Source organism: Cyprinodon tularosa, unplaced genomic scaffold (assembly GCF_016077235.1).
Source record: "Cyprinodon tularosa strain WSP-4 unplaced genomic scaffold, ASM1607723v1 ctg533, whole genome shotgun sequence".
Lineage (NCBI taxonomy): Eukaryota > Metazoa > Chordata > Actinopteri > Cyprinodontiformes > Cyprinodontidae > Cyprinodon > Cyprinodon tularosa.
The window spans coordinates 830,219-902,307 of NW_024039267.1; the positions used below are offsets into that span (position 1 = coordinate 830,219).

The 72,089-nt window shown below is 39.1% G+C and overlaps 3 protein-coding genes and 1 long non-coding RNA gene across 4 annotated transcripts; all 4 read left to right on the top strand.

Annotated features, from left to right (window-relative positions):
- The first annotated feature begins 392 nt into the window (after positions 1-392).
- Positions 393-24,123, top strand: LOC119796072 (protein CIP2A homolog). Its single transcript, XM_038304431.1, has 10 exons — positions 393-502; positions 719-821; positions 4,146-4,293; positions 4,372-4,484; positions 7,568-7,662; positions 7,754-7,850; positions 9,496-9,618; positions 9,952-10,097; positions 10,189-10,264; positions 24,101-24,123. Exons 1-10 carry the CDS (start codon positions 408-410, stop codon positions 24,104-24,106), a joined length of 1,002 nt encoding a protein of 333 aa, XP_038160359.1. The 5' UTR covers positions 393-407; the 3' UTR covers positions 24,107-24,123.
- A 1,926-nt stretch (positions 24,124-26,049) lies between these two features.
- LOC119796074 lies at positions 26,050-38,299 on the top strand. Its single transcript, XR_005282415.1, has 2 exons — positions 26,050-26,212; positions 37,357-38,299. It is a non-coding gene; the product is annotated as an uncharacterized LOC119796074 (long non-coding RNA).
- Positions 38,300-41,005: 2,706 nt separating this feature from the next.
- LOC119796073 (protein CIP2A homolog) lies at positions 41,006-43,153 on the top strand. The gene is made up of 4 exons (XM_038304432.1): positions 41,006-41,018; positions 41,125-41,235; positions 42,606-42,802; positions 43,014-43,153. Exons 3-4 carry the CDS (start codon positions 42,690-42,692, stop codon positions 43,129-43,131), a joined length of 231 nt encoding a protein of 76 aa, XP_038160360.1. The 5' UTR covers positions 41,006-41,018; positions 41,125-41,235; positions 42,606-42,689; the 3' UTR covers positions 43,132-43,153.
- Positions 43,154-56,434: 13,281 nt separating this feature from the next.
- On the top strand, positions 56,435-68,206 carry LOC119796051 (the record flags this gene model as incomplete). The annotated part of the gene is made up of 7 exons (XM_038304377.1): positions 56,435-56,788; positions 56,933-57,077; positions 57,330-57,470; positions 57,828-57,920; positions 62,119-62,171; positions 67,108-67,424; positions 67,883-68,206. Coding segments are annotated over exons 1-7 (1,411 nt in total), but the record flags the coding sequence as incomplete, so codon positions are not given.
- Between the last annotated feature and the right edge of the window lie 3,883 nt (positions 68,207-72,089).

Genomic DNA, 72,089 nt, shown 5'->3' on the forward strand with positions numbered 1-72,089 from the left:
ATCTCAAAACAATACATTTTATATTATGCTATTTGTAGCAACAACATTTCCCACTAAAAACACAAAAGTGAGAGTTTCTCTGTTGTAGCTTGTGCAATTTAATTTCACTTTATTTTCTTTATTGATTACATTAATTAAATATGAAGTTAATTAATTTGATTGTAATTAGCTTTTGCCTGTTGCACTTACGCTAGTGACGTACTTCCTTCCCAATGAAAGACCCATAAGAGGGGTGGGGGGTGATGTTAAACAAAGTTAAATATTAATGTTTAGACTATTTTTATTCATCCAAGCGTGTCCTAGTTTAATATTTATGGTAAAATAAAGTGTATGCTAAAAGTGAATATAAGCCATACACGCTTTCTAAATGAAAATTATTTAGCTCGCCACCCCCCTTTTTTTCTGACATGGTTTCTTCCATACTCGGTTTAAAGCAGAAGCGGGAGACATTGTTGTTATACCTCTGCTGTTGTCTTTTCCGGGAAGAAATAGGAAAAGAAAAGTAAAAAAAAGTGAAAGAAAAAACTTACATAGAAAAAAAGCTGTCGATTGAATATACAAACGTATAAAACATGGTTATATGTTGACCGAGCTCCTTATTTCTGTTTACGCTGTCGTGAAACTATGCTAATCTTTAAGCTAGTGTTAGCAGATCAATATTGAAGGCAGTTAAAATAAGAGCGTTTAATTCTTACACCCATCGGTTTGTTTCCTACAGGATGGATATAACGAGCTCTCTAAAGTCTCTGCTGTTGGCCATCCGACAGTACAGAGACAGCAGGACTGCTCAGCATGCTGCCCAGCTGCACAAACAAGTGGAGGTGAGAGCGTCTGACAGATCCTAGCAGCTCACAAACCAAACAGCATTCATCAAGGTTGTAGTAAAGTATATTAAGGCTGTAGTTGCACTATAATTCTGGCTTTATTACCTTACTACCTTTTTGAAGGGTTTCAGATGTAACATTTAAGGATACAAATCTCTTTTGAGCAGTTTTTATTGTTTTATTATTATTTATATAACCAATGTGGACTCATAGTTTAGGCATAGACCAGATTTTTGAATAGGCTTTAAGACTCAACTAAAGCTGTTCAGATTAAAATGAAATTGAAATTTTTTTTTTTTTTTACCCCATCAAGTCTGCACACTGCTCTTATTACACAAATGTCTCACAGCATGATTCTGCCCTTACCATGCTTGATGGTTAATGCTGTTTGAAAAGTCTAAACATTATTTGTTCAATGGTTTTTCTGTAGGGGTCTTGCAGTTTCCCTTTATGCTAGGGGTGTAAATCACAACCATCATTTCAATTCAGTATCAATTTCCTGACCCAACGATTTGATTATTTTCGATACTCAAGAATACACCACGATACGATTAGATTCATTGGTAAATTTTTTTTAACAAGCTAGACAATGTTTCAAATTTGAAATAAATCAATGAAAGCTGTAAAATTGTTCTGAATTTTATTTGAGAAACAACAGCAAATAACAGAAGTAGCAATGTTGAAATCTACCTAGGCCTATGAAAACCTCATTCACTGAAAAATAATAATGCCTTTGTGTTTCCACGACTGTGTTTGAGAGGGTAGTGGCTAAAGGAAGCGAGGTAGAAGGGCAAGATGGGTTTAGCGCCACCGCAGCACGGGAGTCAGAATTACGCCCAGGAGCAAATGGATAAAAATAGACCGGAGGGAGAAAAAAAAGCATGAATCGATACTCTTGTGGAGTGTTGATGCATCTGTCGTCGGCTGTTGGATCGATGGACCGATACAAAATGATTATTATCTACACCCCTACTTTATGCAATTAAAAGCTTTCAGCTATCTTTCAGCTAATTAACACTCTATGGCTTTAGATAAAGGATGGATACATGGAATATTCAGCAGAGTGTATAACCATGATGCCTAAACGTTATCCAGTATAATCAAGGAGGTCAAGAAGACTGAATCCTAATTATAAAAGTGAACCACAATGTGTTTCAGCTAAGTGTTAGTTTAAGGGTGTGCATGTTTATGCCACCATGTAATTGCAGATTTGAATGTTTACATCTTTTGATTTAATAAACACTTTATATGCAGCAGAAATATCACATCTGGTCAAGGTTTTTAAAAATTATTCATCAAGATCTTATTTGAACAAGAGCATGTTTGTGTACACTTAAGAGATCCATTATAAGCTCAACATAATCAAAGGGAAAGGTTAATGGTAGGGCTGCAACTAACGATTATTTTGAAAATCGATGAATCGGACGATTATTTTTTCGATTAATCGATGAATCGGACACAAAATATTTTTTTTATATTAACCTCTTTATTCCAAAATAAACATTTTAGACAGAACAAACAAGCACACAAGTACAGGTTTCTCATTAACTGTACTGGTGCAATATGAAAAATAAATGTTTGTTTTAAAACTACGCAAACTTACATGAGAAATGTAGCTGTACATCCACAAAATATAGGGTACTTTGTTTCATAAAGCGCAAAAAAAGACATTTTTGTTTTAAAAGCCCCTAAGGGGTTCAAACAATAGGCCCCCCCATTTCAACAAATGAGTTTTTTTTAGACTAGAAGAGTTCTGCCTTTTAAGACAGGAAAGTATAGCAGTTAAAGTTGCTGCTTGAGAAAATACTGAACCATAGAGATAAAAATAGCCCTGTGATTCAAATTATAAATTGTATTTGGAATAAAAATGAGAGAACTAGGGGTGCTAAAAAACACATCCTCCAAAGACAGATATTTACATGGGAATGTGGCAGATAATTAATTGACATATTACTGATCTTGCTGGATTTTATTCTGCTTTACTTCCATAAATTGCAGGATCTTCTTTACTTTATCTTTGCCAGAAGATTTAAACTTTAAAAGTCTTGCCCTCATAATTTGCAAGTTAATTTATTTATAAAGAAAATATAAACGCTGCTTAAGCTAATTCAAATGAAATTAAAAGTAAAATAAGTAGCCAACCTTATCACTGTCTGTAACCTACTAACAAGGTAAGGAAAGCATCAGATGAGCTACCTGAGAAACTAAAGTTACGTTTCCCCACTTTAAAACCAAACAAACATGGTTACTCATCCTGCTGATCAGCTCTCTTCACTGCCATCGAAGGCTCCAACATGTTTTCTTTTCAGGTGCTGCGTCATAACAGTGGTGCTTCCGTGCCATGTTCATTTGTTTTTACAAAAGTCGCATGTTATGACTTTTTTCACTTTACAAAGCGCAGGCTATTTTAATTATTGTGATCAATTTGCGCCGTCAATCCCGGGGCATGCGCGCTTCATTTGCAGTCTGGACGCTGAGGGTAAACTCCTCACTAAAATCCTGCGGCTCGGACTGCACGCTGAGAGGGATTCCTGTGGGAGAGGGAGAAAGGCGTTGGGATGGGGGAGGCGCCCCACGGCAGCAGCTGCCGCTGGAGGACAAGAGTAGGAACGATACATGCTTTCACGTAAGAGTCTCCAAAAGCCGACAGTGACACCGTAAAAAGTCGCCAGATTTGTCGCTAGTCGCTTTTTTTTTAAAATAGTCGCTGGAGGGGTCTAAAAAGTCGCTGAGTTGGCAACACTGCAACTGCGGCGCTGACTCGCTCCGCCATATTTCTTTTGCTTCCCCGGGATGACGGCGGCGGCGGATGACGCATTAATCGCGCGACACAACTAATCGATGATTAAATTCGTTGCCAACGCTTTTAAAAGTCGATTTTTATCGATTTTATCGATTCGTTGTTGCAGCCCTAGTTAATGGTGAGTTCTTTTTTTTTTGGGGTTATTTTTTTACCAAGGAGTTTGTTTCTGATTGGAGTTAAGATCTCTTTATGCTTAAATAGTTTAGATAAAACTGAAGCCCACCAAGTTATGATTCTTTAAACCTTTATAATAAATAGAAATATCTTTGTTAATTTTAAACCAATAAAAGCCTTCTTGTAGTAAAAGAAAAGCTTTAAGGTCTCTTTACCTTCAGCTCCTTTCATAGACTTTTTGATAAGTTTTGAATGAGCACCCTGTCTTTATCTCTCCAAACTTTTAATATGAATTTTCATCAAAAGAACCAAAATTAAAAGATTGCTTACATTTCAAATCTGCCCCGAGTTTGAATGTTTTCGGTTCACCGCTCTGTTGCTTACTTACCTGTTGTGTGTTTCAGGGAATTTCCCATCTGGAATTTGACCGCCTGCTTTCCTCGGCTCACTTTCTACCCACTGAGTGTGTGAGTGGCCTGGTAGAGCTGGCAGGAAACCCAAACATAAGTCCTGCCCTGACCAGCGCCATCATCTCCCTGCTGGCCCAGCTGGGTGAGGGGCCCCACTAAATGGGGCAGTGATTGGGCCTTTTCTGGATCGCCGTCTTTTATGTTTCTCTCTCTACTGCAGGGAATGATGATGCCAGCCGGGAAATTCTCCACAAAGGTTACAACCTGACCAGCACCCTGGCTGCTGTCATCCACTGCCACAGCAGCACACCTGGAGAGCCTCTGGTGCTGCAGGTCGGCTCTTAGCCGCCGCTGCTAAATCTGGCCCCTGGGCCTATAATGATACCATGTAGATGCATGGGTTTTCAAGGTTACAGTACAAAGAAAAGGTCTGATTTTTATTTATTTTACTACACCTCTGTTTGATTTATTAGTTTAAAACATCTGATAGGTTTTCAGATGCTTTTATTCTTGAAAACTTCAAATTACCAGGAAGAGTTGGTGACTGTAGCCTTAATACTCCTTCATATGATCATTATTAGCAGATATCCGCTTATGGACTGAATCCTGATGATCAAATCTAGTCTTTTAGGCTTTGGAAACAATCATCTGATCCTGAATGTGGAGATAATTGTAGATTTCTGAAGAAACAGGAGCAAGTTGAAACCTGTTAACATCACGGGAGAAGGAGTGGAGGTGGCTGAGGAGTAATATTACCTTGGTGTTCACCTGGACAACAAACTAGACTGGAGACGCAACAGTGAAGCCGTCTGCTAGAAGGAACAGAGCAGATTGAATTTTCTAATGAAGCTTATGTCCTTCAGTGTTTGGTACCAGATGCTGAATATCTTTAATCAGTCTGTTGGGGAGAGTGTGATTTCTTCCTCCATTATCTGCATTAGAACCAAGGAATTAAAAAAGCTCAATAAGCCAAATAAGATCAATAAGCTAATAAAGGCCAGCTCTGTTCCAGGAACTCCTCTAGAACCTCAGAGGATGATTTCACAAAGAATTAAAATCAAGAACATTATTGACAACAGAGTTGTTAAACTTAAAATGTCCCTCCTCTCAATGATTGTGTTGTAGATGTTTATTATGAGGAGAAATGTCCTCCTTTAGTTGCTGTAGAAAATCCATTCTTTTCTCAGCTGCCTTTTGCACAGAGGTGTGTGAGGATCAGCTCAGGTCCAGAGGTGGGGGCGGGTTCTCCACAGGCTGCCATCACCTCTAATGTGTCATGGCCTACTCCTGCAGCAGAGCATGTGAAAGGAGTGGAGCGCTGCGCAGTTCCCGCCCCCTGGCTCCACCTCTCAAAGTTGCGCCGGGACGCTCTGCTCAAAATCCACTCTGCACTCATCTTAATTTTCCTGCCGCTGTGGCGAAATCGCTCCATGCTCGCTCAGATTTTCAGGAGAAGTCATTTTCTGGCATTTTTCCTTCCTGTAAATATGCCAGAGCCCTGGAACACACGGCGTTTGATTTAATGATGTGACCGATACATGTGTATTGTCTCATTTAACTAGCTGTTAAATTATCGCACTGTTTTCCAGCTGTGAACGTAACACCTCGCTCCATGCATGTTGCCCCGCGTTTCCTATTTAATTATTCATTTATTTTACTAGACTACATTAAAAAAGGTCACTTTGCATCCCTTTGCAAATGAGGTAATAGGGCTCGGGATCCATGTTGCATTGTGGGATGTGGCGGCCATATTGAGAGCTACGCGAACGTAAACATAGCTCTGACACAACGTTGTTGTTGAAAGAAGAGACATAGAAGTAGAGAGAAAAAAGATGTTAAAATCCCGAAAAGGATCTGGAATTTACCGGGACACATTAAGTAGAGAAGCCACGGACCGGTATGTTGACAAAATCAGCATTATTTATAATTTGGATCCATATGAAGTTCCAAACCGATGAGTGAGCGCCTATACTTCAAAACAGTTCCCAAGCTACAAGTCCTTGGAGTCTCATGTGCAGTTCATGAATGGATGGGTTCAGAAGCTGCAGATCATAAAGCCAGCAAACAGTGGGAACACAGTAATCCGTACGAAGGTAAGCTGTGATCAGATGGGCTCTGGAACCTGCTAGTTTAGCAACTGCTAACCGCTAATGCTAGCAACCACTCACGCATGTAATGTACTTTTAACTAGCTGCTATGTGTTTCAAAGGTGTAGTTAGTGACGTTAACTGCCAACCCTCCGGGTTTCTCACGTATTTGAGCCTTTTCCCGCTGCCGTTTTTATTATTTTCCCGTAAAAGATCCCAACTTTGAAGGAAAGAAACAAAGTAGGCTATAAAATAAAACCGTGCATCTTTAACTTACCAGAATGAAAATGCAGGGAACACACTCTCATTGACATTGGAATACTGTGGAAAGTTATGTTCGGTCGTCTTACAGCCGCGATCCAAGCTAGCCGACGACTCTTTATCTCTGACACTTGGTCTCCATGGTTGCGCCTCCAGGCAGGAAAGCGGTGGAAAGTTAACCCATTTTCTATGTTTCCATGGCGATCAGGTGTTGAGCTGTTACAGCCCACAATACAGCAACGGTTTACCATGGTTGAAATCAAGTTAAGGTGAAATTAATCAGGCTGAGAAGGAGTACAGTATGCCGTAGTCATAGGCAGTAGTCTGAGCCGCGGTAAAAGAGGCCGTCAAGATGGCGGCGACGCAAAGTACTTATGTCATGACGATCAAGCCCTATAGCGTATAATGCACACAATTCAAAATCAGGCTCTTACCACAATGTTCACTTTATGTAAAAGTTTTAAGGATTAAAAACTGTTGGCCTGCAACCTTTTTTCAGTTTAAAAACATTGAAAACAAATCACACTTAAATCAAATGTTATTTTAAAAATGTTATATTCCAACATTTTTTATTGACTTTGTGAGCGCTTCGGAGCGAACTGGAGCGCAGCGAAATCCTCGCTCCGGTCTTTGAATTGAAAACCGCTCTGCGCTCCACCGTATTTCGTTCACTCCGCTGCAGCGCTCGCTCCACGCTCCGCCCCGCTCACATGCTCTCTTCTGAAGGTGATTTCTATGCCTTGGGCCTGATGTGCATAGATTCCAGTTAGAAGGTGCTAAATTGTATGTTACCTTGGTTTTGGTAACAGGAACAGGAAATGGTGTGGGTTAAGAGCTCTGCAAATGTTAAGATGTACAAACTGATTTGATGACTGATGACTGCGCCAGTGCCCAACCAATGTGATCATTTGCATGTAAAGGGGAGATTAGAACGTTGCCTCCTAACAGGAGAAAGGAGAAAATAACAAAAGAAATAAGCTTAATTAGCTAAAGGAAAAGATTAAAAAGAAAGTCTTGCTTTACTCTTTAGAGTAGTACTGTGTATTTTATTTTCTTCTTGTTTTCCAGTGTCTTCAGGTGCTGCAGAAGCTGACGTACAGCACTCATAGCTTCCAGTTGACAAGCTACATCCAGGAGCTCATCGCTTTTCTCCTGACAAACATGTAAGACCCTTGAATTCTTAGTGCGAGCAGTTGGATCATTTGGCATGTGTTGCTGCCTGTTTATCTTCTCACCATTGGTGTATAACCACAGACAGTCTCAGAATGAGGAGATCCTCGTGCACTGCCTCGCCCTCATGGCCAACCTTTGTCGTGACAACCCCTCCGTGCAGAGCCACATCAAGTCAATGGTGAGGGTCTCACAAGATTACACTCTAAAGTGTTTTTATTTTGCTTTTTTTTTTGGTTAGAGAAAATAAGTCGCATGATTCTGATATGAGTGCTCATGTCTCCCTGGAAAATTCTGGTCTGCACTGATTGATTATTGCGTAATCATCAGAACTATGACTCGGAGTCGTTCAGATAGAGCTTCCTAATCAAACTTCCTGTCGTTGAGGTTGATTTTATATTATTAACAGTTGAATAAATATTCTAAGACAGATAAAGACATTGTTAGATTAGACTGTTTACAACAATGCACCCTCACTCCCTCTGCTGATGGAGACGCCTCAGAAAGTCTTCCATTAGTGATTTTTTTTTTTTCTCGAAGGGAAAACACTCTCCAAGCCAACCCGAATCTGTATGATAACTAATTGCTCTTTGAATTAAATAACTAGTTGTTCCCATCTGGGTCGGAACCACTGATCTTTATATATTCCCTGGATTTCTGATTTCCCGTTGTTGGTACCGTACTCCCTAGTTAGACCGGTCACAATGTAAACAATCCGTGCGCTACAGCATGGAACAATGATGATGTTCTCATTTTCAGGGAGACTTAAGACTTTAAAATAACGATAAATTCATCACTTTGACACACACAGATTCCTTTAACTTATAATAAAAAATCATCTGTCAATAAAAATGTTTCGGTCATAGCATCTTGATTCATATGTCACAGCTAATATACGCAACGGTTGAAATAAGAAATAAGAATAATTTCCTTTTCCATTGAGTTCCGTCCCAGTGTTCACGGGGATGGACGTCTGTGTCTTCAGCAGGCGTAGAGCTAACAGAACTGGCAGCGTTGCGAGGCAAAGGCTCAAACATGTACGGCTGGAAGCCTTCTACACCAAACCAAGCTTCTGCCGCCCTGGCGTCCTCTTCCACAACATCTTCATCCCGCTTTCCTCCTCTAAATAAAAAATGGATGAAGGAGGAGACTCATCCACGACCTCTGACACTAAACTCTCCTCCTCTTGCATGTTTCCTCTGTCCATAGCGTTCCTTTACAGTGTCGTTTCTAAGTCACCAATTTAGTGCTACTTGGTCCCAATCGAATTTCCCATTGGGAACCTGCTAGCACTAAGTTGCTAACTGGTTAGCAAGAAGCTTCCGACAAACCGGCTATAATCAAACTTGCTTGCAATCCTTCCTCCACAACAACCCCGCCCCCTTGATAATTGACCGATCCCATTCTCTTTATTCACTCGTGTAAAGTCGGGGACCACTCGGGAGAATTCAGAAATGCAATGATTAGAACAGCCGCTTCCCTACGACATATTAAGACTCATTAGCTTTGGTTTACACAGCCTGACTGTTCATGTTTAGTAATGGGATAGAATCATTTTCATAGACATTTTTTTAAATTTTTAAATTAATGATATTTTTTTTATGTCAATTTTAAAGAAAAATGTAGTTTTGTTTTAAATTGATGAATGAATGATGAATACTTCATGCCAGAGCTGCATAAGACAGATTTAATTAACCTGTATGTAATTAATTTATCCTCATTCATCCTAATTTATCGGCCTGATCAACTCTTTGCATAACTCATATCTACAGCCTGACCTAACGGGATCTTAGGATCTGTCTTTAATGTGTTTCTAATTTTCAAAGGACAACGTGAGGCGGTTTTACCGAACTCTGTTCAACCTCATGGCTCACAACAGTCTGACTGTGGTGATCTTTGCACTGTCCATTGTGGCCAGCCTCACTCTGAATGAGAAGGTGGGAGAGAAGGTAAGTAGGAACAACTCTCTCCTGTTTTTATCTAAAAAACAAACAAAAGGTGAAGAAACTCTGTTTTATCTTCCTAAAGTTAGCATTTTAGTTGTTTTGGGCCTTCTTTGGGTTTACTGGAAGATGCATTTCAACACCAAGGATTCCCCTAATTTATAGCATATGTTGCAGCTGTGCGTTGTTTTCCAGTCTGGAAGAAACTGTCAGCATTATTTTGCTTTTCTTAAGAGGTGCTGAACTTCAGATGACTTTTTTATTTTTGTTTTAGGTTCTTTTTATTTCCCATCAGTCGGTTAATTTTAAACACAATTCTCAACATTTTTTTTCCTGCAGTTTTTTGATGCACAAAACATCCATCAAACTTTCCAGCTGGTGTTCAACATCATGGTGAACGGTAACGGCTCTCTGACCATGAAGTACGCTGTGAATGTCCTCGTCGATCTGTTGAAGAGCTCCAGAATAGTAGATTACCTCACCAAGTGAGCTGGTCTTTAATGCCCTTTACACTTAGTGTTTACCACTAGAAGCTGCACTGGGCATCTGTCTGAAAAACCAAATCTCTATTTCTAGGTATCAGCACCTCTCAGCATGTGTCTCGCAGGTTTTGGGGCTGCTGCACTGTGAAGACCCTGACTCTGCAGCCACGGTGAGACGCATACCTTTGAATGAGCTTCACCTCTAAACAAACATGAAGCAAAGCATGCTATGTCCAGGACATCCTGCTTTATTGGGACTCCAGCTTTGAATCTGTTGGCTTTTGTTTCTACTGACAGACTTATTGCATTTATCGGGCAAAAGGCAGCAGAATGTTGACAGGGAATGGGGTTGTGGTGGATAAGTTGGTTTAAAAAAAAGAAAACTGCTTTCTTAGCTCTGCATTTAAATGTGGCCTGAAGGATAATATAATCACCGGCACAGGGGGAGGGTATGCACAATCAAACAATACTTTTTAGCCAGCCCTTTCTGCACATACACTGCAAAAAACTGAAATCTAAAGAAGTCATTTTTTCTTCAATTGAGGAGGGAAGAGAGTAGGGCTGGGCGATAATTCAATAACGATATATATCGATCGATAGACGTGTGGCGCAATAGAAAAAAAGAGGGTCGATAAAAGTTTGTTAAAAAAGAAACGCAGTTTTCCTTCCTTCTCATTGTAGCCTAGCATGTAGGTTTATGCTAGTCACTGCTTCCTCCCAACCAATCACAACCGCGGACCCAGGCACGACGTCACCAAGCGCCGCCCTCTCAAACCACAACACAGAGCACATGAAGCTGTGCAGCAAGGAGAGGCGGAGGAAACTGTTTCAAAGAAAGGTTTTTGTAGTTCGCCAGTCTGGCAGTATTTCGGTCATGGCAAGTCGGACCAAAAACAAACCACAGTCATCTGTAAAATGTGTAGGGAACCAGTGAAAACCAAGTCTGATAACACAACCAACTTTTTTTTTTTTTATCATCTCAGCCGCTCACACCCGCAGGAGTACGAGCTGTGTAGGCCCCGACGCGGCTCTCCTCCGAGGAATCTTCGGGAATTTCGGGAAAATAAATATATATTTTCAGTTCTGGGCAGTTTTCCACGTAGTTCTAACAATTGAGATAAAAATGCTGAGGGGCAGGCAACTTCAAAGTGATAACTCAGGTTAAATAAAGATTTAATTCGAAGTCTGTGTTTGTGTTTTTTATTAAAATTAAATCATTTAGCAATATTATAAAAAGTCCAGGCAGAGCTGCACATAAAATATGGTTTCAAATCTTTTCAATAATTATCGATATCGTTCAATATGCATTTTTTTTTTATCGATGAGCTTTTTTTCTATATCACCCAGCCCTAGAAGAGAGACACTTTGTCAATGGAACAAGAAAATTTATATTTAAAATTTAATAAGAAAAAAATAATTGCATTGTCTTATTTTAGGTGCATGTTATCTAAATGTCTGATTTTAGGAGGAAATATACTCATTTCATTGGCAAATCATTTTATTTTTACTCAAATTAAGGGTAAATACAGTTAATTTAAGACATTTTAACTTATTTCGAGATGGTTTTTGCACACTGGAAAAACCATCAAGAAATAAGTAAAAATTTCTTAAATTAAGTGTATTTACCCTTGATCTGAGTAGGTAAATGAGATAGTTTCCCAATGGAATCGGTATTTTTACTCTTACAATAAGATAATTAGATAGTATTCACTTGAAATAAGAGAATGCAATTGTGTTTTCTTATTTTAAATCTAAATTGTCTTGCTCCATTGGCAAAATGTCTCTTTAACCTCCTCGATTCAAGAACAAATGCACTTATTTTAAGAAAAAAATGACTTATCAAGATTTAGTTTTTTGCAGTGCAGTGTAACAGGAGAGGGTACTGTATGTGATGACGGTTAGCTAGAGAAGGAAAGCCAGAAAAACGGCTTTCATGTCCCAAAAAAAAACGAAACAAAAACTGAAAAGGAAGCAGGATAGAAATGAAAAATTAATTGAAGAGAAAGTATGATAAAAACATTTTAGGAATAGGGAAAACTTTCAAGTTATTTAAAGACGAGAGGTAATTTATGACAGGCAATCATATTTGGGCCTGTAAATGTCGGCTAAAGCTACCGGTGGTTAAAGTCGTAGGGAAATCATATTTAAATGTCAAATCATTCTGGCTTAAACATGTATATAAATGTTCTCTTTTTCAGAATATATTGTCCCAAAATTTAGAAAAGGTTTGTGTGAAAAAACAAAAAAAACAATTGTGTCTTAAAATCTGTGTTTTGTTTTTTTTAATCTTCTGCAGGCCAGTTAGGTATACATCAGCTTGTACACCTTAATTCAGCCAATCATTTATCAACGGTCATCTGTTACTCAATTTTTTTTTTATTCATATATCGCAGCTAATATATACTGACTTTTACGTATTTGAAGTTGAAATTTAACCCATTGAGATGCACAACACAAGCCGAACACATGAACACAGAGTAAACATAACAGTCAAGAAAACACATCAGCCCCATTGACAGCTCCTCTCCCAGTTTACAGGTTTAGATGGTATATACTGCCGAAAGGGGCAGCGGCCCCTAAATGGCATCAGCCGTCCATCAATGGTGACATTTGGCCCAGGGTCGTACAGCAGGGGGAGGCGGCGCACACACTTGTCCCACACTGTCCTGGTGGCAGCTAGTTTGTCTCTCTGCCGTCGGAAATGATGTGAAAGTTTTTCAGAGACATTGTTGCACAGAACATTTCTCTGCCAGTTTCTCAGAAACCACACTGGCAAAGCTATAATTATAGTGTCCCGCCTCCAATTTGTAGAAGATAGACAGATGGTCAAATGTGCAAGATAATTAGAGCAGACAGTGTTGAAACACATAAACAATGTGTGGGAACTGTTTTTTTTGTGTGTGTATGTGTGTGTTTCTTCAACTGCGGTTCCCATACAAGGTTTGAACATTTTTGTCAACACTATTCTCATTTTGTTGCACAGTTGACCCTCTGATGCTCTGTGTAACTACACTCTGTCCTCCTCCTGTCTAGGCCTCCTGTGTGTGTGTGTGGGTGCTTGAGTGGGGGGGGGGTTATGGTGTGTGTGGTCATTAAATATGTATTCTGATATATGTTCTTCACAGAAAATGAACCAAAGTCAGTGACTCTCAGTTTGAAAAATGTATTCTTGGTATTATTTTTCTTTTAATAAAACTGGAAACAGGTACCACAGACCCAAAAACCCCACAAGGGTTAAAAAAATGAAGCAAATAAATCCTAATCCACAAACATCCTTATTCACTTACATTTTCCCATTGTATGCTCACATTGCATCTAAAGATATCAGACATGTTTTCAATTATAACAATGGATATAAAATAATACATTATAGAAAACAACGGCTTAAATCATATTGTAGGGCAGAGGTCTTCAACAGGGGGTTCGCAGAGGTACTATTTGGGGGTCGCAAAAGTTTTGGTTGATTAGACTTATATTCCCCCCTGCAATATTTTCCACTAATTGAAATGTTTTTAAATCCAAATTATACATGAATTCAACCAACCCAGTCTCATGGGAAAATGTACCCCCACTACGTTGGTCCACACTGCAAAACGTAGTGGAGGTACATTAATGGCCATTTTTTTGTGGTACTGTTACGTTTCTTCTACCTCTACGCTTTCTATTGTTTTACGTCCTAGTCACGTGACTTTCAAGATTCCAGCTGGGAGAAGAAAAAAATATATATATGGCCGACATTCGCTCATTTTTTTGTGGAAAGATTAATGACTTGAGTTTGTTTTAGCATTAAAATGAGTTTTGATTACATTTCTAGTGAGAAATGTATAGTTTGTTACCAGAATATTTACTCAGGGAATGTACATATTCACTTGCTTGTTCGTTTCTTGCAAAGATTTTTCAAGATAATGTGAAACTGAAACGTTTTGGTATAAACATGGCTGAGATTTCTCTAACTTTTAGTGGGAAAATCAATAATTTCAATCAGTTTCTGCATTTAAATGGGTTTTGATTACATTTATAGCGAGAAGTGTAGGGTTTATTTACATAATATTTACTTAGTGAACATACATAATCACCCGCTTGCTAGTTTTTGCTACGTTTTTCGGATCTCGTCAGGATTATGTGAAATTGCAACGTTTTGGCTGCTACCCATCGCCTAGCATTTAGCTGCCGCCCCGATTCAACATTGAATTCTTTGTGATTTAACTCCATCTGACGGATCAAACCCTCGCCACTGCGGCGTTGCGTCTGAGGTTGATTTTCAGATCAATGCATTACGTCGTGGCATACGGGAGAAACTAATTAAACTAGTTAAAAAAAGGATCATGGGTTAAGATCGGATGTGTTTTATTTGGAAATCTACCGGATCCTTTGTGCAATTAACTTCCTGTTTGGTGCGATCTCATTGATGGGTTTTGACCCGATTTTGACCAAAGAGGAACAAAAAATAAATAAAAAACAATTTAAATACACAACCAGCATATCTGGAATCAGTGACAGAGAGCATACATAATCACCCGCTTGCTAGTTTTTGCTACGGTTTTTCGGATCTCGTCAGGATTATGTGAACGTTTTGGCTGCTACCCATCGCCTAGCATTTAGCTGCCGCCCCGATTCAACATTGAATTCTTTGTGATTTAACTCCATCTGACGGATCAAACCCTCGCCACTGCGTGCGTTGCGTCTGAGGTTGATTTTCAGATCAACGCATTACGTCGTAGCATACGGGAGAAACTAATTAAACTAGTTAAAAAAAGGATCATGGGTTAAGATCGGATGTGTTTTATTTGGAAATCTACCGGATCCTTTGTGCAATTAACTTCCTGTTTGGTGCGATCTCATTGATGGGTTTTGACCAGATTTTGACCAAAGAGGAACTAAAAAAAACAAAAAAACAATTTGAATACACAACCAGCATATCTGGAATCAGTGACAGAGAGCGACTGGGACCAGAGGTTTATTAATTTCTCCCCACTGATTTCCATTCAAAATGTTTTCGATCCCACCGGGCTCTAGGGAAGGGGCGTGCATACCGCCACCTACTGTTCATGAGTGTGTAGCAACATTGTTTTACATCTATTAAATTCTATTTTTACATTTTGTATTCTGAAGATAAATAAATAATGCTTTCCTTAATCTATAAATATCTTTTATATTTCCTTTATTTCCCAATAATCCTTTAAGACTCCATTCTTGGCCTGTCCTCTTTTCAATTTCTTCCTTTCAGGTTCATATGTTTTGCAGTTCATCAATACATCTGCATTTTCTATCTCTCCACATCCTTCACATTTATCATTATTTTTCCTCCCTATTAAGTATAAATTGTCATTTAAATAAGTATGACCTACTCTTAATCTGATCATTATTATTTCTTCCCTTCGGTTTCTCTCATTAATATTTCTATTTAATACTGACTTTTGTACTTTATATAACCTTAATTTTTATCTTCATTCCACCTTTTTTTTTGCCATTTTTCAATTTCTTTCCTCTTAATAAATGATTTTCCTTTCCCTAAATGAATTGTAATTGTTATTGCCTCCTCTAATTGCTAATTTGTCTACTACTACTACATTTTCCCACTTTGACCTTTTAAGGTTAGCATATTGACCAAAAGCTGACACCAAAAATAAAGCAATCGATTATTTACAACAATATGCTACATTTAATGAAGACTAATACAGATTTTACTCTCTTATAAGAATTAGTTTTAGGTTTTATAGGGGAGAGTTTGTATCGGCAGTCATCTGGGAATCTTTTATGTATTTACTGGTAAAGAACAACCTCTCAACCCATTTAATGTAAATGTTGCGTCGAACCAGAAAGTTATTTGATGAGCATAGATGCATAAATATATGCATAGCTTTAACAAGGGCCTCATGAAGGTCTGTTCTGTTATTCTCTTTTGGAGAATATAGACATTGTGGGCATTCATTTCCCTGATAAGCTGGTGAAGATTCTTAGACATCCAGGTCATAATCATTCCAAAAAAAAAAAAAAAAAACTTTGGACTTTGTTTTTCAAGTTTGAAGACTTCCCATTCAGGACGTTTTTCAATTCAAAATTACAGTAGCCCAACAAATCCTTGTTTTGGCTAAGAAAATATGCTAATTGAACCTGATGCCTGATCCCAATAGCTTGACTCTGAACCGAATTTGATCCCTATTACTTTTTGGCCACATGCACATTATTGTGCTGCCTGGTCAACCCTAAGAAAATGTTCTGGAACTGCCACTGAACTGACACCCAATGCATGGAGGGTAACCCAAAAAGGGCCATTGTTAGAGAAACTGGGTGCCTACAAAGTGCTGTTTTCAAGCTAATTAATGGAAAGTTAGCTGGAATGAAAAGTAGACAAATAACAATTACAATTCCTTTAGGGAAAGGGGAAGGAAAATCATTTATTAAGAGGAAAGAAATTGAAAAATGGCAAAAAAAAAAAAAAAGGTGGAATGAAGATAAAAAGGAAGAAGGTTATATAAAGTACAAAAGTCAGTATTAAATAGAAATATTAATGAGAGAAACCGAAGGGAAGAAATAATAATGATCAGATTAAGAGTAGGTCATACTTATTTAAATGACAATTTATACTTAATAGGGAGGAAAAATAATGATAAATGTGAAGGATGTGGAGAGATAGAAAATGCAGATGTATTGATGAACTGCAAAACATATGAACCTCAAAGGAAGAAATTGAAAAGAGGACAAGCCAAGAATGGAGTCTTAAAGGATTATTGGGAAATAAAGGAAATATAAAAGATATTTATAGATTAAGGAAAGCATTATTTATTTATCTTCAGAATACAAAATTTAAAAATAGAATTTAATAGATGTAAAACAATGTTGCTACACACTCATGAACAGTAGGTGGCGGTATGCCCGCCCCTTCCCTAGAGCCCGGTGGGATCGAAAACATTTTGAATGGAAATCAGTGGGGAGAAATTAATAAACCTCTGGTCCCAGTCGCTCTCTGTCACTGATTCCAGATATGCTGGTTGTGTATTCAAATTGTTTTTTGTTTTTTTTTAGTTCCTCTTTGGTCAAAATCCATCAATGAGATCGCACCAAACAGGAAGTTAATTGCACAAAGGATCCGGTAGATTTCCAAATAAAACACATCCGATCTTAACCCATGATCCTTTTTTTAACTAGTTTAATTAGTTTCTCCCGTATGCTACGACGTAATGCATTGATCTGAAAATCAACCTCAGACGCAACGCACGCAGTGGCGAGGGTTTGATCCGTCAGATGGAGTTAAATCACAAAGAATTCAATGTTGAATCGGGGCGGCAGCTAAATGCTAGGCGATGGGTAGCAGCCAAAACGTTCACATAATCCTGACGAGATCCGAAAAAACGTAGCAAAAACTAGCAAGCGGGTGATTATGTATGCTCTCTGTCACTGATTCCAGATATGCTGGTTGTGTATTTAAATTGTTTTTTATTTATTTTTTGTTCCTCTTTGGTCAAAATCGGGTCAAAACCCATCAGTGAGATCGCACCAAACAGGAAGTGAAATGCACAAAGGATCCGGTAGATTTCCAAATAAAACACATCCGATCTTAACCCATGATCCTTTTTTTAACTAGTTTAATTAGTTTCTCCCGTATGCCACGACGTAATGCATTGATCTGAAAATCAACCTCAGACGCAACGCCGCAGTGGCGAGGGTTTGATCCGTCAGAGTTAAATCACAAAGAATTCAATGTTGAATCGGGGAGGGAGCTAAATGCTAGGAGATGGGTAGCAGCCAAAACGTTGCAATTTCACATAATCCTGACGAGATCCGAAAAACGTAGCAAAAACTAGCAAGCGGGTGATTATGTATGTTCACTAAGTAAATATTATGTAAATAAACCCTACACTTCTCGCTATAAATGTAATCAAAACCCATTTAAATGCAGAAACTGATTGAAATTATTGATTTTCCCACTAAAAGTTAGAGAAATCTCAGCCATGTTTATACCAAAATGTTACAGTTTCACATTATCTTGAAAAATCTTTGCAAGAAACGAACAAGCAAGTGAATATGTACATTCCCTGAGTAAATATTCTGGTAACAAACTATACATTTCTCACTAGAAATGTAATCAAAACTCATTTTAATGCTAAAACAAACTCAAGTCATTAATCTTTCCACAAAAAAATTAACGAGTGTCGGCCATCTATATATATTTTTTTCTTCTCCCAGCTGGAATCTTGAAAGTCACGTGACTAGGATGTAAAACAATAGAAAGCGTATAGGTAGAAGAAACGTAACAGTACCACAAAAAAATGGCCATTAATGTACCTCCACTACGTTTTGCAGTGTGGACCAACGTAGTGGGGGTACATTTTCCCATGAGACTGGGTTGAATTCAACACACTGTAGTAAACAGAGGAATGGAGACAGAGGTCTTTCAGCCATAAATACAGATCTGCATTTCTGAGTATAAATAAGTCAAATATCTGACAAAAGAGTGGAAATTAGAAGATTATATAAAAAATGTTTTGTTATTGTTGTTCCAATAAGTTTAATAGTAAGAACAGAAACATAGACTCTAGATTTGTTTAGTTCTTCAAAAAGTCAGAAAAAGAATATCAAGATTTGACGCATAAAATATCTAAAAAATAATGACCTATGTTTTTAGATAATCTTCAACAGAAATTACAAATGAACCAGAGAAAAGAGGTCAAACAGGTATAGGATAGCTGTAACCTAAACCTTTTTTTTAATATCCCCCCGTGCAATGTTTTCCACTAATGAAATGTCTTTAAATCCACATTAACATGAATTCAACACACTGTAGTAAACAGATAAATGGAGGCAGAAGATGTCTTTCAGTCATCAATGCACACATTCAGCGACACACAGGAGCTCTTTCAAGCTGGGCACCGTTTCATTCACAACACCTGTCCCATCAACCAGGAATCAGAAATACTTTAATAATCCCAGGGAGGAATTACTTTAGTTACATGACTCAATCTGTAATAGAGTGACTATAGGACCAGTTTGATATAACACAATTTCATACAATATATATAATTAGGGGGTCCCTGCTCCATCTCGCTATCACTATGGGGGTCCTTGGCCTGGAGAATGTTGAAGACCCCTGTTGTAGGGCATCAAATCGCTGTCAGTTTAGTCTGTCAAAGAGGCTGCCCTTAGGAATTTTAAAAGTCTAGCAGGTGTCAGTATTCAGTGACACAGTATCGACACAATATCAAAACAGTTTGCTAATGTGTCGAACGCTTCATCCCGCCTCATGATCCCATCACTAACGGACAGTATTGTCCCAAAGAACAAACAAACGTCCAAAATAATCCCATAGTTATCAGGCATTTGATGAGTTTTCCTAAACTTTTTAAAGTTTCACGCTTACCTGTTTGCAAACAGCACAACATGCTTGTTCCCGTCAATAAATTGTCTGTAAAGATATTAGATATTCCAACAACAACAAATCAAAGTTTATTTTTATAGCACTTTACAACAACACCAGGAAGACCAAAGTGCTTCACAGAAAGATAAAAACATTGCAAAACTAAAATCATAAGAATAAAACAATGTGTCCTAAGTTTTAAAAGCCCGTAGGTGCAGATCAGTGAGAACCCACAGACCGAGTGACAGGTTGTTCCACAGTTTAGGTGCGGTAACCACAAAGGAATGATCGCCCCACTGTTTATACCCGGATCTAGGGACGTCCAGAACCATTTGATCAGCAGACCAGAGAGCTCTGCTGGGAGCAAGACCATGAAGGGCTTTAAAAACAAATGTTAAAACTTTAAAATCGATCCAAAAACGGACCAGGAGCCAGTGCAGGGAGGAGAGGATGGGAGTGATGTGGCTTTGCCTGGATGAGCCAGAGAGGAGACGAGCTGCTGCATTCTGTACCAACTGTAACCGTTGGAGTGACGACTGTGGGAGGCAAGAGTAGAGGGCGTTGCAGTAGTCCAATCGAGAACTAATAAATGCGTGAATCGCCTTCTCAAGTTCTTGGCGTGAGAGAAAGGGTTTCACCTTGGTCAAAAAGCGCAACTGGGAAAAGCTAGCTTTGACAAGAGCATTTATTTGTTGTTTGAAGTTCAGTTCATGGTCGAAGACAACTCCCAGGTTCCTGACGGCATGGCGATGATCTCAGATTTAATTTCATTTTCAACAACAGCGCCCCTTTGCGTCACGCTGACATATGACCAAAAGGAAACGACTCTCGCGATTGGCGAGATGTGAGCTTATCGCGAGATTAGGCAAGACTAGAAGGAGAATTCAAGATGGTGGCCCGGTGAAGACCAGATCAAAATATTTTAAACATTTGAGCAAAGCTTCCGGGGGGGAAACAAGCTGTATGTCTTTTTTTAAGGAAGGGCCGTACAAAACAAGGGCTGTATGACTGGCTAGCTAAAAGCCTGATTAAGCTGCAGTCATCTCTTACGTGCCAAATGGAAAGACAATTTTAAAGGGGAAATGAAATGTTATTTTCTTGTAATATAATCTTTTTTTTTTTTTGTAAGGGCGCCGCTGTGTTGCAGTACCTCAAACGGTGATGTTACGGGGTTCATCTATGATTTAGCTAGCAATTGTATACATTGGATGTGATACATCACAACCATAAAACACTTAAAACATTTGGTGATGATGGACGACGAAGCTGAAAGGACACTGAAGCGTCTAAATCCCATTGCTTATGCTTTTGAGCCCGTTCAGCGTGTGGTTCCAGCAGCAGGAAGGAGAAAAGATGCTGTTTTGAAGCAAAGGTTCTGACTATCCTTGCTACCTCACAGAACACCACTATGGCGATTATGTAAAGTACGACTTTTGAGTCTGGCAAGCTAGCGTTCCATCCGACCGCCAGCTAAAGCATGAAGTTGCTCTCAGTCTTTTTAATATTACCGCCTATGAGCTGGAATCTACACTTATGTTTGCAGGTATTAATTAATCAACTTTGCCCCTAACTCCAAAACAAACGTCCATCATTAGAGCTTAGTTCTCCAACTTTATCTCTATCTGAGCCTCTTAATAACACATATTTATAACTAAAGCAGCAGCAGCCAGCAGGATGAACACATCTATGTAGCAAATCGTCCCTAAAAGCCTGGCTATACTCCAGTAGCAAAATGTCGCTGTGAGCTTGTTGCAGACATTTTTGATTTATGCCCAATATTGAAGCGTGGTCTGTGCTATGTTATTCCACACCACAACACAAGAGGGACAGTCATGAACTAGCTGTGGGTCTGGATACGGCCAACGTGGTGAGGAAGTGGGGGCAAATCTGTGCGAAAATGGAAGAACATGAGGGCGAAAAAGAGCGGGGATCCAGGTGGAAAAAGGGTCCCAGCGATCTGGCGCATCTCGCTCTTCTAGCTGGTCTAACTTCACGAGTCGTTTTCAACAATGGTGTTCATACAAACAAAACAAGCCGGTAAGGTACCAAACAGGAAATACGCATAAAGTGGATATAGATTTGACCAATCCTGTCTGTGGTCACCTACAACTGCGGAGAGTTGCATTAGAGTCTGCAGAAGGGGCGGAGGCATTTCTTAGTTTACTGCGACACGCAGACGACCTGGTTTCTGAGTATAAATCGCCCTTTAAGGGCACACTATGCAACATTTTTCAGTTAATTAATGTGTTCCATAACGTTTTGGATGATTAAATGAGTCATTTCAGTTTGAACAAAGGTATTCTTGGCCGCCCTGGTGGTCTGTGGGGGAAATACTGCACTTGCAATTGCAGGAGCACCGACCCGCACCCACAGGCTCAGAAGTCTCGCGAGAGACGGTCTTGCCTATGGCGAGAACTGCTACACCCCCCAGTTAAAAACATGCTCGTTGCTAGCACAGTGGCGATCTTTGTGCAGTTATGCTACGTTCACATCGGACGCAGTAAAATCGCGTCTGCTGCTTCATTTTTACTGCTTGTACCAGTTAGTTCTGACGCACGGCTGAAGCAGCTTTGCTGCTCTGGCTGCGCGGTGCAAAAGTGTGTCTGAGGCGCGTTGGGCGGAGCTTCACTATCCTTTCTCTGCCTTGCAGCTATATTTGCTGTGATCAGTGGGAATAAAGTAGTTTTAATATGTGTTTAAGTGAGAAAATACACCTGAAAACGTAATCAGTGCCGTCAGTTCATTCAGATTATTATCCTGCCTTCAATATTTTTTCTGTCGGAGCCGCTCAGACCCCCACATACCAGCGGTGCGCCTAGGAATCCCTTCATCAGCAGCCTCTGGCCTGGTCGCCTCCTCGCGGTTCACCGCGGCAGCTGGTAGGTGTTTTTCATCTAAATAATCCAAACTGCATATTCTGCTGGCAGATTTCTGCATTTTAAGTTAATTTAGGCGTCAATAAACTGTTTAAGAGGAGTGATCATAGCCTCTGATCATCAGCGCTGTGTCTCTCTCCCTGCGTCAGATGCTTAAACGCGCCTGACGCGCTGCTTCAGCTGCTCAGACGTGCTGCGCCTGCTGCTCAAAACTTGCCGCGGGACCTTTTGCTGCGCCTTGACGCGCGTCAACCATTGACTTTGCATGTAAACTCGCTGCTTCTGTCGCGCCAGCTGCGTCCAGTGTGAACGCAGCATTAGTCATTCGTTGCGTTCGCCTGTCTGCTAAGCTCAAAACAACCGCGCCTGGCTTGAACAGCTGTGCATATTTACGACAGTGCACTTTTACTTTCGCCCTCTAGGGGGAGCCTCACTGGAAAATCAACACCGGTTGCATAGTGTACCTTTAAGCCACCAGCTACCCCAGCGGGTCTAAAACTCCAGAGAAACAGTCTATTGTTACCCTGATTCCCTGTTCCCACAACAGGCAGTCGATTTATCCTAAGGTTCCAGCTCTCTCTCACCATCCTGCTACTAAATACAAAATGATTCCTTTTTGAATATTACTCATAATTGAAATGTTTGTTAACAAGATGTGTCATTTACTTATTACTATTGAATATTGCTTGACTGTGTGAGGGAGACAGACATAGACTTCGTGATGGCATCAAGACAAAGTAAGAATTTTAAACTACTGTGGTTTAGGGCTGGGCCATAAATTGCTTTTGGAATATAATCGCATTTTAGAAAAATGCAATTTTCAAATCGCAGAAGACCTCCATTATTTGAATGTCAGCAGACAGCAAGAAGCCTCCCAGATCTCCAGATGCATTTGAGATATCAAAAAAGTACTCCAGAGTGTTTTTCAGCATGGGGGTGAGTAGAAAATGAAGGCTAATCATGTTTTGGGTGTACTATTCCTTTAATGCTGTGACCTTATCAGAAAGAATAAAACGTGTTTGGGCGTTATAGGAATAATTTTAAGATGTTTAGTTTGTCAAAAAATAAGCCGGAATGACCCAGTACTGCGTACCAGGGGCTGTAAGCCATGGGCAACCTGAGAGTGAGGTGAGACAGATGTGCAATGTTTACATCTCACACACACTCAATCAATACGTGTCTTGCGCGCATTCAACTCTGGAAAAATTGTGCTCCGCCAGCTACGCAGCTGCAGAAATCAGTCTTTTCCTGCAATTGGCTCCAAGCTGTTCAGCAGCTTTTGTCAGGGCTGTCTCTACCTTTGCTGTTTGATAAACTAAATATGGCTGATTGACACCTTACAGTGTTAAGGTGGGACTCAGTTTGTATTTGACACTTGGTCTGAGCTCTGTTTGTGTGGTTGACTGCATCACTGCGGTGTGGAACCACTGGGTTTGCTGAAACGTACAGGAAGCTCAGGATGCTCAAAAATTGTCCCTCAGCTCGTCTGCATTGTTGGTTCTGCTGGTTCTGCCGGTCCCTTTGGTAGTTTGGGTCAGTATCACGTCATGTTGGAAAATGGAACCAGCACTTCTGTGAAGTTAGTCAGCTAAAGGAAAAAGGCAGCACTCTATTATGTCCTGGTAGAAAACACAATAAACCAGAATCAACAGGTGATGCAGCCGCAATATCCAGTCGTAACGTTTGCTTAATGATGCAGATCTTAAAGACGAAACCTTGTTAACCTTAAAGCTAATGCCTGATCTGATGTTTTTTGTTTTTCTTTAACTGTGCAGGTTTAAGGAAACAGAGCGTCTGCTGAAGGAGCTGCAGGCAGCTCACATGTCTCTAAACAAACAGAACGACGCTCTGAAAAAAGACCACAAAATGCTTCAGCAGCAGAAGGACAGGTAGGAAACTCTTCATCACAGCCGGAGGCTTTAATGGTAGTTTACTTTCCGTATGTGAACCAAATAAATATCCAAAGCTTTTCTAATCCCTCTGCTATTTAGAATCACATCAACGCTGCAGGAAAGAGAGGAGGAGATCAAATCCCTTCAGTCGGACTTGAACAAAAACAGTGACATCACAGGTCGGTCTGAGCCGTTCATGTGGTGAAGCAGCAGTGATTTAGCCCCTTAAACTCGATTATAGTTTGATAATATCGGCTGTAAATCTTTGGAATGCCTCCTTTTATGCTGTTTATTTGTAATTGTGTCCTGTTAGGTCTACACGCAGAGCTGCGATCTAAAGAGGAGGAGCTGAAGCTGGAGGAGCAGAAGAGGAGGGACCTGGAGGAGACGGTGGACCTTCTCAGGAAGGAACTGAGCAAGACGGAACAAGCCAGGAAGGACGCCAGCATCAAGGTAAAAGTTTAGCCGTTAGCCTTTGTCCTGGTTACCCTACAGCTAAAAAAGGAGGCTTTATTTCAACCAAAGCTGTTTGTTATTTACTGGTTCTATAAAAACCCGGTTAAGAGCGGCTTACAACCAGTAAAGTTTGTGGTGAGCGTTAATCCACACAGATCGATACATTTTCTATTCTTCCTGCAGTCAGATTTATAACCACTAACTGAGGCTGCGTTTCCGAACACCAAGCACACAGCTGACCTCCGCTTTATGCTTAACTGGATTTATACGAATCATGTGAGGCAGGATCTGAGGTTTTCCCTCTGCTGAAGCAAGTTAAGACCCTTAGAAGAAACTCAGCTTATCCTGCCTGGAGAAAATCAGAGTGTATACAAAAAGACATTTTGTTCAGTACAGCTCTCAAGACATTTCCATTTTTAAAGTGCAGCAGTGAAAAAATGTAAACATGGTGATCGAATGTGTTGTTCCAGCTTACCAGGAGATCATGACTATATTAAATAACTAGAACTGGAAGTTATAGTTAATTAATAGGTCATTGAAATCAAGGGTAGAAAAAGTGGCGGCTGGCCAATGGAGGGCGCTAGGGCGCCGCCCCACACCCAATGAGCCTGATTAAGACATACAAAAAAAAGTTATTATTTTTTCTGTTATTTAATTTTAAATTAAAACGTAAAATATTTCAAAGTAGATCTCTACATATTATTTAGATGTGCAAGATAAATATTTAATCATTAATGACTAGTGAAGCATCGTTACATATTCTGTTGGACTGGTGACGTATTTCTAGCCTGTGTGCCATTCCGAACTTAGTCCCGCCCACAAGGTTTGAGGTCGGGAAGTTCGGTCTGGCTCTGCTCCACAGTAGCGCGAGTATGATCGCCCACCCTCTGGCGATCCAATCAAATTGTCAGGGCGGGCTTTATACGATGATGGACAGATGATCAACAGTAACGTAATCAACCATGTGACCAAAGCGCGCTTGGGTGACAACAACAATGGCTGCCGCCGGAGAGTTGAGGTGAGTAGATTCTGCTATTAGGTCTGTTCTAGAAGATATCGACAGCAAATTAACTTTAAAAGAGGAACAGAGAAACGCGATCAAGGCTCATCTTCTTATTCTAGGCGTGCAACTGCTTTGATTATTGTTGACAACAACTATGCGTCGCTTAACATACGTCACGCACTCCGTTGCTCTTATTGGTTGTATGTCTATCCAATTGAGTGCAGAGGCATTTTTTTTCCTGGTTCGTTCAAAACACGCCCCATAATCACAGCTCTATGGAGCAGCATCAGACTCATTCTGACTAGAATTGAGTAGGACTACGTCAGGCTAACGTATTTCAGCCCTGGGGCGCAAAAATCTTTGCCATTGACTCTCATTAAAAGTTGTACCTGCACAATAGCTCCTCTGCAATAGAAAGGTATAGGAGAGCTCAGGACGCAGGAAAGCTGTGCCCCGAGCTCTCCTATACCTTTGTACGTAGCTGACAGGAAGTGTATTTCCTCTCCACATTCCTCCACAGCGCTGACGTTTTGCAGGTAATTTACAGCTCGAGTCGTCGGGTTGGAGATGCATTGGAGGGAAAGAGAGGGAAATAGTGCAAGAAAAATCTTTTTCCAAGACCTGGTTTAGCAAGAAGGCTTGGCTAGCAGCATGTAGCTTTATCCTGCTTTCCCTGCCTCCTTTTTCAATCATCAGGATCTGAGTCAGCATGGATAAAGACAGCTAGGACTGATTTAAAGCACTTTGTAGAAAAGGCAAAGAAGATTAAACAATCTGGGATTGACATGGAAATAATATCATATACTGTCATTTTTCTAGATGTTTGTTAATCTGCATAGTTGCTCATAAATAAACACATTGTCAGAAAATAAATAGTTTTTATATATTAAAAAGATATAAAGCTGACTAATAGATTCTCTTTTAGTAAACTGGTACATTATTTTTTTAGGTTTGTGACATCATATTGGACCATGCAAAACACAGTTTCCTTCACAAAGCCTCAGAAGGGCAAGATTTATGGACAAAATGTAAAGCTGTTCATGAAATTTGGTTTTTATGTTTTTTGTTGTTGACATTAGGGCTGGGTATTTTCGCCAAAGTCCTGAATCGATTCATTTTGATTCATACAGTTCTAAATCGATTAATTTCCATTTGATCTGTTTTTACAATAATGAAAGTGGTTCAGCTGTGTTTAAAAATGCTCCTGTATTTTATCTTTTCCTGTCATATTAAACACTAAGTGCAAACTTGTAAATCAGACAGTTTAAACTTGACATGTGAACAAAACAGAACTGTCTCAAAAACTTGTTTGTGAAAAAGTGAAGCCTCGCTGGAGCGAGCCGACGTGACACAGAGGGGACACGGCAGACGTGTGAGCTGCATGAGCTGCAGCCTTGTCTGTAACAACTACAGGGTGTTTGCTGCTCAGCCCCCATTTGATAATGTCTTCAGTCAACTTATATTTGCAGCTGTTTGGCTTGAAGTCGTCTTGAGTGCATCTTTCCAGCTCATTTGATTGTGAACGTCACACGTGTCACTATAAAACTAATCCATCTCATTTCCTAGACATCGATTTTGCAAAAATGTAAAGGAATCGATCCAAAATCGATTAAATCAATTTTTTAACCAGCCCTAGTTGACATTCTTATAAATATACTTGTGTGATAACTTAGTGTATGTTTGATTGGTTTTTAATATGCGTCTACAGTGGGCGCTGGTTGGAAATGGACACTTCACTCACGCTCCGCGTGTTTCACGTATTGTGTGAAAAACATGTGACTACTATAGCCACTAGGTGGCAGTCTGACTCCATTTCGGCGTCCCATGAGTCAGAATTACATAGGTCGAGTAGCAGACTGGAAGGGGTGTCATGGGTTGCGAGTTTATAGCGCAGAGGTTAAGCTGAGTGGTCTTTGGTTCAATAGACTGTGGGTTCAATCCCAGCTGTGGCTGAGTTGCCTTAAATGTTTTTTTTTTTTTTTTATTATAATTATTATCGCTTTTTTATAAAGTAATGAAAGTTAGAATGTAAAGTAATGAAACCAGGTTTTCTATTTTTGAAACAACAATTGGAGTTATTCGTTGGACATTCACGCATGAGCCTGTATAAAAAGAGGAGCTGACCAGCTCCTTTAGTCAGGGACTTGCAGTAGACACCGTGTCTGTAGTTTGTGGGCCTGCAGTCAACTGAAAAGCAGGTTTATTGGGGATCTTGGTGTGATATTGTTCTATTTTATTTTGTTTTTGATTAAAATAAAAGTAATGAATTAATTTAACATAAGATTATGCAGTCAAGTGACTGCATAATCTTTTATGAAAATGGTTGCATAGTTATAGATACACCTCCGATCTTATCTGAGAACTGTAATTTCTATTTATCTGCATCGCTATTATTTAATGAAAAATAAAATTAATTAAGTTGGAGCCGGGGATACGGACTGTAGCGCAACCAGAGAAAGGCGACAGAGACAGTGCTGCGGCTGGTGATGTTGAAATTAAAATCATATCCAAAGTTGATTCCTCATTAAGATAAGCCAAAGTTATTCAAAAGGGTATGTAGGAAAATATATTTTCTTTAGTTTTGTAAAATATAAGTGCCGTTGAAAGCTTTGTTTTTGTGTGTTACTTTCTTGCCGTGCAATACGTGACACCCCTCCCAGTCTGGTCAAGTAGCAGACTGGGATGGCTGTCACGTGTTGCGAACTTATAGCGCAGTGGTTAAGCTTAGTGGTCTGTAGACTAACAGCTTGTGGGTTCAATCCCAACTGTGGCCGCGTTGCCTTAAATGTTTTTTTTTTTTTTTTTATAAAGTAATGAAAGTTAGAATGAAACCAGGTTTTCTATTTTTGAAACAACAATTGGAGTTATTCGTTGGACATTCACGCATGAGTCTCCCATGTATAAAAAGAGGAGCTGACCAGCTCCTTTAGTCAGAGACACCGTGTCTGTACGTTTGTGGGCCTGCAGTCAACTGAAAAGCAGGTTTATTGGGGATCTTGGTGTGATATTGTTCAATTTTATTTTGTTTTTGATTAAAATAAAGGTAATGAATTAATTTAACATTGGAACTGCATAATCTTATTTCATGAAAATATTTATAGATAGATTGATAGTAGTTATAGATACACCTCCGATCTTATCTGAGAACTGTTATTTCTATTTATCTGCATCGCTATTATTTAATGAAAAATAAAATTAATTAAGTTGGAGCCGGGGATACGGACTGTAGCGCAACCAGAGAAAGGCGACAGAGACAGTGCTGCGGCTGGTGATGTTGAAATTAAAATCATATCCAAAGTTGATTCCTCATTAAGATAAGCCAAAGTTATTCAAAAGGGTATGTAGGAAAATATATTTTCTTTAGTTTTGTAAAATATATGTGCCGTTGAAAGCTTTGTTTTTGTGTGTTACATTGTTTTTGTGTGTTTGTACAATAACTTCTTTAACTTATTTATATATATTACGGATAGTAGCCTATTATGCTGTTTGACTTTATGGCATCTTTCTTTTATTTAGATCAGCTGATGTGCGCTCCATCTTTCCAAGGAATTTCATTAGACCATAGGGATTATCATTCTACAGCCTCAATATCTTACTCTGATAATAATAGGCGTATTGTTATACTATTTTTGTTATTTTTATTATCATCTAGCTGGTAAAATTTTCAGTTTGATCTGGAAAAGGACGCTATGATGCCTTACAACAAGCATGAAAGGCCCAACCCCCCAGGCTTTTTGGGCACATTATGCAAGAATGCTGCTTGCTGCCGCGATGAATAGCGGCGTTTCTAAACTGTTGTCAGGGATGGTTGTGACCCACCCAAAAGTCAGTGAGCTAATCCGGAGTATTTCCATTTTAAATACAGTGAACCCTCGTTTACCGCGGAGGTTACATTCCAAAAAGAACCAGCGATAGGTGAAATACGTGAAGTAGAAACCTTTTTTTTTTTTTTTTAGAGTTATCATACGATGAAATACTCCTTACAACATTGAAATCAGGGAATAAAAACTTTATACAGGCCCAAGCATTTGTTTAACAAATAAAAGTACGGTATAAATGTTAACTACTGTACTGTACTGTAAAATAATGTAGTTATAAATACTTTTAATCATCAATACGAAATGAAGGGTTAATATTGCGGGGATCAGCACCGCCCCGCCGTGATGGATTGGATTTTTCTTCCAAAGCCTGCGGTGCAGTTGTGTGTTTTGGAGAGAAAAACATAGTTATGTGATCAACGCGCAAGTTAGTGAGCTAATCCGGTTTATTCCCATTTTAAATCATGTACTATTTAACCACGTATGACCAGAACGTAATCTGGATATAATGGGTTCCTCTATGTCATCCTGTTCTAAACATCACCAATTAATTAAGCAAACCACTTAATGCAGGAATGCCGCTACTACTATAGCGGTGCTTGAACTCTATTGTCAGAGAACAAGAGGGTAAATGTCTACACATCGGTTTTTCCAAGACAACGATGAGGTTGTAGCCTTGAATGGAGCAGCGACTGGCATGTAATATTCCCAGGGCCAAGAGATACATGTCATTTGCTATCAGTAATATATTGATTTGAAATGCAAATAAAAAACATTTTCTATGAGACATTTTCCTGACTTTATGTTTCACTATTATATTATGGGCTACTATATAAATCTTTTTAAGCAAACCTGTAAAAATGTAATGATAATAATGAGAATATTGGACCCAGAATTCGAGGCGAGACAGGCAGTGGGAAAGTTTAAAACGTTTATTAAACACCAACAGGTGCGCGGGGCTGCGTGTCTGCTGCAGGGCAGATCTCTGCAGGGATAGGAGAATACTGGGCAAAAAACTCTGATTACTTCCAAAGAAAAATTATTATAAGAGCTGCAGAGTTCAGGATTATTCAACCACTCTGACGTTCCCCATAATTTGGCCTTTCCCGCTAACAGAGAGATTACATAGGCCACCTTGGCTCGATCAGAAGGAAACGCAGAGGGCTGTAATTCAAAATGAATTTCGCACTGAGTCAGGAAGGCTCTACAGACGCGGTTCAAGAGAAGCTGGACTATCAGTAGCAGACGACGGCGCGGCAGCTGTCAGGGGCGGGGCAGCTGGAGCAGCCTGATTAATAATCAAGGATAAAACAAAAGCTTTCAACGGCACATATATTTTACAAAACTAAAGAAAATATATTTTCTTACATACCCTTTTGAATAACTTTGGCTTATCTTAATGAGGAATCAACTTTGGATATGATTTTAATTTCAACATCACCAGCCGCAGCACTGTCTCTGTCGCCTTTCTCTGGTTGCGCTACAGTCCGTATCCCCGGCTCCAACTTAAATAATTTTATTTTTCATTAAATAATAGAGATGCAAATACATAAAAATAGACAGTTCTCAGATAAGATCGGAGGTGTACCTATAACTACTATCAATCTATCTATAAATATTTTCATAAAATAAGATTATGCAGTCCCTACAGTATGTTAAATTAATTCATTAACTTTATTTTAATCAAAAACAAAATAAAATTGAACAATATCACACCAAGATCCCCAATAAACCTGCTTTTCAGTTGACTGCTGATCCACAGGACAGATAACTGGTCATAATCAGGGAAGCAGACAGACTAAAGAAAGCTAGGAAACGTCTCACCAAAACACACAAATAACCTGGCGCTGATGGGAGGCAAACAATCAGCTTAGAACCGCAGAACCAGGGAGACAGGGAGCAAGAAGCAGAGGAAAAAACCAAACCATCAGCGCCAAGATCATGACATAAAAACCCCATTTCCATTTCTTTCGTTTTTAAAATTAAATAAAAAAATTAAATGGCAAAAATCCAAACGTGTCTGCTAGTTTAAAGTCCATCTTATTTATTTGAATATTTAACGAAAACATTGCAGATGCTTCACACGCACACAAAATGACAGAAAGATCCGAGCGTTTTAGTTTCTATATATATATAATACCTTTCAAAACCTATGAGTGTTTTTAAAATCTAGTGATTTTTTGAAAGAAAATAAAAGAATAAAAATAGTTAAGCATTTTAAAAGGAATTTAAAAAAAAAGGAACATAACAGCATTTTTTAAACGATTTATTATGAGAACATATCATTTCAACATTTATTGGGGGTAATTAATTGAATGCTTATTTATTTATTGAACATGTGTATATTTATTTATTTATTTATTTAGATTGGAGTAGATGTGATTAGATAAGCTTTATTGATCTCACAGCGGAGAAATTCACTCGTCACATATTGGCATAGAAGTTACTGGAGGTGCAAACAGGGAGGAAAAAGGTGCATTAAGAATAAGCAATATATATACAGTATATCCAGGTATATACAGTATATCAAGATAAATAGGATTAAGGTGCATGTGTACATGTATGGCACACAATGAAAAACAAAACAATAGGAAATAAAAAAAAAAGAAATAACGATATGTGCAATACGGATGGCTTATATACAGGAGGAGAAATATTGCACATTCAACATATTGCACAGCATATTGTTAAATAAATACAAAACTATAATGTAGCTGCAGTGGTTTTTACAGGAGTTATTGTTGATATAGTGCATTATTATAGAGTCTGCTGGCAGCAGGAACGAATGACCTGCGGTAGCGCTCCTTCTTACAGACATGGTGTCTACTTTAAGTCTCTGACTAAAGGAGCTGCTCAGCTCCTCTTTTTATACATGGGAGACTCATGCGTGAATGTCCAACGAATAACTCCAATTGTTGTTTCAAAAATAGAAAACCTGGTTTCATTACTTTACATTCTTACTTTCATTACTTTATAAAAAAGCGATATAAAAAAAAAAAAAAAAACATTTAAGGCAACTCAGCCACAGTTGGGATTGAACCCACAAGCTGTTAGTCTACACACCACTCAGCTTAACCACTGCGCTATAAGTTCGCAACATGTGACAGCCCTCCCAGTCTGCTACTTGACCAGACTGGGAGGGGTGTCACGTATTGAACGGCAAGAAAGTAACACACAAAAACAAAGCTTTCAACGGCACTTATATTTTACAAAACTAAAGAAAATATATTTTCTTACATACCCTTTTGAATAACTTTGGCTTATCTTAATGAGGAATCAACTTTGGATATGATTTTAATTTCAACATCACCAGCCGCAGCACTGTCTCTGTCGCCTTTCTCTGGTTGCGCTACAGTCCGTATCCCCGGCTCCAACTTAATTAATTTTATTTTTCATTAAATAATAGCGATGCAGATAAATAGAAATAACAGTTCTCAGATAAGATCGGAGGTGTATCTATAACTATGCAACCATTTTCATAAAATAAGATTATGCAGTCACTTGACTGCATAATCTTATGTTAAATTAATTCATTAACTTTATTTTAATCAAAAACAAAATAAAATAGCACAGTATCACACCAAGATCCCCAATAAACCTGCTTTTCAGTTGACTGCAGGCCCACAAACGTCACCCTCAGCACGGCAGAGGTCCCAAGCGCCACCTGGTGGTTGTCCGGGTACATTGCAGTTCTTTTTGAAATAAAAAAACTGGCCTCAGGAAATACAACGTGATTCACGTGGGAATCACACAGGAATCACGCAGGAAACCGTCCATTTCCAACCAGTCCCCACTGTATTTTGAATTTATAGCCCCCCCTGGAGAAAAGTCCACCAGCCGCCGCTGGGTAAAACTGGTTATTTATTATCTTATCTTAACTTGCTTACTGACCAGGGTTTTAGCCCCTTACCTAAAAGAGTTAGACTCCTGAATCCTGGTGTTAAAAATCCAGTTGTCTTTCACCAATTTAGTAATTTAGGCTATGGCTCTTAGCAACGTTATTAATCACCAACCAAATAAATGTGTCTCTGTTTATTCGGATGCTACTGAAAGAAGAATGAATCCAGCCTGAGTGATGAATTATTCACTGTGTAAAATAAACACAAAAGACCCCAAATTAAATTACAATGGTGCCTTTATTAGCTACAATCACACAGTTTTATATCTAATAACTAAGCAAAACACTAAACACTACCGAAAATAAGCAAAATTAAAGAAATAAAAGGAGAAGAGGGGTTTAAGAGTCCGTTCAAAGTCTGAGTGTATGCAAAAGGAAATTTCGTTGAGTACAGCTCCCTTGTCATTACCAATTCTAAAGTGAAGCAGAGATCAAATGTAAACATAAGACTGGGGAATGATTAACAGTTTTCCAACATTCAGCGCTTTTTTTTTTTTTTTTTAAACCCCTTTTTATACAACATTCAGCAGTCTAATGGCAGCGGGGAAGAAGCTGTTCTGGAACCTGCTGCTGGCCCTGCACCCAATGCTTCGAAGCGTCTCGCCAGAAGGCAGCAGGGAGAACAGTCCATGGTGGGGGGGGTGAGGGGTCAGTTATAATGCTATGGGCGCGGGACATGCAGCACTGGGAGGAAACGTCTGTAATGGAGGAGCCCCGATGGTCCTCTCTGCAGTTCTCACTACTCCTCACCTTCTTCCAGTCTGCTCAGTCTAGATCCTCTCGCTGGATACCGTTCTATTCCTTTTAATCTATTTTTATTTATTTAGTTTTGATTTGTTGTATTTTTCTGCCATTCTCTGGCCTGTAATATGATGCTGGCTCTATGACTTCTTTGGTTGATTTTATTGATCTCCCAGTGGAGAAATGTACTCGTTATATCAGCTCCAATAGTAAAAAAGAAGAAGGGGCTCTATATATATGTCTATATAGCCAGAAAAATACTATATATATCACATCTAGCCTGTAATGTTTGATATTTGGAACTCAAAGATTAAATCATAGAAAAAGAAAGCAAGTATGTAAAATGCTAGTTTCTTTTAAGTATTTTTGTTAGTAATCTTTATCATCTGTCATTATTCTTTGCATTACTGCCACCTGCAGGCAGTTTTAAGTACATTCATTTCACCTATAACTGGTTTAAGTGTGAACAGAGCCAGCGCTATTTTAATAGGATTAACCTGCATGTACAGGTGCTGGTCATAAAATTAGAATATCATGAAAAAGTAGATTGATTTCAGTAATTCCATTTAAAAAGTGAAACTTGTATATTATATTCATACATTACATACAAACTCATATATTTCAGATGTTTATTTTGTTTAATTTTGATGATTACAAATGACAACAAATGAAAATCTCAAATTCATCATATCAGAAAATTAGAATATTGTGAAAAGGTTCAAAATTGATGGCCCCTGGTGCCACACTCTAATCAGCTAATTAACTCAAACCACCTGCAAAAGCCTTTAAATGGTCTTTCAGTCTAGTTCTATAGGCTACACAATCATGGGGAAGACTGCTGACTTGACAGTTGTCCAAAAGACGACCATCGACACCTTGCACAAGGAGGGCAAGACACAAAAGGTCATCGCTAAAGAGGCTGGCTGTTCACAGAGCTCAGTGTCCAAGCACATTAATAGAGAGGCGAAGGGAAGGAAAAGATGTGGTCGAAAAAAGTGTACAAGCAAGAGAGATAACCGCACCCTGGAGAGGATTGTGAAACAAAACCCCTTCAAAAATGTGGGGGAGATTCACAAAGAGTGGACTGCAGCTGGAGTGAGTGCTTCAAGAACCACCACACACAGACGTATGAAAGACATGGGTTTCTGCTGTCGCATTCCTTGTGTCAAGCCACTCTTGAACCACAGACAGCGTCAGAAGCGTCTTGCCTGGGCTAAAGAGAAACAGGACTGGACTGCTGGTGAGTGGTCCAAAGTCATGTTCTCTGATGAAAGTAAATTTTGCATTTCCTTTGGAAATCAAGGTCCCAGAGTCTGGAGGAAAAGAAGAGAGGCACTTCATCCACGTTGCTTGAAGTCCAGTGTAAAGTTTCCACAGTCAGTGATGGTTTGGGGTGCCATGTCATCTGCTGGTGTTGGTCCATTGTGTTTTCTGAGGTCCAGGGTCAACGCAGCCACATACCAGGAAGTTTTAGAGCACTTCATGCTTCCTGCAGCTGACCAACTTTTTGGAGATGCAGATTTCATTTTCCAACAGGACTTGGCACCTGCACACAGTGCCAAAGCTACCAGTACCTGGTTGAAGGACCATGGTATCCCTGTTCTTAATTGGCCAGCAAACTCTCCTGACCTTAACCCCATAGAAAATCTATGGGGTATTGTGAAGAAGAAGATGCAATACACCAGACCCAACAATTCAGAAGAGCTAAAAGCCACTATTAGAGCAACCTGGGCTATCATAACACCTGAGCAGTGCCACAGACTGATCGACTCCATGCCACGCCGCATTGCTGCAGTAATACAGGCCAAAGGAGGCCCAACTAAATACTGAGTGCTGTACATGCTCATACTTTTCATGTTCATACTTTTCAGTTGGCCAACATTTCTATAAATCCTTTGTTTTTATTGGTCTTCAGTAATATTCTAATTTTCTGATATGATGAATTTGAGATTTTCATTTGTTGTCATTTGTAATCATCAAAATTAAACAAAATAAACATCTGAAATATATGAGTTTGTATGTAATGTATGAATATAATATACAAGTTTCACTTTTTAAATGGAATTACTGAAATCAATCTACTTGTTCATGATATTCTAATTTTATGACCAGCACCTGTACTGTATAAAAGGCGCTAATTCTCCCTCAACTCAGGACTGTGGTCCCAGTAAGTAACTGGGAAATGTGTGGAAGGGGCGAAACTCTAACAGCAGCTGGGAGGAAGGATCTGTGAACCATCCAATGTGGGTGCTGCACACAGGGGGGCCAGATGGGGGGCAAAAGTTAAGGCGTTTCTATGCACGCTTGAAGAAGAAAAGAATAGCTGTGCTATAGTTTTCAAATATATAAAGAAACTCCAGCAGTGAAATAAATAAACTTCATGTTCTCCCTCATTTTCCAGCAGTAAAGAGTCAAACAAAGCAGGAATTTAGTGCTTAGCAGGATATTTACATTACATAACTGTCTTTGTCCCTCCTTCATCATCTAAACGGATGATCCACCAGCAGCCCACTTAGATTTTTATATTCAGATGAAATTACAACCATTAAAAGACATCTATAAATCTAGATCATTCTCATGAGCAGCTTAAAGTAGCCTCATAAAAAAAATACATGTTTCATTACACGTATAGATGAGTGAAAAATAAGAATATAGGAATATATTTTCACAATCCTAAACCTATTTTCCTATTCATTCATGGGTACTTAGATACAGCTGTTTTTTCCCCCTCTTTTTAAATAAGCTGTTATTATTTTGTTCGGATATAAATGTAAAGTTTAAAGTTGATCTATATTTAACTTTTTCACTTTCTGATCATTTTCCTTTGTAGAAATACTAAAATAAAATGACATTGAAAATATAAATTCTGCTTTTCAGTGCATCTTTATAGCAGTTTTAAAGCGAGTATTAATTTTTTTTTTATTTGTGGGGGGGCAATAATAATAATAATAAAATAAATATGAGCAGCAACAGTATCCTGGTGTATTTAGCATCATTCAGGACCATAATGGCCTGTGGATTAAAATCTATTGTATTCAACATTTTGAATCGTTTTTCTGATGGCAGCAGGTTGATTTAGCCGCTGGTTTTTATCAAGATAATGTTCCAAAAACAAAAAATATATATATATCTTTAATGTGTTGATAAAAGATTCCTGATGATCCTATTTTTTTATTTATTCCTGAGCTTTTGAATCAAAACCTGAACCTTTACCGTGTTGCAGGCGTCTTCTCTGGAGCTGCAGAGATAAAGCAGAAAGAAGAGGAGCTGAACAAACACTTCGACACGATCCGATGATTCACAGCCTGAGCGGCGGAAAGCTGTGAGGAGAGGCCAAACGCCTGAAAAAGGCTGAATTTAAGTTTTTGTTGGAATTTGTACTTTTTCTACCCCATTCAATGCAGGTCAAGCAGATTATGCAACAGTTTTTTCCTCACTGCCATCAGAATGTTGATCTGTTGAAACTCGACATCAAATTTGCACTACAAACATGGCTGATTTTTTTTATAATCCCTCTACTGCATTTGGCACCATATTTATTTATTTGCACAGCACTGAACCTTTCCATATCAATGCCTTTTGCACCATGACTTTAAACTGCTTTTCCTTTTCTTCTACACTGGTTACATCTGATCACTGATGAACTTTATAAATGGAAATGTTCATTTCACTGTTGTAAGCTGCTCATTCACTGATGAAAAGCTGTATGCATCTAAATTTCATTTTGTTTACACTGCGTGTGTACAGTACTGTATTTGCTAAGAGGCATGTTCCCCAAATCAGAGGTCAGAACCAAAGTAAGGTATCTGTGAGTTTTTAGAATATTGGTTTGAGGTGTTTTTGGAAAAATGCAAAGTAGTTTCAATCAGAGAAGAAACCAGGCTGTTGTCTCTACAGGAGAAGGACAACTGGAGCGGTATCGCTCGTACGGTGGACCATCTCTGCCTCTTCCTCATCACTTCTGTGATGACCTTTGGAACCATCATCATCTTCCTCATGGGAATCTGTAACCACCCCCCACGCCTGCCCTTCCAAGGAGACCCACATGACTACAGCGAGGACAATCCTCGCCTTCTGTGACAGCGACTTTGTTCTTCTCTCTTCTTACAGATTTTAATAGGTTGAAGTGATTAATTCATGTCTGAATAAACAATCCCTTTTCTTTACTCTGTGTCTCTTTAATATAAAACTTATTAGAAAAGTATTTTCTAATGATTACAGTAGATAAAGGGCTGCAACTAATACTTTTTTGCTAATTGATAAACTGTCTAATTTCTTTGGATAATGGATTAATAATCCTACAGCACAAGATGCCTTTCTAGAGAATCTGAACCAGGTGAAGCTAAAACTGCCCCATCAGGGCTTCTGGACAGAGATTATTCAATGACAAAAAAGTTTTTCTTCTTAAATGCAAAATTTTTATAAATATATACATATATATTTATTTTTACAGTTCTGGTATTAGCACTGCTCTCCGAGATCTTTCAGCTAATGGCATGTGTTGGAAGTCTGCATATTCCATGATTTTTTAAATAATCAACTATTTACAATTACTCCACTTAATTGTTTGAGCCCATTTAGAAATATCGTACGGCAATATAATTTACATTTAATTTTAGATGAATGTCGTCCTTTACTTTCAAACTTACTGAACATATTAAATATTTATCAGATTGTTTAAACCTCTAAATGCGATATTCATTATTTTATCTCACTGTTTCATTGAACTTACCGGTAGATTTCTCCAGTGCATTTAACACGGTTCAGCCTGACTGACTTTGTGAGAAACCTCAGAAAACCCCTGATGGAGGCATCAAGAATTGCCTGGATCAAAGACCTGGCAAACAGACCACAGTTTGTTACACTAATATTCAGTGGCACAGGAGCAACACAGAGGACTCTACTCTCACCATTGCTTCTTTCTCTGTACACGTCTGACTTCCAGTACCAGACAGAGTCCTGTCACCTGCAGAGATCCTGGGATGACTTTGCAGTCATTGTGTGCATCAAATATGGAGAAGTACAGTACAGAGAACTGGTGAAGCGCTTTGAGGCAGCTTTTATTGTGCAGCTCTGATTATTCTGTTTTTATGCAGGATATTCTACCATGATCGTCTGTCCCTGTTTTTAATTATCTGCTCCTTTTCCTGTGCTCAGTTCACTAAGCAGCTTCAGTGTCTAGTTAACAACTTCTTAGAGCTGAAAATGCATCATTAGATTCACTGAAACAGCAACTCTTTCAATCATGCACAGAAATACCTACCAGCTGTGTAGATCTGGCAAGGACAGGATGGTCAATAACCCAGATTTAATCTGGAGTAGATTTTAGTGAGATAAAGAATAATGTTTAATTGATTATGGGTATTCTTCATCTTTTACCGATTAAAAATAAATAAATTACAAAGCGCAAGTAATCCTGTGAATATTTAAACATCATAATGTCTAAGTTTCTTTCCAAAGATTTATATTACTTTGTATCATTTAACACCAAGACATTTTGTCCCGTAACGCTCGCCATACTGTTGGGGGGGGGAGAAGCGGTAGGGGGGGGTGCTCATGTTGCTGCAGTCTGACCGCTAGGTGTCGCTAAAAGTTACACACTGTAGCTTTAAAGAATTCTCAGAGAAATAAAGTCTGCATTTTTATTCTATTTTACTGCCGAAACTAGAAAAATCAACTAGATAAATCAAATGTCAACACAAAGTAGGGTAATATGTTGAATTGCGAAATTCTGATTTTAAACGGTAATGTTTCCAGAGTGACATCGGTTGCCTAGCAACCAAACGTCAACTTGTATTTTTCCTCCAGAGTGTTCACCTTCCAGTTTGGTAGACTTATTGCTCTGACTATAGCATTAGTTCACATTTATCACATCTAAGCTGTTCTAAAAGTTGGGCTTTAATGCCATTTATGAAAGGCGGCGGCAGGTTAGTTTATAGTTTCTCGGCTTTTTGGAAAATCTGTCAGCTCTGAGGTCATTGACGTCTATGTGTAACACGGGGGAATTACCCGGATTGTGACAGAGGACGTGGCCCTAAACCAACTAGTAGACCACTGAAAGTATTATCAAGTAAATGTACCTAGGTAAGTCTGGCTTGAAATGAGGAAACAGATTTAGTATACAAATTATATATTTTATTTATGGATTATTTTACAATTGGAAGACAACTTTATTATTCTATTTTAAAATCCAATAAGGCACAAGAACCCATGACAGAAGAAGCAATCTGAGACTCTAGAAAAACACTGCAAACCACGTTAGTAGCACACAAGATCAAACAAGATTATATTAATTTAGAAGAACACGAATCTCACGTTGCGTCCTATAGAGCTGCGCCCAATCAGCTTATTTATAAAAGAAATAAATGGTCGTTCTGGTTCTGTAGTGCTCGTGCTACAACTCTAACTCCAGAGAAAACCTTTTACCAAGAGCATAACAAAAAAAGGGGTCTCAATGGTGAGAGCATAATAAGCAACAGCAGCAATCTGTAACAACCAAAAAAAAACCAATAAAGTGTCTGCGGACCATTATACAGGAAATACAGAAATAAAAGAAAACAATGCACCTTCATCAGCCTCAGACAGGGATATATGCAGACGCTTCCATGAAAACTTTTCCAGCAGCGCGAATACCAAGATCCAAATTCTGTGTAGCAGCACGGCTCCCAACGCTCAAAAGAATCTACTGCACACCAAACTAAGCCGACTCTCATAGCTTGCTTGCACACCTGGTGCCTATATACGCTAATGAGCCTGTCAATTCTGTAAAGCAGACGTGAAGGTAGAGAAACGGAGCTGTGATGTGTTCAAGGACCCAAAACGGGTGGGAATATACACCCACTAGACCACCCGGTTACATATGAGTAGAAATTAGCTGGATTTGCTGTAAGTTTAACAAAAAAGGAAAGATGTTGCAGCAGTGTTGGAGTAGGTTTTGGTATCTGCCTTAAAACTCCGGTTCAGCTAACCTTATTTCATTGCTCCCCATCAGTCTAAGGAGAGTCGCCTCCAGGAGCTTCTAGAGGCCAAAGCTCTGGCTCTTTCTCAGGCCGACCGTCTCATCGCCGAGTATCGACTCCAGAGAGCTCAGGCTGAGGCAGAGGTAAACCTTACATAATGCAGGTGAACTAGTGTGCTTTTAATCATTTATTAATCGTTTGGAAAATGGCGCTGCTTTAAAAATGATGACGCATACTGCAGGAAAATCCAGCATGTATTAGTCTCTCTTTCACTGCAATAATCATTGAAAAGCATGGAGAAGATGATGAGAAAAAGAGAGCAGAGAAAGTGTGGACTGCTGGAAGAACTGTGGTGAACTGCTGAAAGAAAAGTGAAATGGTGCTCAAAGATGATCCTGAACATTTAGAGGATGTTTAGTCAACCTGCTGCTGTGAAGCAGGATTCTCCACCATAAACAGAATCAAAAATAAACATGGATGCAGGATCAAAATGAGCTCCTTGATATGTGCTTTAGAATGACTTAGTCTCCATTCAAACCAGGTTTAAAGCCTTGCAGGGCAGCATAAAGCCCACTGCCAACATTAAGACAGAAAATAGAAAAAAACAAAACAAACGATCGTTCAGGTATTTTATAAAATATGCGAATCAGGAAATTTTCTATATACCAAACTGAAAGATTGTTGCTCTCTACTTAAAAGAACACTTTAGATTTTAAAATGGAAAAATTTTCAATTTTTCTAATATATATTGTTTTATATAATTTTTATACATTGAATTTTGTAAAATTGTATAAAAATTCAATGTCAAACATGGATGCATAAACACCTAATTTTATCTCAGTGTTAAATTCTGTTTAAAGTAACAGATTATATAAAAAATGTCTCCGGCCCTTTATTGGTTGATGATTTTCGATACTTTCTGATCTGTAATTGGTTCCCCCTGCTCTAAAGGTTATTGATTCAGGTCTAATCACCTTAGTCCTGCCTTCCATACAGTACTCCAACAGACTGAATCGTCTGGCTGAGCTTTATAATGCTGTCTATATCTGGTTCAGCTGTCTGACAGTGAAACATTACTGGTAGCCATGGATACGTTAGACCAGCTATGGTGTCACTCAAGGCCCTGATTTAAGCCCCTATGTTTTTTAAAAGGTGCGTGCTGATGACACAGCAGTTTGTCTTTGGGTCTCAAGCCTGAAGTAATCAAGTGAATAATATGATTCTCATTTAAATACTCATTCTATGGGCAGATCTTCTTATTTACCTGCTCAAACTAATAGAAAATGCACTTATTTTAAGATTCACTTATGACAGTATTTGCGGTGATGGGAAAGAATGAGATCTTCGCTGTTTGATGCTGGATGAGTAGACGAGTCATCAGATGTTATCAGGTCATGTTTACCTCGGTTTCTCTTTAATAGGCCTCCTCATTATCTTGACTTAACCTGAACCATGAGCGGAAGCTCAGATCTTTTTATTTTTTTTTAATCTGCAGTCACTCTCCTCTCTGCAGGCTCGGAAGCTGGCAGGTCTGCTGAAGGATACAGAGCGTCGACGGGAGGATCTGCAGGGCGAGCTGAGTAACCAGGTGCTGGAGATGGAGCGAGCTAAAGCCGACATGAAGCTGCTGCTGCAGCACAAAGACCGGCTGCAGAAGGGCTCTGAAGAACACCAAGTTCTCAAAGGAGCCTACAACGCCCTGCTCAACAGGTAACAGGCAGACAGATCATCAGAGTAAACCTCACATTTTTTTTCTATGTAAACATCTCTGTTTATGTCCATCAGTAGATCCCGTTAACTTGAAGCAGTTCAGGCTCTGGTCGTAACGTTTGCTTAATGATGCAGATCTTAAAGACGAAACCTTGTTTTCCTTGAAGAAAATGCCTGATCTGATGTGTCTTTTTTATTTTTTTTACTGCAGGTTTAATGAAACAGAGCGTCTGCTGAAGGAGGTGCAGGCGGCTCACATGTCTCTAAACAAACAGAACGACGCTCTGAAGAAAGACCACAAAATGCTTCAGCAGCAGAAGGACAGGTAGGAAACTCTTCATCACAGCCGGAGGCTTTAATGGTAGTTTACTTTCTGGTGTAGGTACCAGATCTGCTGGGGTCCCCGCCCCTTCTTATGACGTCCTCATATGGCAACTCCACTCGGACAAACTTTATTCAACCCATTTCTTAAGGATCAAATCTCTTCTGGAGTTTCAACATATTATTACCCATATTTGCTACTATTTCAAATTGCCGATCTAAAGTAGCCGCAAGTAGAAAACAATCATCGTCAGTCTTGAAGGAAAGTACTGTGTTCTAAGACAGACTGAGCTCTGCCATGTTGACACAGAAGTCTCAGCTTATTTTTATTCTTTTATCAAGATCTGAGCGCAGAGGAAGATCTTAAAAAAAATCCCTTTCATAGAGATTTTTGACAAAACAGTTATTTTACTTATAGTAAGGCAAACAGTTGTTTTTAACACAAAGCTAAAAGTACTGTAGCTTAAAATGGCTAACTGACCAAGCTAAAAGAGGCTAACCTGTTAGCTTCTGAGCACAGCTAGCTGTAGTGCTACTCAGCTCTCCCGCTTTATAACATGGCCTCGCAGTTACTTTGTTCACCTTAAACAGATTTTTTTCAGTTTTGTTATCAATCAGGTAAAACTTGATCATTCATTAGACACGCTAACGCTACAGATGCTCCCGACGCTGAGTGATGTTATCGTTTTCTAGTGTGGCGGGAGAGGTGTGATAAGATTTGGGTAATTTCAATTTAGAAACACCAGGTAAGAAAAGATTTAATAGATTTTAATGACTCCGCTTAAAATGTTACCATTAAGGCACACAGACCCGCTACAGATGAGGCTTGAGACAATCTCACCAGTCAACTCTTTTATTATACAACTTTTAGTTTAATTCAAAAAGACTAAATTAAAACCTCACATTTAAAAATCAGTTCAAGCGTAACTCTGTGAGGAGTGAAATTCAGGGTAGGGTACAAAAAAGAAAAAAAGATAAACACAGCAAACAGAACTAGGCAAAGCAAAAGAAAATCATGCACCAAACCAGAAGAGGAACCACCACCCAGAAGTCCACCACCAACACCACGAGCTGACCGTTCCTGTAAAAAAACAACATTCAGAGTACAATTCCCATAATACAGTTCAAACCACAATTTAGCAGCAGTATAGTCCAGAATTAAGGCCCATCCTGGGAGGAACCGATCCGCTGTGGCGGACGTCACTCACACAGCACCAAAAGAGTAAGTCTGAGCTGATCGCCAATCAGCCACGCTGGACGAGTGTTAGAAGTCACAGCTTTATGCCGGCCGGGGCGGCAGGTATGAAGCCAGCAACAGGACGGCAGATAGGCAGCTGACGGATAACCCAGCTGACAGGCGAACAACGCAGGCGAACAGTCGGCTCAGGACAAACAGCAGCGGCTATCAGAAATAAATATTAGAAACAGAATCTAAAAGCATGCAAAAACTAGCGCTGTGCTTACCACTGAGCTCTTTAAGTAGTGCCTCTTACAGGGAGGAAAGCGTGGGAAGCTTGTACTGGCAGTCCGAAGGACGATTGGTCCACAATCAGTATGCGGTTAAGCGCATTGTTTAAGTGCATGCATTCATTTGCAGCTGTTATACAGAAAATGAAAATAAATCAAAAGTAATAAACTTGCTCGAGAGAGAAGAAGCCTGCCTTACCTGGCGTGCTGTCTGGTCGTCCTTCTCAATTCGGTGCCGGGGCGCGCCATTTTTAAAAACCGAGGAGTAATAACAATAATGGAAAACTAGGATGAACGGTTGATGGTGCCGCTTGGAAGTACAATAGAAGCATACCAGCAAAACTGGTTCGCGATCAGACCCAAACGACATTTGATGGGTGCGGTTGCAGAAGTATAATCCGCCCTTAAAGGGATAGTTCGGTATTTTTGACATGAATCTGTATGGCATCCCCATCACCAGTGGCATGCAATCACACTGACTTACCCCTGGCAGCGTCCTGTGAGCAGAGTTATCGTCCAGTTTTGGTCAAGCCGAAAGTAGTCCGGAAGGTTTTTAGGAACAGCGAAATAAAACTTTTCTCTTCCCAAAACATTATGTGTTCAAAAGAGTGATATTTTTGCATCCCAAAAAAATTGTAGTGGAAAAAGTCACACGTCGTTATCACTTGGTCCTATTTTCTCTCTGTTCGTATCAGTGCACGCCGTCATTCAGACAGCGAGCTCAACAACAGCCAGATGCATGTCTCCCTCCGCCCAGCTAGGAGCTAGGCAAAGCTTCCTGTGCTTCATTTTCAATGCTTTTCCACATTAAGATCAGAAGCACCTCCATAGCCCCACAGACTGATGGTGAGCTGTCACTAGGAAGTAGCTGCCTGAGGCCGGTGTTCTGTCAGATCAGCATACCTGGTCAGATCAGCATACCCATAATAAATACCCATTTATCCCTTTAGTTTATCCCTTCAGTTTTGTATAAAAAATATACATTAAAAAAGCTCACCGGGCGTGTATTCCTTTAGTCATGTGCAAAAAAAAAACTATTTAAGGTCAGATCGTCATACGCTTCAAAAAACACCAAAAAAGTGAGTAATTAAATAGTCTTTTTGTACACGACTAAAGGGATACACGCCCGACAAGGAAGTTTCATGTCTATTTTTCGTACAAAACTGAAGGGATAAACGCAAATCGGAAAGTCTTGCGCGTGCATATTGACTATAGGTATGCTGGTCTGACAGGGTATGCGACACCGGCCAGCCTCTCGGGGATTTTCTGCTACTGTTTTCGCTAAACGGAAAATAAAATGAATATGAGCAGTAACAGTATCCTGGTTATGTTTTGCATCATTCAGGACCATAGTGGCCTGTGGATAAAATCGATTTTATCTTTCTCAGATGGCAGCTGGTTGATGTAGCTGGTTTTGATTGATTTTTTCCAGCGTTTTTATTGTCATTACATTGTCACAAGTACAGCGCAACGAAATTTACTCTACATTAACCCATCCCCTTGGGGAGCAGTGGGCTGCCATTGTGGGGCTCCCAGGGAGCAGTCGGGGGGTTAAGGGTCTTGCTCAGGGACCCAGAGTGGCAGTCTGTGGGAGTAGGTTTCAAATAGGGCTGGGCGATAATTCAATAACGATATATATCGATCGATAGACGTGTGGCGCAATAGAAAAAAAGAGGGTCGATAAAAGTTCGATAAAGAAACGCAGTTTTCCTTCCTTCTCATTGTAGCCTATCATGTAGGTTTATGCTAGTCACTACTTCCTCCCAACCAATCGCAATCGCGGACCCAGGCATGCCGTCACAAAGCGCCACCCTCTCAAATCACAACACAGAGCACATGAAGATGTCGCAGCAAGGAGAGGCGGAGGAAATTGTTCCAAATAAGGGTTTTTGTAGTTTGCCGGTTTGGCAGTATTTCAGTCATGGCAAGTTGGACAAAAAACAAACCACAGTCATCTGTAAAATGTATCGGGAACCAGTGAAACCAAAGTCTGATAACACAACCAACTTTTTTTTTATCATCTCAGCCAGTGGCGTCTCTAGGTTTAAGAGACAAGGGTGGCTCAGCCCCTAGAAGATATTGCGCGCGCATAGCGCGCGGGGAAATTTTTTCAGTGCACCTGCTAAGGTGTTGTCTAAGACAAGGGTGTAACTTTGTGTTGAAAGTTGGTGGGGACGGCTCATAAGGAAAGGGAGCTACCTGCGCGACCCCTTTTTTTTTTTTGTTGGAAAGGATAAAGCCAAAAAAATGCGAATAACATTTATCAATTTAATGCTTACAGTTGAAAACATAACTGTTACAATATTCACTTATATATTTTGTGCAAAAAATATCACATAAATCTAAACAGACAGTCAATTTTGGGTCACTTTTTAAAACTAATTTACTTTTAAACCAGGACTCGGACAAGATCTTATGGGGCCTTAAGCAGAATATGATTAAGCAACTCCGTCTTTCTGTCAAGAACATCCACCAGCAGGGTATCCAGGGGGGGGGGATTTACCATTAGGCAATACTAGGCAGTTGCCTAGGGCCCCAAATTTCCTAAATCCACCCCTGAGGGTATCAATACTGATTTGATAGAATCTGGGAGAGCGGACTATGTTCAACCATCCATTTTCTTTAACCTTATCCCTTGCTACTGAATGTCAACACTATCAAAGTCAGGAAAAAGTTTTAAGTAAAGCCGGGATTAAAACAGTAGCTACAAGAAGCTTCAAATAAAAGGTGTTCTTTATGTTCAACCTAAACACCAACTCCGATAGACCATCAGCAGAGCAGGTGTTTAAATTAATCAATCACTGCTGCGAAAGCTTATAGCAGTGAAAGCTAATATACCACAGCCATCACTTAATAAACGCAAAATAAACAACCCTCTAAAAACGGAAAACTGTAATGGACTGAAAGTCCTGTTTTTTATGTGGGAAATTATTTGCGTGTGTTTTAGTATAATTCTGATATATTGGCGCTGTTGTCTGTTTCTATGGCAACGATACTGAATGTAGTGTAGCTTAGAGACCTGCATGGGTCGAGTTTTACCAACGGATATCTTTAATTCAAATCCGAACCCGACCCGACCCGTTGATATTTAACCCGCAACCCGACCCGTTAACCCATCATAGGCTATTGTACGCTGCGCTGCACCCAGTGCCTTATTAATATAACATTTCTGATGTCTATAACAACACACACGCATAAAAAAAAATCACCAACTACCCGCCCGGACTAAAAAAATATCCGCCCGACCCGTTTATTTTTATTTATGTATTTTTCGCGGGTACCCGACCCGTTGCAGGACTCTAGTGAAGCTGACATAACAGGGCCGGAAAAAAGTGGTTTGAGTTTTTTTTCCCAACGGTTCAGTTATATTTTAAATACGGTATTAACTTATTTTTACACTATTCTCTATTCTTTTACTACTTTAAGTCTCTCCTGACTAAAATTAGGTCTTAATATTTCCACAAGTCCCTCTCACCTGCAAGTCTGAGTCCACTGCTGTCCCTGAATGGGTTAGCATTTTTGGAGGGAAGCGACAGGGAAGAGGGCGGAGGGGGGTGATGGGGAGAAAGCGAGAGGCAACAGATTCTTTTTTCTGAGTTTTTTGTTGGGGTTTGTGGACGGTGAGCAGCGAGGAGAACTTTTTTTATTTTCTTTCTGAGGAGCGGCATGAATGGGGTTTTAATCAGATATACACAGCACCGAAAGAAAAATACGTGTACAAAATATTGGTGGGGACATGTCCACACCAGTCCTTAAGGAAGTTACGCCTATGATTGTTCAGATTAACTTGTCTTCTTTATGGCTTTTATTCGGTGCTTTACTGCATTTGTTTTGGGAAAATATGAGGAAAAAATAAATTCAGAAAAAAAAAAAAATCTTTTTTAAAATCGCAAAATAATTATAGGGTGGCTAATGCCAAAGAAAGGATGACTGAAGCCACCCTTAAATAGGTCTAACGACGCTTATGATCTCAGCCGCTCACACCCGCAGGAGTACGAGCTGTGTAGGCCCCGGTGCGGCTCTCCTCAGAGGAATCTTCGGGAAAATCAGTGGCGGCTGGTGAAAAATATTTTTGGTGGGGCTGATATAGCCTAGTGTATGTCTCCAACTAATCCGGAATAAGAATTCAAATAAACAATTGGACAATACATACAATTTAACAGTAATGATTTAATTTACTATATAATAACAGTAACAGTGATGATTTGGGTCACTGTGACGGGGTTCTTTGGCCTCCAAGAATCCAGGCTCAGTCTGGTTACCGGTGTTGGTGATTTATTGTGCTCAAAAAATCAAAACAGGGTGCAAAAGAAACTAAACATATACAAGATCCTCTGGGCCTCAGCCTCCCTCCAGTTACCAGCAATGTAACAAAGAAACAGAAAACAAAAATGGCCGCTCTTCTTCCCACAGCCCTCATTAAATAGTTTAAGCCCCTCCCCTCAGGCTCTCTTATTTCTGATTTCTTCTCATTAATCAGTTTTGTCCATATATTACCTCCACAAACAATTGATGTACAAAAACAAATTATTTTTACTACTTAATTCTTTTACACAGATTCATTGACTTATTCAATTACACCAAACTGGGTTTGAACCCAGCAAAGACGCAGCCAGACTGAAGATGACAAGTCCCCGTAGCATAAACACGTACACACCCACACACACACCCACACACACACGGCTAACCCCACTGAAATATTAAGTGTGCACCCTCAATACGCCAGCAGGTAACCAGGAACAGCTTGTGTGTTTTAAGTTCATGGAGCTACTGGGCTCTGCGCGAGTGTATTGGTCCTCACAAGCACAGTATAACAGGAATGTGTGTGTGGCGCGCAAAGTTAGAGAGGTTGTTTTAAGCGACGAGGTGGATTCGTCACAGTCACAATAACCATGACATGAAATGTTCATATCCTACAACAGGGATGTTCTTCTGGCAAACGGGTAGATAAATAAGGATCTCACCGAATTTGGTGGAAGCTGCATCTCGCTCGTTACATTCGCCATCTTCCCTCTAATTGTCTGCACCTGCGCTTGGGTTCAGAAGCCTGTTAAAGCGCAGTATTTTCAGCGCCCCAATACCATAAAGTTCCGAGACGCTGATTGGCCATTAAATTCACCTAGCAATAGTACATGATTGACAGATTCTCTGCAAATGTGGGTCAGTCTGATCAGCGCCCCCAGAACAGAGACGGTAGGAGTCTGTCTGTGAAAATCCACAAATTAATGACAGTAGATAGGGAAATGTAGTTTATATAATTTGTTTTGCTTATAGGTACACAGTCTAGAGAGTAAAACTGACATTTATGAGTTAATTTCTAAAAATATATTTTACGTTTCTCTCTTCTTATCAGGGAGGGCGGTGCCCCAGCGCCCCCTATAGGCCGGCCGCCACTGGGGAAAATATATATATATTTTCAGTTCTGGGCAGTTTCCCACGTAGTTCTAACAGTTGAGAGAAAATGCTGAGGGGCCAGAAACTTCAAAGTAATAACTCAGGTTAAAGCAGGAAACTCAGCTGAACCATAACGAGGTGCCAGCAGCACCTCTAGAAGAATGGGGGTGATAAAAAATGCCCCATAGAAATGTTAGACTAAAGAGTGAGTTAATTTTTGTTTGGGTTTTTGTTCTTGTTGAGTGGAGTTTGTTTACATGGCAGCCTAGTCCTACAATCTTTTAATTACCACAAGCTGGTGGTGTACTATTCCCACCCAAATAGGGTATTCTATTTATTTATTTGTTATATTTCTTTTGGTCACTTTTCTGGTCACTTTAGTTTATTCTTTGTCAGTATTTAATAACATAACTCAGGTCTCTTGAGTTATTTTTCTTTAAAACAATTCTGTTATGGTTAAAAAAGTTGGTTAAATAAAGATTTAATTGGAAGTCTGTGTTTGTGTTCTTTATTAAAATTAAATAATTTAGCAATATCATAAAATGTCCAGGCAAAGCTGCACATAAAATATGGTTTCAAATCTTTTCAATAATCATTGATATCGATCAATATGCATTTTTTTTAATGATAAGCTTTTTTTCTATATCGTCCAGCCCTAGTTTCAAATGTCCAACCTTAGGATTACGAGCTCTATGCCCTAACCATTAGGCCACCACTTCCCTGGTGGCCCTCTCCACTCCACTCAGGATAATGATCCAAAATGAACATTAAAAAAAAAGATGATCTGATTTATTTATTGTTGAGCCTTTGAATCAAATCCCGAACCTTTACCGTGTTGCAGGCATCATCTCTGGAGCTGCAGAAAGATCAGCTGGAGGTCAAGTTGAAGCAAAAAGAAGAGGAGCTTAACAAAAAGTCGGCCATGATCGCCATGATTCACAGCCTGAGCAGCGGGAAGCTGAAGGGCAATGTAAACCTATCGCTGTGAGGAGAGACAAATCACCTGGAAGAGGTCGAATTTAATGGACTTTAACCTAAACTGTACTTTTTTATGCTATGTTTGTGTTTTTATCCATTTATGTGTTAAAGTTTATGAATTTAATAAAAATTCAAAAGCTGCTGAGACTAAAATGTCTCAAGCAGTGTTGTTTTCATCAATGATGACAAAATTATTTCGTTGATGCTCCTTTTTTTTCATGACGATAACGAAAACTGACGAGCTAAACGTGGATCTTTGATGACTAAGTCTCTGAGTCATAGGTTTGATTTTAGTTGACGTCACTAAATAAAAATTAGCAAGTAGTTGGTCAGACTTATAAACTGCATCATGGAACTGTAATCTGCCAAGCAGTATCAGCCGTGCTGCTGCGTCCTGTTTGGTCACGTAGCCCACCTGCCGTGCAGCGGTGCTCATTCTGCATGACCACAGATGGATCATGGCAGCAGCGACAGGAGAGAAAATAACCCGGATGGTCCGGTACCACGCGCTCAACTCTAACAAATTCTGCTCTTCCAGCTGTGCTTGTGCAGAAATGCGTCTTTGCACTCTTTTAGCTTTCATGCTCCACACTGATGGTTCGCTCTCAGCAGCATGGCTCTTCCTGCTCTTAAGAAACTATATGTGGCTGATCATCCTCTGCCAAGCGTACAAAACCCCTTTGTCTAACTATCATTATTTTATCTCTTCCAGCTCACAATAGGTGATGCTAAACCTTATTTAATTTCTACCAAAATGAATCCCTAAATTATATCCAAACCAAATATTGCATTGCATTCTTTTTATTTTTGGACGAAGAGCCAGGTGAAAAGGTACATAGATCTTTGGATGTTTCTCTCTCATTGTTCTTGTTTATATCTATTCAAATGTAAATGTTTCCTTCTATTGCTATTACAACATTTTCTTTGTTTCCTTTCAATATGTAAAACATTTAGTTCACATAGTCATTTAATTTAGGTCTGGATTGTCATGGTATTAAAAGGCAATTATGTAGGTTAATTATGTAGTTTAAATTTACTTTGACCTGAGCAGCGGTAACTAAAGGGTGAATTAAAATAAAGCCATAATTGCCAAAGTAGAAAGAAGGATCTTTTTGTCGTTTGCTTTTTTGGAGTATTGAAAATTTTTATTGATCTGTGTGTAATGCATGATTCAGAGTAGATCAGAAACCTTCTAAGTCTAAAACCATTTCTTTATTGTACATTTTGTTAGCTTTCTGTTTGCTATATTAACCAATATGATGTGTTGAACTAGATCTGCTATTTTTACAACTTTTATGAGACACTTTTCTGTAAAGTAGGGTATTAATTCATTGAAACGTTTTGTGCCAAATTTCAAGTGGTATTACTGGGCTTCTCAGCTCTTTAGCGCATCTTGCTGGTTTTCAGCAACTGATCTGTCGTGGGTAAAAATAGAAAATATAAATGCCACTCCTTTATCCCTAAATTCATATCTATACTCAAGGAAATACAAATAATTATTAAAAAATACTTCCAACCCATTTGTTAAAAATACTTTAACAAAATGAAATACCAACACTATCCCAATTCTCCCCGATCTGGGGCAATATGTCATTTGAACCAGGTAGGACAGACATCGGTTTTAGAACATGGTTTGCTAAAGGTTTATGCAAAATCTCAGACTTAGTTGATAAAGGGATTATGATGAGTTTTTTGAAGATTTGAAACAAAAATTTGACTTTCCAACTAAACTCTTTTTTTACGTTTCTGCAAATCAGAAGTTTTGTAATGGGTACTCAAAAGTCTCTAACATTGCCTATTCTTACTTCTATAGAAGAATTGGTAACAAATGACCATTTGAAGAAGGACCTAATTTCCCGTTTTTAAAACATCATCAAAGACAGCTCCCAGACATCCTCAGAATACAAACGATTGGCATGGTGTGAAGACTTGAAATGTAATATATCAGTAAAGGACAGTGTTGGGCAAGCTACTTGTTCAGTGTAGTGAGCTAAGCTATCAGCTACTCAACAATAAATTAAGCTTCACTACACAACAGCTACCACCTAAAGAATTATAGCAAGCTAAGTTACACTAATGTGTTCAAAGTAGCTTAACTACATCAGAAGCTACTTAACGTTGTACCAACCTAATGTCAATTCAAAATGAGTCTGACACACTAGTTAAAATATTTATTAAAGATCAGCCAATGACATATCACAGTGTAAACATTGCTTTATGATCAGCATATTAAAATAAAAACTAAAGTAATTACTAGTAGACAAACTAGTAAACAATCTGCTGTTATTAGAACCAAATTAAAGGTACTGTGTAGTGTTCTACACACCGAGACATGGCTATGAGCTTGCATTCAATGGACATCTCTAGGGAAAACAAAACCCTACAAAAGACCTCAATTAAACAGTTGATTCAAGTAACAAACAAAACTGTTTACAAAAGAAGGGGAAAAAATAAAGAAGCTAATTAAGAGATACATATATATATGGCTCACCATTTAATTTAATTTCTACCTACATATTTATTCATTGTATTTTTGGAGGCAATTAATTGAATGCTTATTTATTTATTTATTGAGCATTTATTTATTTATGTATTTATTTTATATACGGTAGAGCTGTTCCTCCATAAATAAAAACATCTTGTCTTTGCAAAGCCTAAAAACAGATTTATGTAAACATCCTGTCAGGTAAACTAGGCCATGAAAACACAATATGGAAGTTTCACTACTGCTCTCTAATTAGAGTATCTTAGTGGCACATAGATATGGGAGAATTATCCTGCCATAATGCAAGAGCACATCATTTCAATTTGAGAAAAGAATTTCATCTTCTTGCTCTCAAAACTTATAATGCTCACACTCAAAACATGCGCTCTCTCTCAAATATTTTCTCTTCTCTCTTTGTTTCTTCTCTCAGATTTAATCCTTCTTGCACAGATATTTTCTCCTCTCGCTTGCCTCCTTCTCTTCGCGCACAATCCGCGCTCTGCACGAGTCACAGATACGCACGCAAACCCGTAGGCTCTGCTTGCGGATTTTTTTTGGTCTCTCAGACTGCAGTTGGATCGTTGCCTAGCAACCTTTCCAGCCAATAGAACGACAGCCTCGGAAAGGGTGCGCTTGTTTAACTCTACTGAGTGTGCCTCCGCTACTACGCCACTTATAAGAGCGTCAGCTGAAACTGCTATTTACAGTAGCTTGTGGCTGATTGTTGTTTCAAAATAGAAAACCTGGTTTCATTTCTAAGTTTTGCCCTGGATTTTGTAGCGTTTGTGGACGCTACGTCGCTACTTGATCAAAACAATAACGTCGCTACAGGAAAGTTACTTGATAAATAAAGCAGCGACGCTACGGTGAGGCTACTGGAAAATGTAGTTAAACTAATAGCTTCGCTACATGTAGCGGTGCTACTGCCCATCACTGGTAAAGGAATGGCCGAGGGCCTGTTGGAAGGCACAGACACAATCTATTAGTACTCAATTTAAGTTAATCCAATACAAATGGTTGATGAGAACATATGTTACTCTAACACTACTAAATAAATTTAACCCCAACATTCCGGATACATGTGCTAAGTGTGGAGATAAAGGTAATTTATTTAACTGCCTTTGCGAATGTCCTGAGATTCAGAAATTTTGGAAGGAGGTGTTGGATAAAATTTCACTTACCGTCGGTAATAAAACACAATCTCTGTCCTAGGTTGTGTGTCTTAGGAATTTTTCCCACTCAAACTCAAATAAGCAAGGTTGATCAAAAGTCCATAATTTATTGTTTGGTGCAGGCTAAATATAGTATAGCCAGGTCCTGGAAATCTGTAACCAGACCCCAACTTAAAACTTGGATGTGCACACTATCAAGCTCTCTGGCCTGGAGAAACTCACCTTGATGATTAAGGGTAAATACTATGTGTTCAAAAAGATATGGGAAAATTTTTTGCTATTCTTGGAAAATTTGAATACTCATGAGGATTGACTGAATGTACTCTGGCAAATTCTGCTTATGTCTTTATTCTTATAGTGGCTGTAAGTCTGTTATCTTCAAGCTAATTCCAAATGTACTCACCTGTTCAAAAAATGTATGAAACGAAAACATTGATGTCGGGATGCCTAGAACCAGGGAGGACGATGCCATTACCTCATACCCAGCTTGTGGACTGTGGTTAAATATCTTGGACTAAGTCTCAACATACACCCCTGAGATATCAAACTTAAAATATTTTGTCTCACTGTAATCTTTAAATGCTTTTTGCCTTGAATGTTTAATTTGTTAATGTGTTTTCTTTTGGTTTTGTTAGGTGTTTTGTGCACTTGTGAGTTATCTGTCTGTATGTCTCTGAAATGTAAAAAGACAAACAGATTTGGAGGGGAAAAAAATGACAGAAAGGGCCCCACCCCTCTTAGGTTCACTTATTGCGTCATCCGATAATCCCGGGACCAACCACCGGTACCGCCGGGTCTTTGGTCCTGGTATTATTGGATGTGAGTGTTATGTGTGAATGTGTGTCCGAGTTTTTTGGGGTTTTTTTTTTCCTGTTTCTGTGGTGCGAGTGGGGGCACTAGGGAGGGAAAGCGTGGTTGAGATTGTGAGTTTTTTTATTTAATTTTTATTCGAAATAAATTTTTTTCTCCCAGGTTGGGATCTGAACTGCCCCCTCTCCCAAACACATCTCAAGTCGTCTGGGGCTTTGGGTCTCCCGGCGCTGGACTCAGTACTCTGGGGGGTGCGCCTCTTAGGCTCTCCACAACCACTATTGAGCATTTTCTCTATGGATAAACTTTACATGCAAAAGTGCACCCTCACAAACAATTACAGGTGCTTGGTTCCAGGTACTCAGAGACTCACTTCCATACAGAAAGTCTACATTCATATCTTCATTTAACACAGAGTACATGTCAGACTTATTAATACTACTTCAGCGATAGTTTCAAGGTGTTGCTTTATTGTATGTCTCGTACCATGTCTTTTGGTTGTGCTGTTCTTTTTACATCTCGTTGCAGGTGATGAAACAGACTGAAAATGTTTTGTCATTGTCTCCTTTCTATCTCCTCTTTCTTTCATCTTTTCTCTTTTTTTTCTCTTTCCTTTTTCTTCTTCTGTTTTTCTGCTCTATTTACATTGCAGTGTCCATATAAACTCTAAAACTCCCTGCATAATTATAATAAAGCAATTTATATGCATGAAACAAATGGAGCAATATGGCAATTGCCATACTGCTACACTTGTGTTAGTAAAATCTGTTGGGCTCTTTTTGGCATCAAGACAATTATTCTTATTACCACATTGCCAGACAGGACACTGAAAAAAAAAAAGAAAAGAAAAAAAGAAAAGGCCCCTCCCACGTGAAATGATGACGTCATCAAAGCCCCGCCCAGAATTCTTGTCTGACATCACAGACTTTCAGAGTGCAGAATTCTACACTTGACATTAGTTCTCTGACAGGAATCATAGGTGACTGGTAGCTGGAGTTAGTATATGCAAATATTTTATTTAATGGAAGCTTGTTTATCTGAAAAGTACAACATGGAAAAAGGCCAACATACTGAGCAGGAGAGCAGAAAGGGCGTTTTGACTAATGAGGAAATAGACAATTTTTTCCAGGGAAAAAATCTTGAAGACGTCTGTAAATTGTTCAAAAAGGCAGATACTGATGGAAGCGGAGGCTTGGACATTGATGAATTTTATGATGTGATGAAGGAAATATGTCCCCAAATCACCATGGAAGACGTTGAACTACTGCACATGAAAATTGACACAAATTGTGATGGAACTGTGGACCTAAATGAACTGTTGGACTATTCTTTGAAGAAAGATGAAAAAACGAAGGATATGTACTTAAAGAACAACGCCTTGCCTACTGATTTTACATATACAAAAACTATGTTTAAAAGAAACATTGTGAAAACAGTTATGTACCCAAAATTCAGTGAACAATTTCTGGATTTTAGGAGCCATTGTTCATTGGAACCTCTCAGACCTTACAAAATCTGTGAATACGCCACTGTGACTTCAAACGGCATAATGACTTTGTGGTCGAATAACTTTGAACCATTGCAAAATGTACCCATTTATGACAAAGGAAAGGACAGGATTCCTTATTCCCAAATTCCCAAAATTCAAGTTAGAGACATGGTGTACATCAACGCTCAAAAAACGATGGTTGTCTCAACATCTGATAGAGAAATGTTTTTTTATAAAATGTTGGGTGATACTCCAAAGATTCAATTCTGCTTCACGGGTGAAGACATTACAGCTATGGACTACTACCAATCTGGGAATGTAGGAATTTTTATCTGCGGCGACTCAAGAGGATATTTGTATGTGTTCGTCTCATACAACATATTTAAGAAACATTTATACTGCTTTCGACAGGGTCGTAAGTTTTATCCAGAAACTGAAAGTTTCTCATCACTGCTGGAACATAAATGCGACTGCCATGACACTTTGACGGTTTCTGTTTTCAATGACATTTGCAAGCAAGTCAGTTACATGCCCGATTTAAAGTCTGTTATAGTATGTGGTCAAACAGCTTCAACAATGGGATTTATTAAGTGCGTCTTTGAAGAAGGGGAGAAACCCATTATGGTGCTTAATAGCCCAAAATACCAAGAGTACTTCAATTGTGTTGCTTATTCTCCGAGAACGGGCCATATTTTGACGGGGGGACGAAAGGGCAAAATACGCGCGTGGCTTTACCTCCAAACCAGTCATTTTAAAGAATTACAAGGACACAAAAATGTTGTCACCAACATTCTGTACAATCCTGTGGAGAATGTATTCATCAGCATATCATTAGACAAAAAGATACTTATCTGGAGCGACATGAGCCTGACCTGCATAGAGATGCTTAATCCCAGTGAACTGGTACAGAATTCACCAATCACCAGTGCTCTTTACAACGTCTACAACAATGAGTTGTATGTGGCCAACACAATAATTGGAAAACGTTTTGGAAGGGGAACTGTAAAGGAAGAAAATATTCTAACATAGTTAACTTTGGAAAAAGATTGGCTTCTGATTCTTCCCTTCCCCAGGTCCACTCGGCGAGCTGCGTTTGGTAATAAAACCAACATTGCGTGTTGACGTCACAGAATTACAGAGTTTAATCCAATATAAGACAATGCATACACTTTAGAAATAAGACAATGCGCAAACCTACACCAGAAACTGCAGAACAACAGAGACATACATTCCATTACCTGACATAGGAGGAAAGAAAGCAAAGACGTACAAGACATCTTTGGAGAGTTTGCAAGAGCAAAATCTGATCTTTTTCTTCTATTTCGAAAGCTTTATCCTCTTGTATCTAATCCATTCAAAAAGGGGCTGGCACTCGGTCCTCCAACCAAACGCCATCTCTGACACTGCTAGGGCTTCCCCTTATTTACTGCAAACATCTGGGGTCATTTGCTTCTTTATTTTAACAAGAAAAGGCGGAAAGCTTGTCCTGGCATCTAGCATTCCCAGGGTCGTAAAACACAAGATAAGCTCTCACAGACAGCTTGTGGAATGCGGGGGCCTCCTGTGCTTTGAATACTTACCCATTAGTAGTTTTAAATCATTAACACAGCCTTGTTCAAAATTAAGAAATATGTTCAAGTGAGAGTGTTTACACAGGCCATAAGATTAACTGTAATAAAGTCTAAAAAATAATCATTTTTCTTTAACAGTCCCCGTTTTGAGGTCTGAGACATACAGACCTCACAAATAAAATGATTAAGCCTTCTAATAGAGGAACCAAAAAATTATTTAGTATACTAAAAAACTAAAACATTAGCCCAATTTTATAACAGTCCCCTTTTTTAAACAGCACCTCCTAGGTCCCCTGCCAGGCCATGTGTCTAAAGCTGAACTCCATAATCTAAACTTATCAAATGTATCTTGCGCTGTCCAACAATTTAATACTCACCTGATGAACCACAAAATTTTAACCAGTAAAAACTAAACTAAAAATACATTTCACTTATCAAATATGAAAAATCATAAAACTCAGTTATCTGAAAGAGAAGCAAACACACAATAGGAATATCAGCCCAGAATATGAAATAAAAAATAAAAAATAAAAGTAAGATATCTCAAAATTACTAAAAAATGCTCAGCAGACTTAAAAGACAATATTCACCACAAAAACTACAATTTGTCAATAAAAAACAATAACAACATCAAGAAATACATCATAAACACCTAAAAATTACAAAATAGTTTTTTTTTTTTTTTTCACAATTCAATAATAAGAAGTTAGAGTTCGTCTCTATGCTCCTTCGATAGTCTTTCAAAAATGAATATGAATTCTTCGTCAGGAAACGATCCAAAAATACGCGCAAAAAGAAACGAATGTTCTTGAAGAGTTCGCAAAAACGAAAACACGCAATAAAAAGAAGATAAGTTAATGATGATCTTGTAGCTGGATCCTTCACGTGTTCCTCCTCGGTTGTAAACCTCAGGTTTTCCACCTGAGTGTCCGTTGCTCACTGAAAATTGGAGTATTATGCCAATTTAACAGTGAGTTTAAGGAGAGGGTGCAATCTCCTTTTCTCAATGGAAGGACACCGGAACAGGATTATTGTGCCTGTCTGGGCCTTTTAGGCCTTGTAATTCAGGAAAATGAAGTGGTTTTGGCAGACTTTTGCCCGGAAATGCAGATCCTCCTCCGCGCTGTGATGGCCCTCAGACACTCCTCGACCGCAGGTTGAGACTGTAGATTCTCCTGTATGCCCTGCAGCGTGCGTTGTGGCTCCTCAGCTGACTCCAATGGAACCACGTGTCTCCTTCTCTCTTGTAGACGGACAGCCTGAGATGTACTCTCCACGACTTGGTATGGTCTGGCGAAGCGAGGTTCAGACCACTTTCTTTTGATGACCATCAGGCGCACCCAGTCGATTCCCCGAACTGATCCCGAGCCTGGACGTTCCTGTGACGTCTGGTATTTTGTAAATTCTGCTGCCAGGACCTGTAACTCATTGAAGAAATCTTTATGAGATAAATGTGCAAGCTTACCTTTCCATCCTGGAATGCGGGTAGCAGGTCCTGGAAACATCCGTCCTGTCTGGAGCTCATATGGAGAGAACCCTGTTGATTGGTTAATGATTGATCTACACTTTTGACAGCTTCCACTGTCTTCCTTTTGTAATTATAAAATCTGACTACTTTGTGTTGCATTTTTATCAATCTTTGACCTCTTTTTATATAAGGCTACTGAGACATTGAAGTTTCCTATATGTTACACCCAAAACTTAATGTATTTTAGAAGCAGTTCCATAACTGTTAATTTGTAATTCCAATTCGACAATTTAATTTCAATCATATATTTTCTATTTTTTTAAAACCTTAAAAGAATGATCAGCTGCTATAATGAGTCACTAAATATCAAAAATGCCCTACATTGATTCAATATATTTAAAACCCAAAACTTTCAACCCATTTTTTACTTTGATCTTTTTTTTTTTTATTTCCATTTAAAATATTTTAAACTATTTAATTGAATAATGTAATACCTTTTTATTATTGTTTATTCAATTATCATGCCTTTTGATTGGAGAGCGCTTCAAAAGACCCAATCAACCATTCTTACCAAAACTAATCTTACAACCATTTATGTATAATATATAAACACATCTTTCAAAACATAATACAATATATACAACAAAAACATCACCCAACAACTAAACTAAATAAAAATCATTCAAAAAATATAAATACCCAACAATTATATAATAAACACAATAACAAAACCAAATACAACACCCACAATATCTCACCACTTAACATCATTACCTACAACCCAAACCATACAAAATCAAACAACCCACCAAAATCCCTACCCATCTCTACCCACCAAGAATTACACTCACCAAGACGAGCGATAGATAGTGTGTGTTTAGGGGTGCGAGGTGTATAAACCACTCCTCCCCAATATCATAAACACTCCACCCCACCCTTATATAGAGATAGATATACTCTCACTACTGAGATCGATCATCTCACTAATCCAACACAAAAGTGAGCCTCAAGCTCAAACCACCACGAGAGAGATGGGGTGGATTGGAATGAAGGGGGTGCGTTTGATGTACAAGCTGTCACTGCTCTCACTGCTACCAAACTCCCACCTCCTAACGACGCCGTGTTGTGTGTTCCATATAGTCTACTCCGTTAGTTGCACTATAAGAGAGAGCAAGCTATAATAATGCGCGCTCTCAAGGTCTCGCTGTGAGATCGCTAGATTATAGAGGGGTGAGCTCGGTGGAGTGAGCATAGGTATACGATCTGAGACTCACTACTTCCGAGAGCTCGAACGCGTCTCAGATCATACTCCGTGTGATAGTGAGTTAGCGTTTCATATGTCCCCGAATGGTTGAAGTAGCGACTCAGGTCTTAAATATGGTGGAAAGCGCTGTTGAGTGATGGATCTGTGATTGTGGAGTGTGCGCTCGCTCTGTTGTCTACTGATCTGTATCTCGCTCAGATGATAGCAGAGTAGAGTCAGTGTCGGCACTTCATGTGCTGTGATGAAAGTGCTCCTAGTCTACACAATGCAATGCAGCTATAGTTAAAAAAAAGTAAATGCCCAGTCCATACGTCTGTCTGAGCATCTTTCCCGAGGAGGAAGGGGAAATGAAAAAACATCGAGTAGCTATGTTGTGGAGAAAACAGAGTGAATCATGGACGGTGAATGCAGTGTCGTACGTTGGTGCACGACAAATCCTAACTGATCGTTAAAACCTCTGACCCAGGAGATGGGGTTTTCCTCAAACCACCTAGAATTACAGATGCAGGGCTGCAGGCCGTGAAGAAAATCAGGGTCGCCTCAGAGCTATTCTAAATTAAGAGAGAGAACAATGGCCATCTCACACACTACAAAAATTTAAGAAAAGAATTATTACCCTACCAAGTATGTGTGTTGGCACCCATTTCGTCTCCAAACTGGCAGACCTGAAGGGAACCAGGAGTGGTCCTTTTGCGCCAGGTCACAGTGATCTAGAGGTGAGATCCAGGATAAACATGAGACCACACATCTGGACCACTCTGAGCGGACTTGCATGCCCCAATTTGTATCTGACTGAATCAGCATAGTGTCTTAGAGTAAGCGTCATTCCAGCAGTGCAGAAACATGCTGGATACAGTCCGCTTGATGAACGTTGGTTCAGCCTTTCGTGGTCGACAGAGCAGGATCATAGGAGAAACCAGCAGACCTGTCATCTATGAAGCCCCCGTCGGGTTTGTTATGATTCTTTGTTGGTCCGATCATGTGATTTCCAGCATGAAGACTCCACAGATAAGCCTGGAGTCCTTTCTGTTTTAAGCCAGGCATGAAAAGCAACAGTCAAAAGGAGAAGCATCTGTTGCCAGTAACTAGTTCGCCTACACTGACTTCGTAATCGCTCAATCAGCGTTTGGCATTTTCATGCGATGCAGTCCAGCATAAGATGGGTCACAGTTCGCATCATCAGGTCTTGATTCAGCAACAACAGCGGCCTGATGCGGTAATCAAAGAAGATCTTCAATAACATCTTCCCATTGATCTCTGAGTCAAAGACCTTTCCCCCGAGATTTCCATCAAGTAGAAGGAAGGAGAAATACTCGACGCCCTGAGGAGAGAGATATCACATTAATTGATTATCTTACTAGATATCGTGTGTGTCTCTGCCGCCGTGATCCTCACACTGCGCCCTACTATCTATAAGTTGATCACTCACTATTTGCTAGACTAACAACTCCAGTCCACATCTCTCCTAGTGAAGCCTCTACACTCTATTAGTGCAGCTAATACTACCAGTCTAAACCATGACGGCTCCGATCCCCGCATCAGTTGTTGCGACGCTCTCGATCGTCTTCTACATGCAGGACACTCTCTGCCCCACAATACTTCCCAGCTCATGTCATAGATAATACGATACTCTCCAGATGCATACACTCTGTTCGTTACCTATCTGTCCACCACTCGCTCCGCACCGCGCGACTGTGCACACAGACAACTGTTCGCATAAAATATGTAGCGATAATAACCTCGCCGGTGATGATCTACCTTATCAGCTAACGTCTATAACACGCCACTCATCAAATCAAGTCTCACACGTAGACATGAGTACTCTCATGACTCTCGGCGCACGCACTAATTGCCTCTACCAGAGAACTCAAAGTTGCACTCTAAATAATCACAAAAACACTCACAAAACTCATTATAAGAAATTAGAACAAAACCTTCTAGAATGTCCAAGTATGATCTTATAAAGTTGTGATGGAATTGCCTTGTCAAATTATTATGAATTGATATTGTGTCTACTAAATAACCAAACATCCTTATCATTGTCCCACGCTTCAAGACAAGTCCTATTTCAAAATTTTCAGAAATCCTGTTACATTTATCTGAAATTTCATAGCAGTTTTACACCAAATTTTTCTCAAAATTAAATAATTTACACCCAACTGTATATAATCAAGGCAGAGTGATTCAGAAATTATCAACAATTTAAAAATGTAAATAGACATGGCATAGATGTTATCTTGAAACGTTCAATTTGAGATGATCAAATCTAGTTTTAGTGGGAAAGCTTCCTATATCTCATACACATATTGTAGTAAAGCAGGAAGGCCATATGACTCTACATTAAAGAAATCCATAATTCACTATTGTTGAATCGAAAAAAATCAAAATTATTGATTAACTAATTTACCATTAACCATATCCAAAAATTTACCAGGAATTAGGGTCTGCTTCTGCTTCTCCCCCTGTTGATATAATAAAATTACCATTTTGAAAACAATTTGGAATCTATGTCATTTTTATATAATAATTTGCTGAAAAACCAAAATATCATAAGATGTTCCACCATTTCTCCAAATCTTCCATCTAGTATTCAAACTAGACTGAGATTATGTAAATTTCAAAGTTCCATCTGTAATGTCTTATCTTTATAACATCCCCCTGTGTTTTCTTATTTCCAAAAGAAAAACAATTTAGAGGTGGAAAAACAAAAATGGAAGAACTTACCCCCATTATGCTAACATTTCAACATGTCCAATCAGTCACCCATATGAAATATAAACCAAGTTTATTTAGTTAGAATTTAGGTTAGTTTGTTAGTGTTGTTAGTCAAAGTGGATAACACAATTTCCTAACAACTACATCTATCTGCTTTAAGCCAAGGCTGAATTCTCGTTTCATATTAATTTCACTGCACAAGCAGAAGATTCAGCTTCAACCAGATTGTGACACCAAAATATGAAATCGTCATTACCTTAAAATTGTCCCTTAAAGCAGTAATAAAAACATATTTATGAAACAAAACCTTCAGTGTACCTAAATAGTTTAAAATAAGAAAAATATCACACAGCTACACACTAAACTGAGGTCATATTTACATAGAGCATCCTAAAACCCATCAAAGGCCATCAGCCTACACATTCACTCTCATTCACACTCAAGCACTCATCAACACATTGTAAGAAAGATGCAGGATGTTACCCCAGATTTCAAACCAAAATTCATCCTGTAAAAGTCTTAAACACAAATATTATAACACCATGGTTGAAAAAAATAATAAAAAGACATTATTATCTTATAGTTCTAATATTGTTCAGTTTTGAGTGAACCTTTTTAAAAACTCCAAATTATACACACAACCGTATTTCATGATAGCCCACTGTTATTAAATGGCTACCTATACCCCCTGTAGGAAAACCCAAAAACCGTTCATGTGGTCATGTAATATGCGAAATGGGCTGCACACGAAGATCGTCCTACAAGAAACAAAGTCATTCATTAGTGTTTCAACATGTCCCACATTAACAGTGTAGAAAACACTGTTACGCAGAAAAACATCCATATGTTCTCATTTTTGTTCTCTTACAATCAGTGAGGGTGTTCCATCCTGTCAGGAAACCTAGAAATTTAAGTGATTTTCAATGTTACAGTATTATAAAAAACAATTGGATCATTCCAGTGCTCTAGCCTGGAACTGATGCAACACATTTCACCCGCTGAGAAAGTAAAAACATCTGTAAATCTGTTATTTTGTACTTTTCATTTCAACACAAAATACAGTCCTAAAGCAATTCACATCAAAATCCAAGAATCCTGAAAGCGTGAGCTGGAAATAGCACAGAACTGAAGCACTCCCAAAATGCAAATAAGGGGGGTCAATCAGTCCCCCTGCTGTGAAACAAAACTTGCATCCAAAACGGAGACACCGCTGTCCCACAGAAGCACATTTTAACAGAAAGTTAGTAATACAACATCCAGCAAAAATATTTAACAATATTTCAGAACACAATCTTGAAACACAAATCACTTCCGCACAATCTCAGCACAATTCAGACACAGACAGACGAATAGACAGCAGCGCGTGGTGGGACATAGGCTACAGTATAACGGGGGAGACAGACACAGCAATAGATCAACCCGCAGCCAAGCACGCACACAAACACAAAGAAACTTACAAAACACAGAAACACAGACAACGTTGTAGTTCAGTCAAGAAAAGACAGAAAAAAAAGAAAAGAAAACGTCAGGAGCCGGCTAAAAGAATGTATGACGCATCTTTTAATTGTCCAATTTCAATTTTACAAATCCCTTTTATTCTCATTTCAACTTCTCAGTCCTACACTTCAGAGCTGGGTCAAGCTCGAGGCGAAAATAAGCCTCAATTTAGTTTATTCGATCACTCAATCCGCCCAGTGACAAAAGGTTTTTTCTTTTTCAGCTGGGGAGAGCGATTGAACCCGTATTAAATCAAATAATTTATTTTAGTCCTTTATACTATAAGCAACCCGCTTAAGGGTGCCAAAGAAAGGTGATCCAACCTGCTATTAGTCCTTTATTTTCCACGAGTGATACAACTCGGTCCAATTAACCTGCTATTAGTCCTTTTCCATGAGTGATACAACTCGGTCCAATTAACCTGCTATTAGTCCTTTTCCATGAGTGATACAACTCGATCCAATTAACCCAAATAATTATAAGTCCACTGGAGATGAGTCGAAATCTCCGGCTGATACAAGCCAAAACTAACCAATACACAAATTTCCAAAATACTTTTTTAGAGGCCCAGGCATTGCTCCTCAGGGTAAAAAGAATAAATTAATCTTTATTAATTAATCAATTAATTAATTAATTAATCAATCAATAAAACCTTCTTTTAAAAAACCCAGCTTAAGTCAGAGTTAACGTAAAGGCTCTGTTTGAACTAGCCACAGTTCCCTGTAATGTGTATTTATTCAAATCCTTAAACAACTGACTCTTTTAGAAGGGATTTTATCTACCTCTGCAGCATCTGAATTCTGTGAGGCCGCACACAGCAAATCAGCCCCGGTCCGACCACACGGCGCTTCAGACAACTGAAAAAATAATCAAATACTGTCTTACCACACCGAAGCGTCGGGCCGAAACGGATCAATCAGGACCAAACAGCCGTCCGCCGAGACTCCAGAACCGGCACGAGCCCCCAATTGTAAAGGAAGAAAATATTCTAACATAGTTAACTTTGGAAAAAGATTGGCTTCTGATTCTTCCCTTCCCCAGGTCCACTCGGCGAGCTGCGTTTGGTAATAAAACCAACATTGCGTGTTGACGTCACAGAATTACAGAGTTTAATCCAATATAAGACAATGCATACACTTTAGAAATAAGACAATGCACAAACCTACACCAGAAACTGCAGAACAACAGAGACATACATTCCATTACCTGACATAGGAGGAAAGAAAGCAAAGAGTACAGAGACATCTTTGGAGAGTTGCAAGGGCAAATCTGATCTTTTTCTTCTATTTCGAAAGCTTATCCTCTTGTATCTAATCCATTCAAAAAGGGGCTGGCCCTCGGTCCTCCAATCAAACGCCATCTCTGACACTGCTAGGGCTTCCCCTTATTTACTGCAAACATCTGGGGTCATTTGCTTCTTTGTTTTAACAAGAAAAGGCGGAAAGCTTGTCCTGGCATCTAGCATTCCCAGGGTCGTAAAACACAAGATAAGCTCTCACAGACAGCTTGTGGAATGCGGGGGCCTCCTGTGCTTTGAATACTTACCCATTAGTAGTTTTAAATCATTAACACAGCCTTGTTCAAAATTAAGAAATATGTTAAAGTGAGAGTGTTTACACATGCCATAAGATTAACTGTAATAAAGTCTAAAAAATATTTATTTTTCTTTAACAGAACCAAGAAATATCATATGTCCATGACGTCCCATAGACAACCTTTATGCAGTATGCTCTATCACACCAAATACCAACAAGTTATCTCTGTTTGTCAGAAAGGTCAGCTGAAAGTATGGGATATTTATAATGGAAGAGCTCTAATGAATTTCAACATTTCTCCCGAAGACAAAGAAAAAAAATTAATTTCGTGTTTCATTTCCTTCAACGAAACCCAACGCAAACTGATCACAGTTATCAACAGGACAGTTAAACAGTGGAACTTTAACAGTGGAGAATTGCTTGATGTCTTAAAAGCATTTCCAGGTGACATCACCAGTATGCTCTGCACAAATGAAGAAAAGCTATTTTCCACAAAGAATTCCTCAAAAATCTTCAGAGTGGACACTGAAGGAAAATTAAAAGTAGTTTGCGAGCATTCATTATTACTCAATGTCTGCTCCATGGATTACCATGAAGACATACTTATCTCAGCATGCACCGATGGAAATATTCTCACCTGTAATTTAAAATCATCAACAAACAGCCCACAAATATACAATGTTACATCATACCACAATAAATTTCTCGATTCTACGAAGATGGTAAGTAAAGGAACAAAAAGAACTTATTTGGTGAAATGTCTCAGGACCAGAGAGGTTAGTTCTCAGTTAGCTACACTGTTAATTATAGCGGGTTCCTACGTTACTGCCTGGTCAACAAAAGCAAATGGAGGAATGATATGTAGGTTCAAGCTAGTAAAAGGGGATAAAAGATTACCTGCGTGTCGGTGTCAGAAAAAGACACAATTCTTGTCACAGGAGATAGCAAAGGAGTAGTTTGTTTGTATGATATTCAGAAATTTGGCCTTCAAACAACAGTTGAAGATGAAAAATTTGAGACAATGAATGGGCAGAAATTCCCCTTACAGTCTCCTCCGCTGTTAGCATCATGGGTAGCAGGGCTTTCTGAGTTGGTAAGTGTGGCATGTGATCCTGCTGGTAAAAAAATAATTACTGCAGAGTTGAACTACAATGTGAAACTCTGGACAAACACTGGTACCCTTGTAGGCCTCTTTGGGAAAGATCAATGGGAAAACATGACTCCATTAGAAACATCATGTATGAATCCGGAAATTGATTTAGAGGAAATGACATACAAAGAAAAACAGAAAGATTTACTTAGACAAAATGCTGAACATAGAGAACTTAAACAATTAGAGAAGGACATAGCAATGTATGAGAAAAAAGTATTGAAAAAGGAAACAGCAGCTTTATCACCAACACCAGAAGAGTTACCAGTCGAAAAACCCCAAAAGAAACGACCGCCACCCAATATGACAAAAATAAGCCTCAAGGAGTTGATAGAACCATCTATAAAGTTGCCTCCCCAACAGACCAAGCATAAGCCACACCGAGTGGAAGACATGCCAGAGAAGAAAACCGACACTGTTCAACAACTGCAAGAACCCTCAACAAGCCCACAAAAGCAGCCAGAGGGGAAGACAGTAACCACAGATTTAATCCAAGTCATAGAGGACCTGATGAAAGCTCAACAAATGAAACCACCACCCACAGGCCAGACTAAATCAGCAACAAACGCCTCCAATTGCGCATCATTTCCAACAACATCAGAGGAAACCAAAAAGAAACCACTGCCACCAGTTATGCCTAAACCAGTAGACTTAAGACAAAGTAGAGGCCTAAGACAAAATAGACTTCTGGAGAAAACAAGGGAGGTGATAGAACCATCTATAAAGTTGCCTCCCCAACAGACCAATGATAAGCCACACCGAGTGGAAGACATGCCAGAGAAGAAAACCGACACTGTTCAACAACTGCAAAAACCCTCAACAAGCTCACAAAAGCAGCCAGAGGGGAAGACAGTAACCACAGATGAAATCCAAGTCATAAAGGACCCGATGAAATCTCAACAAATGAAACCACCACCCACAGGCCAGACTAAATCAGCAACAAACGCCTCCAATTGCGCATCATTTCCAACAACATCAGAGGAAACCAAAAAGAAACCACTGCCACCAATTATGCCTAAACCAGTAGACTTAAGACAAAGTAGAGGTCTAAGACAAAATAGACCTCTGGAGAAAACAAGGGAGGTGATAGAACCATCTATAAAGTTGCCTCCCCAACAGACCAAGCATAAGCCACACCGAGTGGAAGACATAGACTTCAGACAAAGTAGAGGCCTAAGACAAAATAAACAACTGGAGAAAATAAGCCTTAAGGAGCTTATAGGACCATTTGAAGAGTTGCCGCCCCAACAGACCAATGATAAGCCACACCCCATGGACAGAATGCCCGAGAAGGAAACACACACTGTTCCACAACAAAAACAGCCAGGGGTAAAGGCAGAGCAATTCAGAAATGTCATAAACGGTCTTAGGGAAAGGGTGCCACCAATACTCAAACAATGGCTACCCCCACAAACCCAGATTGACGTAACCAAGATCACTCCAACTGCTACTAGGATGAAAAAGAGCTCAAGAACAGACAGGAACAGACAGAAACAGACTGGTGGAGAGGTTGGGAGGTTTGCAGTAATACCACCAATTTCCCCAAGAAAACATGTGTCCAGAAAAAATCAGCAAGAGATGAAACCAAGTCTTGCAGTAATACCACCAATTTCCTCAAGAAAACATGTGTCCAGAAAAAATCAGCAAGAGATGAAACCAAGTCTTGCAGTACTACCGCCAATTTCTAAAAAGGCTAGACCCAAACCAACTGACCCAAACCTCATTATGGTAGATGGCCATATTTATCGCATAGATGAATTACCGTCCAACATCCAATACTTGATAAGACTGCAAAGAAATCGTCATAAAAAAAGAAATGTTGACGAAGTGATCCAAAGAATCAATGAAAGGGCTATGTTAGAAGGTCGACAATCAATCTTTATGTAATTTTGTGGCAAATATGTTCTGGTAGCTTACTAGTAGTTACTTTCTCTTCAATGGGTGTTTCACAAGGTACCCTGGTTTTCCCCTACGCCAAAACTATTTTTTTAGTATTATTTGTTTTCTAAGTTCTTTGTTTTTCTTTCTTTTTTTTTTTTAAATGGGTTTTTCACCAGGTACTCTGGTTTTCCCCTACTCCAAAACTCTTTTATATATAAATATATATTTTATTTTTTTTCTGTTCTTTTTTTTTATTTTTTTGTTTTTTTAAATGGGTTTTTCTCCAGGTGCTCTGGTTTTCTCCCACTTAACAAAAAAACAACTAAAAGAGGCAAACAATTACATTGCCCATCTTCTTAAATCTCTTAATATTCATATTAATTTGTTCATAATTTGCATTTTATATTTGGTATATCCCTTTTATAATATTCCTTTACCTCCAGATATTTAATTTTGTAAGCATACAACTTAAGTCTATATTTATCTCTGATCTCCATTATTAGGCTGTAGTTAAAATTTGTGCTAAAATTGATGTCTTCATTACATTTAATCTGTAACCAGATATTGTCCAAATTCCTCTACTAAGCCATTAGCATAGAAAACTCAAATCTGGTTGTCCCTTGTATACTATCAAGTCGTCAGCAAATAATCTGAATTTATGCTTTTCAAAACGTTACAGCATAAACAGGGGTTGACCCGATCCAGCAGCTCTGTGTGGATTTTCCGACAGTGTAAGGCTTTCTGAGACTTAAGGGAGGAGATCTAATCCTGGGCTTGGCTTGGCCACTCCTGAAGCCACTCGTTCAGGTTCCTCTGTTTCAGCCGTTCTGCCTCCTTCACCTGCAAAGCCCACAGCAGATGCTGGTAGTCTTCACCTGGCTGCAGTTTCAGCAGATGGACAGCTCCTAAATAGTCCGCTAGTACATCACCATTATACGGTGGCCCTGAAGTGCAAACTGCAACTACAAATCTAAAAGTGCAATTACATTAAGGAAATCGCAACTACATAAAGCAAAGCGCAACTACATTAAGAAAAACAAAACTACATAAAGCAAAGCGCAACTACATTAAGAAAAACAAAACTACATAAAGCAAAGTGCAACTACATTAAGAAAAACAAAACTACATAAAGCAAAGCGCAACTACATTAAGAAAAACAAAACTACATAAAGCAAAGCGCAACTACATTAAGAAAAACAAAACTACATAAAGCAAAGTGCAACTACATTAAGAAAAACAAAACTACATAAAGCAAAGCGCAACTACATTAAGAAAAACAAAACTGTAGTTGCGCTTTGCTTTATATAGTTTTGTTTTCCTTAATGTAGTTGCGCTTTGCTTTATGTATGTAGTTGCTATTTCCTTAATGTAATTGCGCTTTTAGATTTGTAGTTGTAGTTTGCACTTCAGGGCCACCGTACCATTAGATGTCCCAACGCCTCCATTGGAGACTGTGATAAATATGTTGGGGGTAATAAGTGTCAACATAAAACAGTAGATTGAACACTTTAACCACTTCATTTAGACTGAAATTTCAACTACTTTACTTGGTTTGGTTTACCTCTTTTTCTTCACCCACTTTCAGATATACCCAGAATCTAAATGTCTGAGTCCATCCTATTATCAGACTTTCAATCAAGCACAATTATTTATTTATATCTTAATTTATGTGAAAGAGTAATACTATCTTTTGTACTATGTGGTTAAAACATTCGATTCCTTTATCACTATATATTCTTTCAGGAATGCTATATCTAGGAATAATGTCCTCACATTTAGTCTACCTTATTTTCTAATAGCGTGTAGTGTTTGCATAGATGTTAGATTTCTGTAATCGTGAATTATTAGAGTAAAGAAATTTTTTTAGCTTTTCGTTCCTGCTTTGTACAGCAAATGGTTGATTCACTATCTTTTTGATGACATTTGAATAAACAGTGATAAATATTTCTTTGGTTAATAATTAATAGCTCTGCTGATAGCCTAGCCTAAGTCACTAAATTGGTGGGAATAACTGGATTTTAACAGCCGATCCAGAAGACACCTGGCTGTGAAAGGCCCAAAATCATCGTAAGTGAGCAGATTAGAGTTAT

What these genes read in the sequence shown, in the direction of transcription:
- LOC119796072 (XM_038304431.1), top strand. Translation starts at nt 408, where the DNA reads ATGGTTTCTTCCATACTCGGTTTAAAGCAGAAGCGGGAGACATTGTTG. An exon ending in AGCTGCACAAACAAGTGGAG is followed by an intron (nt 822 to 4,145) that starts GTGAGAGCGTCT and finishes TGTGTGTTTCAG; the next exon opens with GGAATTTCCCATCTGGAATT. An exon ending in ATAGTAGATTACCTCACCAA is followed by an intron (nt 10,098 to 10,188) that starts GTGAGCTGGTCT and finishes CTCTATTTCTAG; the next exon opens with GTATCAGCACCTCTCAGCAT.
- LOC119796073 (XM_038304432.1), top strand. Translation starts at nt 42,690, where the DNA reads ATGGAGCGAGCTAAAGCCGACATGAAGCTGCTGCTGCAGCACAAAGAC. An exon ending in TACAACGCCCTGCTCAACAG is followed by an intron (nt 42,803 to 43,013) that starts GTAACAGGCAGA and finishes TTTTTACTGCAG; the next exon opens with GTTTAATGAAACAGAGCGTC.